At 44.1% G+C, this 65,988-nt stretch overlaps 1 protein-coding gene across 1 annotated transcript; it reads right to left on the bottom strand.

Moving 5' to 3' along the window:
• Window positions 1-19,228: 19,228 nt before the first annotated feature.
• On the bottom strand, window positions 19,229-51,332 carry ABHD8 (abhydrolase domain containing 8). The gene is made up of 5 exons (XM_075825516.1): window positions 50,997-51,332; window positions 29,803-30,547; window positions 23,693-23,863; window positions 21,318-21,534; window positions 19,229-20,065 (listed from the first exon to the last, which is right to left on the bottom strand). Exons 2-5 carry the CDS (start codon window positions 30,537-30,539, stop codon window positions 19,913-19,915), a joined length of 1,278 nt encoding a protein of 425 aa, XP_075681631.1. The 5' UTR covers window positions 30,540-30,547; window positions 50,997-51,332; the 3' UTR covers window positions 19,229-19,912.
• Between the last annotated feature and the right edge of the window lie 14,656 nt (window positions 51,333-65,988).

Below are 65,988 nucleotides of genomic sequence, written 5' to 3'. Positions count from 1 at the left end.
AGGCATGAAACACGTCGTGTACTCGAAAAGACGGGGGTAACTCCAGTCGGAAGGAGACGGGGTTAAGGACTTCAATGACCTTGTACGGCCCTATATATCGGGGAGCAAATTTTTTGGACGGAACTTTAAGGCGCAAATTTTTTGAAGATAGCCACACCAGATCCCCGACCACAAACAAGGGGTTAGCAGAACGTCTTCTATCTGCCTGAGTCTTTTGTATGCTCTGGGACGCCTCTAGGTTCTTCTGAACCTGGGCCCAGACTGTGCACAGTTCCTGATGAACGACATCTACCTCGGGATTGTTGGAACTACCAGGTGAAACGGAGGAGAACCGTGGATTAAACCCAAAATTACAGAAAAAGGGGGAGACCCCTGACGAGTTACTGACCCGGTTATTAAGGGAAAATTCGGCGAGGGGAATGAAGGAGACCCAATCATATTGACAGTCAGAGATAAAGCACCTTAAATATTGTTCTAGAGACTGATTAGTCCTCTCAGTTTGCCCATTAGTTTCAGGATGGAAGGCCGAGGAGAAGGACAGATCAATCTCCAACTTTTTACAGAAGGCTCTCCAAAACAATGAAACAAATTGTACCCCTCTGTCAGAAACAATATTGACAGGAACCCCATGGAGGCGCAGGATGTGTTTGACAAACAAGGTAGCTAACGTCTTAGCATTGGGTCGTTTCTTGAGGGGCACAAAGTGGCACATCTTACTGAAACGGTCTACTACAACCCACACCACCGACTTGCCTTGAGATGGAGGCAAATCGGTGCTAAAATCCATGGAGATATGGGTCCAAGGTCTCTGGGGAATGGGCAAAGAACATAGTAAGCCCGCTGGTCGGGACCTGGGAGTCTTGGACCTAGCACAAATTTCACAAGCGGCGACGTAGGCCTTAACGTCTTTAGGCAACCCAGGCCACCAATAGTTTCTGGCAATGAGGTGCTTGGTACCCAGGATGCCTGGATGGCCAGATAGTGCAGAGTCATGATTTTCCCTAAGTACCCGTAGCCGGAATTGCAGGGGAACAAACAGCTTGTTCTCAGGAAGGCTCCCGGGAGCTGAACCTTGATCAGCTGCAATTTCAGAGACTAAATCAGAATCAATAGCGGAAATTATTATACCTGGAGGCAAAATACAAGCAGGATCTTCCTCCGAAGGAGGGCTGGCCATGAAGCTATGCGACAGTGCATCAGCCTTAATATTTTTAGACCCAGCCCTATAGGTAACCAAAAAATTGAATCTGGTAAAAAATAACGCCCATCGAGCTTGTCTCGGGTTTAGCCTCCGGGCCGATTCTAGGAAAACCAGATTCTTGTGGTCGGTAAGGACCGTTACCTGGTGCCTAGCCCCCTCCAGGAAGTGGCGCCACTCTTCAAATGCCCATTTAATGGCTAAGAGTTCGCGAATTAGCGAACCCCAAGAAGCACTGTAACGCCTTCAGGGAGGCAGGTTGGACCCATTCCGCCACAGCCTGGACCTTGGCGGGGTCCATGCAGAATTCATGAGGAGTGAGGATTTGACCCAAAAATGGTATCTCCTGCACCCAAAACACACATTTTTCGGTCTTCGCAAACAGTTTGTTTTCCCGAAGGACCTGGAGCACCTTCCTGACATGCTCAATGTGGGAGGACCAGTCCTTGGAAAACACAAGTATGTCATCAAGGTACACTACAATAAATACCCCCAGGTAATCTCTTAAAATCTCATTTATGAAATTCTGGAAGACCGCGGGAGCATTACACAACCCAAAGGGCATGACGAGGTATTCGAAATGACCTTCGGGCGTGTTAAACGCAGTCTTCCACTCATCCCCCTCTTTGATGCGGATAAGGTTATACGCCCCCCGTAGATCAAACTTAGAGAACCATTGGGCCCCCTGAACCTGATTAAAGAGATCAGGAATCAAAGGAAGGGGATACTGGTTCCTTACAGTGACCTTATTCAAGTTACGGTAGTCAATGCATGGCCTAAGACCACCATCCTTCTTCCCTACGAAGAAGAAGCCAGCACCTACCGGAGAAGTAGAGGGGCGAATGTAACCCTTGGCCAGGCATTCCTGGATATACTCTCTCATGGCTTCAGGTTCGGGACAAGAGAGATTAAATATCCTACCCTTAGGGAGCTTAGCTCCTGGTACCAAATCGATAGCGCAATCGTATTCTCTATGAGGAGGTAACACTTCGGAGGCCTCCTTAGAGAAAACATCAGCGAAGTCCTGAACAAACTCAGGTAGCGTGTTCACCTCCTCAGGGGGAGAAATAGAATTAACAGAAAAACATGATGTCAAGCATTCATTACCCCACTTGGTAAGGTCCCCAGTATTCCAGTCAAACGTGGGATTATGCAACTGCAACCAGGGAAGGCCTAAAACCAAATCGGACGATAATCCCTGCATCAACAGTACAGAGCACTGCTCCAAATGCATGGAGCCAACAAGGAGTTCAAAAACAGGGGTATGCTGTGTAAAATAACCATTAGCAAGAGGAGTGGAGTCGATACCCACTACCGGGACAGGTTTAGGCAAATCAATCAAAGGCATAGCTAGAGACATAGCAAATTCCACAGACATGATATTAGCAGACGACCCTGAATCCACGAAGGCACTGCCGGTAGCAGACCTACCACCAAAAGAGACCTGAAAGGGAAGCAAGATTTTATTACGTTTCATATTTACGGGAAATACCTGTGCGCCCAAGTGAGCTCCCCGATGATCACTTAGGCACGGAAGTTTTCCGGCTGCTTATTCTTACGCCTAGGACAGGTTTTCACTTGATACTTGTCATCCCCACAATAGAAGCAGAGACCATTCTTGCTGCGGAACTCTCTACGTTGTTGGGGGGACACGGAGGCCCCGAGTTGCATGGGTACCTCCGAGTCTTCCGTGGAAGAACGAACCAACGGAACCTCGGGAGGCATCATGGGGGAGTCAGAGGAGAAAACACATAAACGTTCACGTTGTCGTTCCCTGAGACGTCGGTCAAGTCGTACCGCTAAAGCCATAACCTGGTCTAGGGAGTCAGAAGAGGGATAGCTAACTAGCAGGTCTTTCAGGGCGTTCGACAGACCCAACCTAAACTGGCACCTTAAGGCAGGGTCATTCCACCGAGAAGCTACGCACCACTTCCTAAAGTCAGAGCAATACTCCTCAACAGGTCTCTTACCCTGACGTAAGGTCACCAGCTGACTCTCGGCAAAGGCAGTCCTGTCAGTCTCGTCATAAATGAGTCCGAGAGCAGAAAAGTAAAGATCAACGGAGGAAAGTTCAGGGGCGTCAGGAGCCAAGGAGAAGGCCCATTCTTGGGGCCCTTCCTGGAGCCGGGACATAATTATACCCACCCGCTGGCTCTCAGAACCTGAGGAGTGGGGCTTTAAACGAAAATAGAGCCTACAACTCTCCCGAAAGGAGAGAAAAGTCTTCTGGTCCCCTGAGAACTGGTCAGGCAACTTGAGGTGGGGTTCAAGAGGTGAGGTGAGGGGCACTACCATGGTAGCATCAGGCTGGTTGACCCTCTGAGCCAGGGCCTGGACCTGTAGGGAGAGACCCTGCATTTGCTGAACCAGGGTCTCAAGGGGGTCCATAGTGGTGTGAGGGACCAGGGTAGAGTAGGTATATGGGCTTGTGATTATGTAATGACAGGGTTAGGGAAACAGACAAGTGAGCCCTAATCTACCCGCCACTCAGTCCCTGCCTACTTGCAACGACCCGCCCTAGGCGACGGGGTATAACTGGGCAACGGTCCCTACACTCAGTAAGTGCACGACAGACAACCAGACAAGGAAACACAGAACAAAGGGAAACGGGGCAGTTGCCCACGGCAACACCGTGAGCAACAAGAGTGGTGAACGAGCCGAGTCAAACCAGGAGTGTACGAGGTACCAAACGCAGAGCAGGAGCGTAGTCAGTAAAGCCAGGGTCAAACCTGGAGTGTACGAGGTACCAAACGCAGAGCAGAAGAGTAGTCAGTAAGCCAGGGTCATATGAAGCAGGGTCAAATAGTACAGAAGCTGCAGCAGGGCCAGGAAACCAGCAGAGAAGAATCACAAGCAAAGGAGGAACAGGAAAGGCAGGTATAAATAGACAGAGGGCGGGAGCTAGCTCCATCTGGCCAGGCTGTGATAGGTTCTCCCACTCCTAAGCCTGCCACCCTGAGTGGAGGAAGATGGAGTCAGTCTCACAGACATAGAAGCAGGTGCAGACTGATTATCTATGGGCGTTAACCCCGAAGCTGTGCCTGGCAGATCCTTTACAGTCACTCTTGCAAAGCCCCTTAGGTACCGGAAGAGCACCCCAACATTTGTAAAGCAACTTCTCCAGAGCACGGAAATACCCAACATGTGGTCATAAACTGCTGTTTGGGCAAGCGGCAGGACTCAGAAGGGAAGGCACGCCATTTCGCTTTTGGAGTGCAGATTTTGCTGGATTGATTTCTCTGCACCATGTCGCATTTGTAAAGCTCCTAAGGTTTCAGTACAGTGGAAACCCCCCAGAAGTGACTCCATTTGGGAAACTACACCCCTAGAGGAATTTATCTAGGGGTGTAGTGAGCATTTTGACCCCCCAGGTGTTTCATAGATTTCCATAGAATTGGGCAGTGAAAATGAAAAATTTAATTTTTTTCCACTAAGACATAGCTTTAAGTCAAAATGTTTCATTTTCTCATCAAATAAAGGAGAAAAAGCACCCCAATATTTGTAAAACAACTTTTCCAGAGTACGGAAATACCCCATATGTTGTAATAAACTACTGTATGAATACACATCAGGGCTCAGAAGAGAAGGAGCGCCATTTGGCTTTTGGAGAGCAGATTTTGCTGGATTGGATTTTCTGCACCGTCACTCTTGCAAAGCCCCTTAGGTACCGGACGAGCGCCCCAACATTTGTAAAGCAACTTCTCCAGAGCACGGAAATACCCAACATGTGGTCATAAACTGCTATTTGGACAAGTGGCAGGACTCAGAAGGGAAGGCATGCCATTTAGCTTTTGGAGTGCAGATTTTGCTGGATCGATTTCTCTGCACCATGTCGCATTTGTAAAGCTCCTTAGGTACCAGTACAGTGGAAACCCCCCAAAAGTGACTCCATTTGCCAAACTACACCCATTGAGGAATTCATCTAGGGGTATAGTGAGCATTTTGACCCCACAGGTGTGTCATAGATTTTATTAGAAATGGGCAGTGAAAATGAAATTTTTTTCCAATAAGACGTAGCAGTAGTTCAAAATTTTTCATTTTCGCAACAAATAAAGGAGAAAAATCACCCTAATATTTGTAAAGCAACTTCTTCAGAGTAGAGAAATACTCCATATGTGGTCATAAACTGCTGTTCAGATACACGGCAGGATACAAGGGAAGGAGCATCATTTGGCATTTGGAGCGCAGGATTGCACCATGTTGCATTTACAAAGACCCTGAGGTACCGGTACAGTAAGAACTCCTGAAATGTTACTCCATTTGGTAAACTACACCCCTTGAGGAATGGGGTGTAGTGAGCATTTTGACCACACGGGTTTTTGCTCAATTTATTATAATTGGGATGTGGAAATAAAAAACAAATTCATTTTTTTTGCAAAAAGATGTAGTTCTATCCCAAAGTTTAGCATTTTCACAAGGACTATAGGAGAAAAGCACCTCAACGTTTGTAAAGCATTCTCTCCAGAGTAAGGCAATACCCCACATGTGGTCATAAACTGCTATTTGGACACACAGCAGAGCTCTAAATGGAAGGAGCGCCATTTAGTATTCGGAGTGAAGATTTTACAAGATTCGTTTTTTGACACCATGTTCCATTGAGCTATAGTACCAGTACAGTGGAACTCCAAAAAAATTACCCCATTTTGGAAACTAGATCCCACAAGAAATTCATCTAGAAGTGTAGTGAGCATTTTGACCCCACAAGTGTTTTGCAAAATTTAGCCCACAATAGATGTTGCAGATTGAAAATTGCCGTTTTCCACAGATATGCCATTTCAGTGCCCAATGTGTTGTGCCCAGCTTGTACCACCATAGACACACACCCCATAAACTGTTAAGCGGGTTCTCCAGAATACAGTAATAGCCCATATGTGGTAATAAATTGCCGTTTGGGCACACTGCCAGGCTCAGTTGGACCACCATTTGGCTTTTGAAGCGCAGATTTTGCTTGGTGTTTTACTGGTGTTTCAGATTATAACGTGGGGGCATATGCAGTGGCGTAACTACCGCCGTAGCAGCCGTAGCGGCTGCTACAGGGCCCGCGGCATGAGGGGGCCCATGTCGCCCAGCGACACCACTGAACACTACGGCAGAGCAGGGAGGTATCTCCCCACTCTGCCATTAAACAAAAGACATGTATCCCCTCTCCACAGTATAGGGGATACATGTGTGATCGCTGTCATTGATAGGGAGAACGGGGGACTGAAAGTCCCCTGAAGTTCTCCATGACAAACCTCGGACTTCCGGGGTCTGTGTCGGCAGCTCCGTAGAAATGAATGGAGCGTCGGTCGCGCTTGTGCGCATGCGTGACCAGCGTTCCTTTCATTTATATTGAACTGCGCAGACGCCGGAAGTCAGAGGTTAGTCATGGAGAACTTCAGGGGACTTTCGTTCCCCCGTTCTCCTTATCGCTGCCAGCGATCACACATGTATCCCCTATCCTGTGGATAGGGGATGCATGTCTTTTGTAGAACACACTGTAGGTCAGATTTTTTTGGGGGGTTGGGGCTGCATGGCGTTACCTACAGGGGGGCTGTATAGCGTTACCTACAGGGGGGGCTGTATAGCGTTACCTACAGGGGGGCTGTATAGCGTTACCTATGGGGGGCTGTATTGCGTTACCTACGGGGGGCTGTATAGCGTTACCTACAGGGGGCGCTGTATAGCGTTACCTAGAGGGGGGCTCTATAGCGTTACCTACAGGGGGGGCTGTATAGAGTTACCTACGGAGGGGCTGTATAGCGTTACCTACAGGGGGGCTGTATAGCGTTACCTACAGGGGGGCTGTATGACGTTAGCACCATACAGCCCCCTCTGTAGATAACGCCATACAGCCCCCCCTGTAGAGAACGCCATACAGAGTCCCCCCTGTAGAGAACGCCATACAGCCCCCCTGTAGGTAACGCTATACAGCCCCCTGTAGAGAACGCCATACAGCCCCCCCCTGTAGAGAACGCCATACAGCCCCCCTGTAGAGAACGCCATACAGCCCCCCCTGTAGAGGACGCCATACAGAGTCCCTCCTGTAGATAACGCCATACAGCCCCCCTTGTAGATAACGCCATACAGCCCCCCTGTAGATAACGCCATACAGCCCCCCTGTAGATAGCGCCATACAGCCCCTGTAGATAGCGCCATACAGCCCAATGTAGATAATGCCATACAGCCCCCCCTGTAGGTAACACCATACAGCCCCCCTGTAGATAACGCCATACAGCCCCCTCAGTAGATAACGCCATACAGCCCCTCCTGTAGATGTAGAGAACACCATACCGAGTCCCCCCCTGTAGGGAACGCCATACAGCCCCCCTGTAGATAACGCCATACAGCCCCCCCTGTAGAGCACGCCATACAGAGTCCCCCCGGTAGATAACGCCATACAGCCCCCCCTGTAGATAACGCCATACAGCCCCCCCTGTAGATAACGCCATACAGACCCCTCTGTAGATATCTACAAAGGGGTCTGTATGGCGTTATCTACAGGGGGGACTCTGTATGGCGTTATCTACAGGGGGGACTCTGTATGGCGTTATCTACAGGGGAGGCTGTATGGCGTTATCTACAGGGGGGCTGTATGGCGTTATCTACAGGGGGGGCTGTAAAAAAGGCACTATCTACAAGGGGGGTTGTGTGACACCCAGGGGAGGGGGGGCCTCAGTCAAAAGTTTGCTATGGGGCCCAGTCTTTCCTAGTTACGCCCCTGGGCATATGTAATCTGTGCAGAGAACATCAGGGTATATGTAAGCTGTGAGGAGTGCATCAGGGTATATGTAATCTGGGCGGAGTACATCAGGGTATATGTAAGCTGGGCGGAGTAGATCAGGGTATATCTAAACTGGGAAGAGTATATCAGGGTATATGTAAACTGGGCGGAGTGCATCAGGGCATATGTAAGCTGGGCGGAGTACATCAGGGTATATGTAAACTGGGCGGAGTGCATCAGGGTATATGTAATCTGGGCGGAGTACATCAGGGTATATGTAAGCTGGGCGGAGTACATCAGGGTATATGTAAACTGGGCAGAGTACATCAGGTTATATGTAAACTGGGCGGAGTACATCAGGGTATATGTAAGCTGGGAGGAGTACATCTGGGTATATGTAATCTGGGCGGAGTACATCAGGGTATATGTAAGCTGGGTGGAGTAGATCAGGGTATATGTAAACTGGGCAGAGTATATCAGGGTATATGTAAACTGGGCGGAGTGCATCAGGGCATATGTAAGCTGGGCGGAGTACATCAGGGTATATGTAAACTGGGCGGAGTGCATTAGGGTATATGTAATCTGGGCGGAGTACATCAGGGTATATGTAAGCTGGGCGGAGTACATCAGGGTATATGTAAACTAGGCAGAGTACATCAGGTTATATGTAAACTGGGCGGAGTACATCAGGGTATATGTAAACTGGGCAGAGTACATCAGGTTATATGTAAACTGGGCGGAGTACATCAGGGTATATGTAAGCTGGGAGGAGTACATCTGGGTATATGTAATCTGGGCGGAGTACATCAGGGTATATGTAAGCTGGGTGGAGTAGATCAGGGTATATGTAAACTGGGCAGAGTATATCAGGGTATATGTAAACTGGGCGGAGTACATCAGGGTATATGTAAGCTGGGCGGAGTACATCAGGGTATATGTAAACTGGGAGGAGTACATCAGGGCATATGTAAGCTGGGCGGAGTACATCAGGGTATATGTAAACTGGGCGGAGTGCATCAGGGCATAATAGAATGATGTAATAATGGGGTGAATGAATAATCTATGGATTGGTGTGGTACGCTTTGAACCAATCCTTTATGCACAGGCCTGGTTTATTGGGTTGACTTCTTCACTAGCCCTATAAGCAGCACAAGGCCCTAAAGTTTCCTCATCTCCGCTGCATCTACAGAGTACACCTGTGGGGTCTAGCAAATGACGATGTGGGGTATTTAGTCAAATTCTACTGGACCTAAAAAATTTGTCTGGTCCTTCATTTTGCATCATTGCGTTTTGAGAGTCACAACGTGTTATTTTTCCATTGACGGAGCTGTGTGAGGGCTTGTTTTTTGTGGAACGAGCTGTAATTTTTATTGGTTCCAATTTGGGGTACATGCGCTTTTGTTTTATCACTATTTATTAAATTTTTTGGGAGATGAGGAAACCAAAAAACAGCAATTCTAGCACGGTTTTGTTTTTTTATTTTTTACAGCGTTCACCGTGCAGTATAAACAACATGTTATCTTTATTCTGCGGGTTGATACGATTACAGCGACACCAAATTTTTATAGTTTTTTTACGTTTCACTACTTTTCCACAATAAAAATACTCTTTTTTTAAAAAAAAAAATCATGTTTTAGTGTCGCTATTTTCTGACAGCCATAATTTTTTTCTTTTTCAGTTGATATTGCTGCGGGAGGGCTTGTTTTATGCGTCACAAACTGTAGTTTCTATTGGTACCCTATTGGGTTACTTGCGATTTTTTGATCATTTTTTATTAAAAAAAATTTGAGACAAGATGACCAAAAAATAAAATGATGTCTTTGTTTTTTATTACATTTTTTTACGGTGTTCACCGTGCATTATAAAATAATGTGACCAATCACAGGCCAATCACAGGCTTGCAGCGGTCACATGGACTGCCGCGTCATCCAGGGAGGTTGGACTTGATGTCAAGAGGGACGCGTCAACAAGACAACGGTACGTATGAACTTCTTTTACTTTCAATCGCTGCGGAAACTCTGCCCGAAAGGGCTGCCCCTTCACTCTTTCCAGCACTGATAGGGAGAAGGGGCTGCCGATTAGTGCAGAGAAAACGGGTCCTTAAGTACGGGTGGAATACTGGTGACACCGGACCCAATGTTATTGGAAGCACCATTAAATATCCTTAACACTATGATCACATGATCAAAAAATTTTTATACCCTTTAGGAAATAAAAGTCCTAAGCCAGTGCTTTTAGACTAAACTATGAAGTGGTGGATGAGGGGCAGGGACTTCTGATTCATGCCCATTTGGCATCATTTTTCCTCGCTCCTCATCTTTACCATTAGTCCCTCCATCGCTCCTTGCTTCTCCATGCATTTTAGTCCCTCAATCGCTCATTGCTTCTCCATGCATTTTAGTCCCTCAATTATACGAGACAGGGCAACTGCTGCTGTGAATTCAGCGAGGAATGATGTACGTTGCAGCCAATTATGGGCTGACACGTCATCAATAGGGGGCGGAGCCTGTCAGTGCAATCCGTTACCTGGGGAACGCGTGTCCAATCAAAAATAACTATTCCCTGATTTTAAACCAATGAAAAATTGGGCTTCAAACAAACAAACTTTCGAAAATATATATAAGATCTGAGGGAAGCTCCACTGTCCTCCAATGTCTGTTAGTTACAGAAAACATGGTTCGGCATGTTGGATTTTAACTGGGAGATAAGCCAGGTCAGAGGCTTATACCCCTCTCTCTATGGAAATATATATGCACACTCAACCACTGGATTTCTCGAGTTAGTAGTGCAAGGAGAATTCATATATTATTGGATGTATGGCTTAAATATTTTCGGACTCTCGTGTCTTGCAGCTAGAGGCAACTGGGTGGCAGAGGCACCTAGATGGTAGAGGCCTCTAGGCAGTTGCCCCTTGTGCCTTTCCTATAAGACAGACACCCCCTATAAGTCAATTGCATAGATAGACAGTGGATCACACAAACTTTCGTTCAGTTCAATACTTGATTTCCTTATTTTACGTTCTTTTCAGAACCACTAAGCACTCTTCTACTTGCAGAGGTCATCTTATATTATATAGTGCATAGTCAGAATTATTCTTACAGTAAGCCATTTCCTGGCACTAATGTTTATGAATAAGCTTAAGATATAAGACTCTTCTTGTGGCCTGTGATTTATGGATATTAAAATGAAGACAGACTGAGTTCAGCTACAATTATAATTAGTATTATTAGTTTAGAATCCTTACAGGCATCGTTACCAGTAAGGACACAAGATGGCCCCTGTAGCATTATAAAGAAATGAGTTAATGTTATAAATAACATTGCTCTAGGTAAGGGGTCTCAAACTCGGCCGGGTAAGTGGGCCGCATATAGAAAAAATGGAAAGTTGATGGGCCGCATTACTTTCAAATTTGATACAATACAAAATTATTGTTAATCAATTATTTGAACTACTATAACACTATATTAATATAATAATACTACATTACTATAATAATACCGCTAGGTTTAAAATTTGAGATATTTCTCCACGTGCTTATTTAAACAATCCAGCTTTCCAGTTTAAGTGTCGCTAAATGCAGTCCGGCGGCTCAGTTAGCACACATGTCAAGATTGGGCAGCCCCTTTTTAGATAGTGCCACAGTGCCCTCGGTGGATGCTGCCGCAGTGCCCTCGGTGGATTCTGCGGCAGTGCCGTCTGTGGATGCTGCCGCAGTGCCCTCTGTGGATGCTCCCGCTGTGCCCCTCTGTGGATGCTCCCGCTGTGCCCCTCTGTGGATGCTGCCGCTGTGCCCTGTGTGGATGCTGCTGCTGTGCCCTCTGTAGATGCTGCCGCTGTGCCCTCTGTAGATGCTGCCACAGTGCCCTCTGTAGATGCTGCCACAGTGCCCTTTGTAGATGCTGCCACAGAGTCCTCTGTAGATGCTGCCACAGTGTCCTCTGTAGATGCTGCCACAGTGCCCTCTGTAGATAAAGCAACACACCCCTAGATAAGGCCACAGTGCCCTCTGTAGATAAGGCCACAGTGCCCTCTGTAGATAATGCAACACACCCCTAGATAATGCCACAGTGTCTTCTGAAAATACTGCCACACACCCACTTGTAGATAATGCTACAGTGCCCTCTGTAGATGCTGCCATAGTGCCCTCTGTAGATAATGCCACAGTGCCCTCTGTAGATAATGCAACACACCCCTAGATAATGCCAGTGTCCTCTGTACATACTGCCACAGTGCCCTCTGTAGATGCTGCCACAGTGTCCTCTGTAGATGCTGCCACAGTGCCCTCTGTAGATGCTGCCACAGTGCCCTCTGTAGATGCTGCCACAGTGCCCTCTGTAGATGCTGCCACAGTGCCCTCTGTAGATGCTGCCACAGTGCCCTCTGTAGATGCTGCCACAGTTCCCTCCCTAGATGCTGCCACAGTGCCCTCCGCAGATGCTGCCACAGTGCCCTCCGCAGATGCTGCCACAGTGCCCTTCGCAGATGCCGCCACAGTGCCCTTCGCAGATGCTACCACAGTGATGTCAGGGGCTTGCCCAGAGCTGGAGTACCGGAGCAGAGCTGCTTCTAGCACTCTGCCTGGAATTCCAGCTCTGCTCCTGACATCACTGTCCATATATGGACAGAGATGTCAGGGACAACCCCAGAGCTGGAGTCCCGGGCAGAGCGCTAGTAGGCTCTTCCTGGGACTCCAGCTGTGCTCCTGACATCACTGGGACTCCTGCTCTGGGGAAACCCCTGACATCATTGTCGATGTATGGACAGCGATGTCAGAGGCTTCCCCAGAGTCCCAGAGCAGAGCCTATACTAGCGCTCTGCCCGGGACTCCGCTCTCGGGAAGACCCTGACACACTGTCCATATATGGACAGCAATGTCAGGGAATTCCACAGAGTCCCGGAGCAGAGCCTATACTAGCGCTCTGCATGGGACTCCGGCTCTGGGGAAGCCCCAGACATCGTGTGTCCAAACATGGACAGCGATGTCAGGGAATTCCACAGAGTCCTGGAGCAGAGCCGATACTAGCGTTCTACCCGGGACTCCGCTCTGGGGAAGACCCTGACACACTGTGGAATTCCCTGACATCGCTGCCCATATATGGACAGGTTGTCAGGGTCTTCCCCAGAGCGGAGTCCCGGGCAGAGCGCTAGTATTGGCTCTGCTCCGGGACTCTGTGGAATTCCCTGACATCGCTGCCCATATATGGACAGAGTCCCGGAGCAGAGCCGATACTAGCACTCTGCCCGGGACACCTCTCTGGTGAAGACCCTGACACACTGTCCATATGTTGACAGCGATGTCAGGGAATTCCACAGAGTCCCGGAGCAGAGCCTGTACTAGCACTCTGCCCGGGACTCCGGCTCTGGGGAATCCCCAGACATCGCTGTTCATATGTGGACAGCGATGTCAGGGAATTCCAGAGTCTCGGAGCAGAGCCGCATGCAGCCTGCGGGCCGCGTGCTTGAGACCCCTGCTCTAGTTGGACCAGATTTCTAGTCATCTCTAATATGCTACAAAGTATAATCTCTTTCATTCAAAGACTATGTACACCTTTGAAAGGCAAAAACGTATAACTTAGATGTGATAGCTTACAATTGTATCATGTGTGTCAGAGACCCGCTGTCACTGAACCCATCAGGTCTGCAGATATAGCTGCTCTGTATAGAGAATACAAAGCAGCTGTATCTAAAAAACTAAAGAGAGTATTTACAAAGTTACACAAAACACACAGATACACCTTTTTATTAAAAAAATAATAATTTTTGCCTTTCAAAGGATAACATAGCCTTTAAAGCATCTAGTAGATGTTGTAATAAGAAAAAAAAACCTGGAAATTTTTAAACACACTCCAAACATAGCGTTTTTTGAGATGGCAGTTTTTTATTTTATCTGTGATTTTTCCATAATCGCAGCAAGGCTTACTTTTGTGTTTTTTTTCTGTTTTTCTCCCATAGACCTCCATAGGTTTTTTTTGCCCTATTCAAAAAACTGCATGTATCAATGTTTTGCAGTTTTTTTTTGCGTTTTTGTGCAATTTTTTTCAGAATAAATCATGTGTTGATTAACATGATCTTTGAACCACATGATTTGCCATGTGAAAAATACCACTGAAAAATAGCTAATAAAAAGCACTATTAAATAAAAACGCCACCATAAAAAACTTGAGGTTTTTTTAGATGCAGTGTGTGTGTGAAAGAAGTCTTAGGGCATGCCCACACGTGGCGGTTTTCCTCCGCAACTGTCCGCATCAATGCCGCACAGAATCTGCGTGGCGGATCTGCCCAAAATGTGCAGTAAATTGATGCGGACTAGCTGCTGCGTATTGCGGTGAAAGTACTGAAGGGACAGCACCTTCCCTAGTGAAAGTAAACGAATTTCATACTTACCGGCCGTTGTCTTGGTGACGCGTCCCTCTTTCGGCATCCAGCCCGACCTCCCTGGATGACGCGGCAGTCCATGTGACCGCTGCAGCCTGTGATTGGCTGCAGCCGTCACTTAGACTGAAACGTCATCCTGGGAAGCCGGACTGGAGACAGAAGCAGGGAGTTCTCGGTAAGTATGAACTTCTATTTTTTTTACAGGTTGCTGTATATTGGGATCGGTAGTCACTGTCCAGGGTGCAGAAACAGTTACTGCTGATCGCTTAACTCTTTCAGCACCCTGGACAGTGACTATTTACTGACGTCTCCTAGCAACGCTCCCGTAATTTACGGGAGCCCCATTGACTTCCTCAGTCTGGCTGTAAACCTAGAAATACATAGGTCCAGCCAGAATGAAGAAATGTCATGTCAAAAAAGCAAGACGCATCCGCAGCACACATAACATGTGCATGACAGCTGCGGACTTCATTGCAGAATTTAGAATCTCCATTGAAGTCAATGGAGAACTTCCGCAATGAGTCCGCAACCAGTCCGTCACTGGTCCGCAACATCCATTGTATGCTGCGGACACCAAATTCCGCACCGCAGCCTATGCTCCGCAGCGGAATTTTCAGCCTCGTCTAAACGAAGCCTACTAAAAAGAAGTGGAAGGCAATGGAGAAACGGCTCCGCTGCGGATTAACGCTGCGGAGTGTCCGCAGCGGAATTCAAGAGCAATTCGCAATTTTGCCCTTAGGCTGGATTCACACATCGCATGCTTGTCGATGATTTTGATGCAGATTTTTAAGTCAAAGCCAGAAGTGAATCCAGGAGGAAGGGGAAGTATAGGTTCTTCCTTTATATTTCCCATTCCTTTATAACCACTTCTGACTTTGGCTCAAAAATCTGCAGCAAAATCTGCAATGAATACGCGATGTGTGAATCTAACCTAAGGGTCCATTCAGATGTTGTGGTTGAGGTGCGTTTAAAACTCCATCGAAAAAGCCGTGTCTGATAACCTTAGGAATTTTTACCGCGATTTTATGCATTTTTCAATGTGGTTGCGGTTTAAAACCGCATCAGAAAACCGAATGCGTTTTTACAGTAATTTGATTTTTGATGCTGATGCAGTTTCTACCGTATGCGTTTTTTGGATATATGTCGGACCGTGTAAGAGGACACTAAGGTTGCAGTCACAGGTGCCAGATTTTGTTGCAGAAATTTTCTACAACTGAAAATCAGTTCCATTCATCTGACAAGGCTCATTATAAGTTAATAGGGTCCATTGGGTGGCAGTGATAGATGTTATATGTCAGATCTGGCAGAGCGTTGTGGCTTCTGTTATGAATGGAAGCCATAACGCAAGTGTGAACATGGCCTTAATAAAATATATGAGAAAAACGTGGCCACAAATACAGCTTTGTAAAAAAAGTCATTCTTAACTGAAAGTTATGTGCAGACCTTTCAATGTGGCTGTCTGTTGAGGTCCCAAGCTGCTTAGGAACCTGTACAGAAAATGACTCTCTCTGTTCACAAATACAATGACCCACCTGTGTGAATGAAGGATCTTTGGAACTGCGGGGACCAGGTCAATATAATTTTGAGGGTAAGGTGTTCCCTCTGGAAAAAAGCGGCATCTTTAGCTTTTTCACGGAGGGTCACTTTAGGTTATGTAAACTTTTCAAGGCAATTTTTTTTAGAATAAAACAATGTTTTATTTTATTTTTAACAACTTTTGAATTGGGTTTTTATTAAAAAAAAATGTTTACTTTTTGAGATACAGCCTCTATGTATCTTGTGGTCAAAGCTGAATCCATCTGGTCAATGGGACTGACGGATTCGGTGAGCCATGGTGATCCAGCTATTATCAATCACATCTAAATTCATGAACTTAGATGTGAAAGAGACCAGCACTCACCGAAGCCGTCAGTCCCACTGATCTGACCGGTTCAGCTTTGACCGCAAGATACAGCTTCTATGTATCCAGGATAAAAAAAAAATATTTATAAAACCCAATTCAAAAGTTGTCCAAAACATTGATTTACAAAGAAAAAAAAATTGCGTTTAAAGATGTCCATAGCCTTTAAACCAGGGGTGGGATTCGGCTGGTTGTTAAAATGACAGCCGTTTCGCAGAACCGGGTGAAGCGGAAAGCCGGAACCGGTCTGGTCCCCTGCACTCAACTGTATGCATGTCCTTAGGATGCGGATACAATTGAGTTTACTAGCGCTGCCCTGGCGAGGCACATGATGCCTCGCCATTCAGCGCTTTAGTGACGATGCAGTCAGCGTGATGGCGATGATGTCATCACGCTGCTGCATCGTTCCAATGGAGGAGGACTGACATCGCTGGAGGATGGCGCGGCAATGGGACAGGTAAGAAAATGTGGTTTTTTTTCCTTCTACTGTGGCCACTACATAGGGGACCATACAGGGAACGAGAACTACAAAAGACTATATAGGGAACTAACTACAGGGGACTATATAGGGGCCCTTATCTACAGGGAACGCCTCAGGGGGCCCTTATCTACAGGGAATGCCACAGGGGCCCTATCTACAGGGTAATGCCACATAGGGCCCCATGTGGTGTTCACTGTAGATAGGGCCCCCTGTGGCGTTTCCTGTAGATAGAGACCCCTGTGGTGTTTCCTGTAGAGAGACCCCTGTGGCGTTCCCTGTAGATAGAGCCCCCTGTGCCCCTGTGGCGGTCCCTGTAGATAGGGCCGCATGTGGCGTTCCCTGTAGATAGGGCCCCATCTACAGGGAATGCCACATGGGGCCCTATCTACAGGGACCGCGACAGGGGCACATGGGGCTTTATCCACAGGGAACGCCACAGGGGGCTCTATCTACTGGAAACGCCACACGGGGCTCTATCTACTGGGAACACCACAGGGGGCTCTATCTACAGGGAACGCCACAGGGGGCTCTATCTACAGGGAACGCCACAGGGGGCTCTATCTACAGGGAACGCCACAGGGGGCTCTATCCACAGGGAACGCCACAGGGGGCCTATCTACAGGGGGACTATACAGGGAACGCCTACAGGGGGCACTATACAGGGAACACTACAGGGGGCACTATGCAGGGAACACTACAGTGAATGCCACAGGGGGCACCACAGGGGGCTCTATCTACAGGGAACGCCACAGGGGGCTCTATCTACAGGGAAAGCCACAGGGGGCTCTATCCACAGGGAACGCCACAGGGGGCCTATCTACAGGGGGCACTATACAGGGAACGCCTACAGGGGGCACTATACAGGGAACATTACAGGGGGCACTATGCAGGGAACACTACAGTGAATGCCACAGGGGGCACTATCTACAGGGAACGCTACAGGGGGCCCTGTCTGCAGGGAATCGCTACAGGGGGCACTATCTACAGGAAACGCTACTACCTTCAGAGGGCTCTATGGGGAGAACTATCTATAGAGGGCTTTACTGGGAGCACTATTTACAGAGGGCTCTACTGGGAGCACTACCTACAGAGGGCTCTATGAGGGGCACTATCTACAGAGGGCAATGTGTGTGGTGCATTACTTTACAGTGTTTGACACAATTTTATTCATGGGCACAGTGTATGTTACTATTATATTCAGGGGCACAGTGTGTAGCCTATTATACCAGATGGAAAAGTAAAGAGAACGACTAGAATCTGAGAAGTCGTCACCAGTGAGTCACTAAATGTAGATGTTTATTCTCCATGTGACTGCTCAGTACTGTAGTCACTGTATGATCTGCAGCGAGATGATGTGTGTATCGTACTTTTTTTGTGAAACAGCAACTCCGAGCATATCCATACCATCATTCTGGCTATACTGTGAACTGTAGTTTTATGCCGTACAAACTTATATGGCAGGGGTTAAACTAAATTTGCAAATTATCTCTGTACTGAGCTGTATTTGTACTGGTGCTGTATATATGTATATATGTACTGAGCTTGGTTCTGGAGTTATATTCATCATAACAACCAAGCTCAATACAGCACCAAAGAGAAACTCAAAACATATATACAACTCCAGAACTAAGCTCTGCATATAAATACAGCACCAGGACCAAGCTCAGTACATATATACAGCACCACAACAAAGCTTAGAACATATATACAGCACCAGAACAAAGCTCAGAACATATATACAACTCCAGAACTAAGCTCTGCATATAAAAACAGCACCAGAACCAAGCTCAGTACATATAGACAGCACTACAACAAAGCTTAGTACATATATGGAGCACCAGAACCAAGCTCAGTACATAAATACAGCCCCAGACCAAGCTCAGTACATATATACAGCACCAGAACAAATCTCAGTACATATATGTTCTGGTGCTGTATATTTGCACTGAGCTTTGTTTTGGTGCTGTATTTATGTACTGAGCTTTGTTCTGGTGTTATATATATGTACTGAGCTTTGTTCTGGTGTTATATATATGTACTGAGCTTTGTTCTGGTGTTATATATATATGTACTGAGCTTGCTCCTGGCACTGTATCTGTGCATTAGCCGGGAGAATTGTCGCGGCTTACTGCGCACGCTGCACTGTCCTCCACCCTTCTCATGTGCACAGCCTAACTAAATGGGCTGAGCACTCTTAGGATATTGAATGTGCGCATATAAGCCTATACGTAATGGATGAGTTTAATATAATGTGTAAGTAGGTCTGTACGCTTATGTAATTATATAAATAGTGTGGCAATCCACACTAAAACATTCTGGACAGGGAATTTCTTTATTTAGAGTCCACTTAAATGTAGGGGGTATTTTGAATATCATAATTGTCTTATTTTATTATTAGAATCATTTTCAATGGCGCGATACACCGCAAAACACCGTGAACCCCCCTGCATGTCTTCATCTGAAAAACAGGGAACCTGTTGTTAAAAATTTGAATCCCACCCCTGCTTTAAACTATTATTACATCACATGACTATTTTCCAAGGCTTACAGAATAAAAAAGTCAGAAACATCTTATAAATGACAAGTTTACTTTGATTGAATACTGCCTTCAAACAACCTTCATGTTTACAACAGAAGGAAATGGACAAGGCAGTCATCTCAAATATGAGCCACAGAAAATACATTATCAACATTATTTATATATCTTTACATATTCTCTATGTGATTTCAGCAATTTCTACAAGTAGCCTCTTATCCACTAGGCTTGACATCAGATGGAATATGAACCATTTGTCTGCCACAGTTGGGTTTTGGCATCCACAGTTATTTCACAGGTGGACTGTAATAGGATCTTATTTATAATAATTCTGTAACCTCAGCTCTTATCATTGCTCAGCCTTTTAAAAACCATTCCTTTTACTTGGGCCTATGACCAGTAAGGTTCTTTAAGAGGTAACAAACAACAAATCTACAATAATGATCAATTTGATGTTACCCACAAGGGACCTTGGACAATCGGAGGTCAAATGGTGGAGGACCTCTTTTAACAGTTGTATTATCTAAAGTTCCTGAATTGTCAGAAACAATATTCTCCCTGGACGCCATCTTCGCTGCGAATCAAAGTCTAAAACTTTGGCCATTCGCTTGCAGACCATCAGACGTCTTCTCCAAACGTTGACTTATGTCGCTGCTTGGGCAATCAGCAGAAAAGTCTCTCTTCTGTTGCTCAGTAAGGTCAGCTATGACTTTTCCTCTTCACTCATTTACAGCTTCTTCTGCACTCGTGTTCTGCGCCTCTGGCTCCCATAGAAAGAACTCATGAAGCAAGGTGTTAACAGTTTCTGGACACTCCAGCATGACCATGTGACTGCCCTCTTCTATGATCTTTAGAAAGCTGACCAAAAGGATCTGTAGAATAAGGAAAATGTATTATAACAACATAAACACAAAATTATCCAACAAACCAAAGATATTCATAATTTTTTTAACTTTTTATTTTTGTTATATGTTTTGTTATTCATTTTTTCGTGCTGAATACCAGTCTCATAAGCTTATACAGGCTATACGCTTCTGTAGAAGGAATTAGTCTAATACAATTACTCAGATATTCAAACAAATCTTTTAAAAAAAATCTTTCATCTCTGATCAGGGAAGGTATGAAGCATCAACTAATTAAAAAAAAAAAAAATCAAAGCATATTTATTGATTTTTTTTGTACTATAAACGATTCTTGTAATTTAGGATCAGACAAGATTGGATATTATATTCAGACAAAAACTGTCAGGCCAGGTTCACACATTACTTATTTATTGCATCATTTTGGCTGTGGAATCTGCACCGAAATTCCTCAACATAGTACAAACTCCAATCATTTACAGCGTAGAAAATCCACAGCAGATTCTAGGCATGCGGGGGGGATTTGAAATCTGCAGCATGCCCTATCTGTTGCAAAAGTGTAGCGGATTTTCACTGTAGAGTTCATTCATTGCAATACAATGAATGAAATCATATCCGCAGCAAAATCCACATGACATTTGTTATATGGATCAGGATTGTGCATAATACATAGTTTAAGGGTATGTTTAGACAGATTTTGCCACGCATTTGCCGTTGATCACACCCTCTGTTTTGCGAAGAGTGAAATAAAAAAGAAATCCGTTCAGATTTTTTACACCATGTGTAAAACCCCATTTACTGGCCTTGTACTGTACCTTGTTGTGGTATACAGTGAAAACAAAAAAAGTAGTGCAGAACAAAAAATAAAAGCAAACACCTGCCATGTAGCAAGACTGCAGACTGTAAGAAATCTGCGATTGAATGTTGCGCTTTTCATTCTGTACTTCTACTTGTGACCACTAGATGTCTCTATATTTACAGGCTAAATACCATAAACTGCTGCTATACTGTGCCTGTCAAACCTTTGTTTCTATTTTTAACTGCGTTGCAGAGTTTTCTGCAGAGGTACCGGCCAAAATCATGTGGTCAAGATTTCCAACAGAGATATTTCTGATCTGGCAGCTGTGTAGATTAAGATGTTAGTAATCTTAGTACATTATATCATTTGGTATGGCTGCATATTAACAAGACAAACAGGCAATGACAGCTAATGCAAATTATGGCATTCACCCATTGCAGGTTTAGCAAGTTTGAATTGATTTACCTCTGCCATCCTTTGGTCTTCATCAAGTGGAACAAACTTGTCATGCATGCCATGCACCAACAGCACGGGGACAGATAATTCTGCATGGTAAACCTCATCTCCCTCTGGCCAGTACTGGCCGCTCATCATGGCTCGTAGTACAAAGGATGACACATTGAAGGCATTACCCTCTCGTAAGAGCTGTTTCTCTTTGGCACCTTGTCGAGCAAAGCCAGCCCTGGCATGACAGAGAGAAAACAGATCATAAAAAGGACATATACAGTGACCCGGTCATTTCATTATTGTTCTTTAAAAATATACTGTTCCATATGCTTCTGTGGCTATATATAACCACAATTACACCATGGCATATACAATTTTAGTTTCTGCAGGGTGGCATTTTCCCAAACTAACATGCTTAACTGATGATACAGTACTTTCCCATATAAAATGTCGAGACCAACATTTATGACCAATCCATGGCGCAATTATAGGTGATAAATGTTAAATCGCTGGGGGCCTGACCGCTCACATATTTCCATATCTCCCACAGATCTGTATGGACCTGGGTTCTCCTCCCTCTAGCGGATGACCATATAAGAACTATGGCTTACGAGTGATCATTGTAGGTCTCTGCAGTCAGACCCCCACCAATCCAACATTTACTACCATACCCATCCTATAGATAAGTAATATATGTTATTTGTGAGAAATTCCCTTTAATTTCCAAACAAAACGGTAATTAAGTCATTTTATTAGTGTCAACAAGACAAGCAGGAGTAATCTATCAGAAAATTACACAACAACCTCCAATACTAAGTAATATATAAAAACTATCTATATTTAATGTCTTCTATAATTTTGCCCACATTGCCACCACTTTAGTTTAGTTTTATGATCCCTAAAAAAAATTGACATTTTTCCAAATTTTTTAAAAATATTAATACTAATTTATTTATCTTTTAAATTTGGTGCAATTTGATGACATCACTATGTATGAAATATCACCATTACAGCCAGTGACTGGCTGCCGTGGTCACGTGCCTCTTAAAGTGTAACCTCTTTCTCCACTTATCATGCCATTATTGCTACCCCTTCTTCCCTTCAACTGTTCACTCATTTTACTTCTAAAATTTGTTTTTAGTGAGACAAAGATTAAAACAGCTCACTGAAGGATCAGGTTACAGCTGCCCATAGAAGTCTACTGAGAGGGGAGACGGGAGCAGGAGGAGGGAGCAGCTGGCGGGTGACAGAGGAGAGACACAGACACCCCAAAAAAATGCTTGGTTATTAAGGGAAAAATAGGCCTGGCCGTTAAGGGGTAAAGACACAACATCATCGATATGACAAGAGCCCCTGATGACTGTCAGTGTGGGAACTGTGTCCAATTAAAAAGGGTAAGTATATAAGAAATTAGGATTTAAAAAATATATTTGAATTTGGAAAGACTTGCTGTGATTGAGAATCTGTGCAAGGTTTGTAACCCGTAAATGTAAATCCATGGATGTTATTTTGTGCTTTTAAAGATGCTTCAATAAACCTTGTTTGTTTTTAACTACAGCTTTGGACTTTTCACTGGAGACAAGCCAATTTTCATCTACATGTTATGCACCTGGGAATCGACACAAAGGATTTATTTTCCTTGCTCTGCCAGGGATGAGGATCGTGATCTAGTTTACTAATCGTTGAGCTGATCAGTCTTTTTCATTCATGATAGAAACACATTAACTATGTCTACAACCATCAGTCAAGCATGGTGGAAGATTATAGTACTTCCTCGAGTTGGTTATTCCTTTTTGACCGAAAGCTTGATGAATGCTGATAAGTAGAATCATACCATCTAGAAAATGCTTGACTGGGAATTCATTCTGCCGCAGCATAATGAAGCCAATAACAGAGATGTGAAGACTACACTTATCAAAAAAGCTGCTTATGTCCTCTGAATAATGAACTGGCCACCCCAGAGCCCGATCCTCAACGTCATTGTATATGTTGGTATTAATTGGGTCATGAGAAGCAGGAAATACATCCAACTTCTAAGACTGAATTTTGGAGGTGTTTAATAGAAGCTTGGAAAATATCTCTACCCTTTGAAAACCTGAAATCAAGTCCAAAAAAATGGAGACTGTAATACAGGCAAAGGGTGGACACACGAAATACAAAAAAAATGTGATACCATATTTAGTTGTCAAGGCTCTCATTTTTTGTTTAATAAATGTTTTCTGCTTTGTTCTTGAAACTAAAGAATATTGTACTGTACATATTCACACTGCTGTCTATGATCTTGTAGAGGATCTACATGGCAACTGAAGATAAGGAATGTATAACTTGTTAAGGAGCTAAGCTAGTCAAGAGTCACAGGTAGACCAGATATCCAATGGTTAAATTTAACTCACTTGAGGAAGCTCCACGCAAGGCAAGGAGACAGACAATGCAACACACATGTGGGCATATTGAAGATAGAGCACAGGCTGGGTTCGAGGGCTGTTGGACCACCACCATTAATCATGACCACCTTGTGGACCAAATCAGGAAACTCATGGGCCAGGAAAGTGCAAAAAGAGACTCTGTAAATGCATAAAAAACAATAGGAATACATAGTTACATACATAGTTACATACATAGTATGTACGGTTGAAAAAAGACACATGTCCATCAAGTTCAACCAAGGGATGGGAAAGGGGAAGTGGGATGGGAAAGGGGAAGTAAAAAATTTCTACACATAGCAGTTAATATTTTTTTGTTCTAGGAAATTATCTAAGCCTTTTTTAAAGCCATCTACTGTCCCTGCTGCGACCAGCTCCTGCGGTAGGCTATTCCATATATTCACAGTTCTCACAGTAAAGAAGGCTTGTCGCCTCTGCAGGTTGAACCTTTTTTTCTCCAGACGGAGGGAGTGCCCCCTTGTTTTTTGAGGGGGTTTTACATGGAACAGGATTTCACCATATTTTTTGTATGCGCCATTCATATATTTATATAAGTTAATCATGTCCCCCCTTAGTCGTCTTTTCTCAAGGCTAAATAGGTTTAGTTCTTTTAATCTTTCCTCATAACTTAGATTCTCCATGCCCCTTATTAGCTTCGTTGCTCTTCTTTGTATTTTTTCCAACTCCAGGGCATCCTTTCTATGAACTGGAGCCCAGAACTGGACTGCATATTCTAGATGAGGCCTCACTAATGCTTTGTAAAGTGGTAATATTACATCCCTGTCCCGCGAGTCCATGCCTCTTTTGATACACGACAATATTTTGCTGGCCTTTGAAGCAGCTGATTGACACTGCATGCTGAAATTTAGTTTATGATTTACAAGTACACCCAGATCCTTCTCAACAATTGACTCCCCCAGTGTAGCTCCCCCTAGGACATATGATGCTTGCAGGTTTTTCGTACCCAGATGCATAACTTTACATTTATCTACATTAAACTTCATTTGCCAAGTGGACGCCCAAACACTTAGTTTGTTTAAATCTGCCTGCAATTCACAAACATCTTCCATAGTCTGAACTATATTGCATAGCTTGGTGTCATCTGCAAAAATAGAAATAGTGCTATTAATCCTATCCTCTATATCATTAATAAATAAGTTGAATAATAGTGGTCCCAGCACGGAACCCTGGGGTACACCACTTATAACTGGGGACCATTCAGAGTAGGAATCATTGACCACAACTCTCTGGATTCGGTCCTTGAGCCAATTCTCAATCCAATTACAAACTATACTTTCTAAACCTATAGTCCTTAATTTACCCATTGGATGTCTATGAGGGACAGTGTCAAATGCCTTTGCAAAGTCCAAAAACACTATATCCACAGCGGCCCCTCTGTCTAGGCTTCTGCTTACCTCTTCATAAAAACAAATCAGGTTGGTTTGACAGCTTCTGTCCTTTGTAAAACCATGCTGGCTGTCACTTATAATACTATTTATTGTCACATAATTCTGTATATAGTCCCTCAATAGCCCCTCAAACATTTTCCCCACAATTGATGTTAAGCTTACTGGTCTATAATTACCCGGCGAAGACCTAGAGCCCTTTTTGAAAATAGGCACCACATTTGCCCTGCGCCAGTCCCTTGGCACTATACCACTCATGAGAGACTCTCTAAATATTATGAAGAGGGGGACAGAAATAACTGAACTAAGCTCTTTAAGAACTCTAGGGTGTAACCCATCTGGTCCCGGGGCCTTGTGTACATTTATTTTATTTAATTTAGCTTGGACCATATCTACATTCATCCAATTCAGTATATCAACTGATATATTAACAGCACCGGCAGCGGCTACATCAGCTGCTCCTTCTTCTGTTGTATATACAGAGCGGAAGAACCCATTTAGTAACTCTGCCTTCTCTTGATCCCCTGTGACCAACTCCCCATTACCACTATCTAAGGGTCCTACATGTTCAGACCTTGGCTTTTTTGCATTTATATGCTTGAAGAATTTTTTAGGATTTGTTTTACTATCCTTGGCCACCTGCCTTTCATTTTGTATTTTTGCTGATTTTATTACATTTTTACAGATTTTATTAAGCTCTTTATATTTTACAAAGGCTGCAGATTTACCCTCAGATTTGTATTTTTTAAATGCCCTTTTTTTGTCATGTATTGCCCCTTTCACAGAAGGTGTAAGCCATGTGGGGTTTAATTTGAGTCGTTTATACTTGTTACCTGTAGGAATACATTTTGCACTATAATTACCCAAAGTAGATTTGAAAATCTCCCATTTATCATTTGTCCCATTATTTGACATTAGTTCTTCCCAGTCTATATCCTGAATTGCCGCCCTCATCCTGGGGAAATTGGCTTTCTTAAAATTAAATGTTTTTGCCCTCCCAGCCTGCGTTTGTTTTTTACAGTATAGGTAAAATGTAGCTATATTGTGATCACTGTTACCGAGGTTTTCACGAACATTGACATTCCCAACAAGCTCTGCATTATTAGAAATGACCAGATCCAACAGAGCTTCACCTCTAGTCGGGTCTTCCACAAACTGGCACATAAAATTTTCCTGCAACAGGTTAAGGAAATGTCTCCCCTTTGCAGTTGAAGCCGAACCATGACACCAATTAATATCCCGATAATTAAAATCTCCCATTATCACTACAGTACCCGCCTGTGCAGCCCGCTCCATTTGTTTATATATTTGACCTTCTATCTCTTCAGTTATATTGGGGGGTCTATAGATTACACCAAAAGTAATTTTTTCAGTGTTTACTTCCCTTTGTAATTCCACCCACAAGGTTTCAACCTCCTCACAGTCTTCACCCTCTAATGTCTCATTCACACTTACCTTCATATCGCTTCTCACATACAGACATACACCACCACCTTTCCTATTTGCCCTGTCTTTCCGAAACAGTGTAAAACCCTGTAGATTTACAGCCCAGTCATGTGAAGATGCCAGCCATGTTTCAGCAACACCAACTATATCTATATTTTCTTCCAGTATCAAGGCCTCCAGCTCCCCCATTTTGCTCGCTAGACTTCTGGCATTTGTGAACATACACTTTAACTTGCCTTTAAATGTTTCACTTTCACTATCAGAAATGTGATTATTTGACATTTGGGCCTTTTTATTTTCACTGCTGTTTTGTAACGAAAGGATCTCCTTATCTTGTTGTCTAGTCCTCTCCCCACCGTCTGTTTCTCCCCCCACCAATATAGTCTGACCCCTCTCTAACCTAACTACCCCTTTATTTCCTACATTGGCCTCCCTCCTCAGCCCTAGTTTAAACACTCCGCCACCCCAGCTAGAATTCTCTCCCCCAGCACAGCGGACCCCCTTCCATTTAGGTGCAAATCATCTGTAGAATACAGATTGTACCCCAATGAAAAGTCAGCCCAGTGCTCTAGGAACCCAAATCCTTCTCCTCTACACCAAGACTTAAGCCATGCATTTAACTCCCTGAGCTCCCGCTGTCTTTCCTGTGATGCGCATGGCACAGGCAGTATTCCTGAGAATACAACCTTGGAGGTCCTTCCCTTCAGCTTGTAGCCTAGTTCTTTAAAATTATTCTTAAGGCTCCTCCACCTACCATTTATTCTGTCGTTGGTACCGACATGGACCACAACAGCTGGATCATCACCAGCCCCTCCCAGCAATTTGTCCACCCATTCCACCACATGCCGAACCCTGGCACCAGGGAGACAGCAAACCATTCGGTTGAGGCGGTCTTGGCGACAAATTATTCTATCCGTCTTCCTGATTATAGAATCCCCTACAACTATCAATTGTCTTGGCTTACCTGCATTACCATCCCGCCGACTACTAGCTGGGCATTATCACAGCAAAAGTATCTGAATGTTATAAAAACATGACAATCCCAAAATTCCACGTAAAAATGGCAAGTGCATCAAAATAACAAGTGCCTCCAAGATCACTGGTATAAAGAAAGCACGGAAAAGCAAATAACTGACTATTGCGAATGAGGATCTCACCTAATATCACCGGCATAAGACTAGTGTAGTATTAAAAATAATGTCCTAAAATGTCAAACTGTAGTAATGCACTCCAATAGTAACAAGCTGATTGACTGGTAATAAACATTCTTATCATGTCCAATAAAACCGCGCATTAACATGTCCACGTGTATAATAATAGGGAAACGCAATGACTGATCCAGATCTTTTGTGTTTGTTTTCATTTGTCTGTGATACGAACTCATCACCCTCTATCTATGATTCACGCTCATTACTCTCGAGTACAGTAGAATCTAACAAACCATAATGCAAAATCACAGATGTAAATCATGTGATCATTCCATTCACACTTTATAATAACTGAGGGCAATAGCAGCACTAATGTCAATAAAGACCGTCATATATTTACCCTTAAGCTGAGATTGTGAAGTGATTTTATGACATATAGAACTTTCTTTAACCCCTTAGTACCATATATTTTTTAGAATTAATGACCAGACACTTTTTAGCAATTTTCATGCTGGTTAAACGGTTATAACTTTTTATTTGTTATGCTATTGAAGTGATTTTTTAGATATTTTTTTTGACATAGCAGACAGGACTTTATGTTTTTTTTTGCAGACATAGTATGTTTTCTTAAATTTATTGGGTTTTTAGTCTGTAAAGAATATTAAACATTTTGACATTTTAAATTTTTCTTTTGTACGCTTTAGTCTACCGTTTCTTTTAATATGTAACATGGTTAATATAGGTGAATTGCATCCGGACGAGGGCTTCACCCACAATTGAGCGGGGTATTAGGAGTTTTTCATTTTTTTTAAATCATTTTATTATTATTATTTGTCTTATTTTCACAGTTTTTTTTTTTACACTATATATTTCTCCTGTAACTGGGGCTATCATAGCAGCCCCAGTTACAGGCGAAACAGCCCTGATAATGTGTGTCTAGCTAGACACAGTAGTAATGTCAAGGCGCTTATTGAGAGCCATGTATACACAAGTCCAGTAGCCTCCTTTAATAGGTGTTTAGCTGTCTATGACACTTATAATTGGTCTTTAAGGGGTTAAGGAACATATTTATATACTTAGTATGTTTTTTGCATGAAAAATACACTTTTCCATTTCCAAACCCAAAATTAATTCAAATTTTATTTGGTATTAACTACTGTTTATTCTGATATATAACTTGACCTAGTTAGGGTTATTCCATCTGGGTTAGCACTATAGTCAAAGTTAGTTGGGGAGGTAGTTAGCAGAGTTGCACTAGGATTATATAACTCCTGTCCCGGCAAACGTCATCACCGGGACCAATAGAGAAAGCAACATTGACTCCTTTTTTATTGTATTCACATTGCTCATTGAGAGCTGTGTATCTAAAGACAGGAAAGGAAAAAATCTCTACTGAGTGTCACGCGACCTGATGGAGAATCATGTACCACGTTTCTGCTGCATATTTATAAGGTTTAGAACACTGACAGTTTGACAACAAAAGACAGTGGTCAACATTTATTAATAATAATAATATATGTTGTACCAATGAAATTTGAGAGGATAACTAGCAAGGAATTTGCCTAATTGGCGCATTTGGTATTTGTTTGTTTAAGAATACTTTTTATGTCTGCTAAAAGCAGCCATACATTTGCACCACTAATTTGCGCCTTTTTTAACCTTTGCCTTTGGTAAATGAGTCTAAAAGTATATTTACAAGTTAACCAATCCTTACCTTAAGAGGTAAATTCAATAATAAATGTGGGCCAGTGTCCGGTCAGTAAAAATGTAACATCTGATTACACTAAAATAAAGCTTTTAATGCTTTACTATATGTAGTTCCCTGAGGAATGTGGTCAATAATCCTCACCATTATCATTATCGTTCTTATCACTGTTCTTGTTTTTTGAGGCCTGCTTTTAATTTTCTAGGTTATACATAGGTAAAATTAGAGATAAAATCTGCTTGAACAAAAACATCAGGTTCCCATATATTTAAGACGTTATTGATGTATCACAAAGTGAATAGAATATGAACATGAAAAGCAAATAAACATGTTTGACAAGAAAATCTAAAAATGTATTTTAGTTTGCTAACTTACCCATATGAATGTCCCACCAAGATATTCCTTTTCTTGCCATAGCGCTTGAACACACATCTCATGTCCTCAGCAAGGGCATAAAAGGTATAAGCAGCACCTATCTGTGGTGCTGCACTTGAGCCATGCCCTACCAAATCTGGTGCTACAACTTCATACCCAAGTTTAGAGAAGAAATCCAGTTGTTCTTTCCATATGTCAAGAGAACCTCCAACACCATGAATGAAGAAGAGGACCACATCAGAATGTGTGCCTTTGCAGCTAGTAACTCGTCTTTGGCAGTCAACCTGCACAACTTTCTTTGGCTTACGCTTCCTGCGCCTCCCAGGCGGTAGATCACCCTCCTTTCCTCCAGCACTTTCATTTCCTGTGCTGGTATAATCTGAAAGCTCTACTTCCAATGTACCAGCTGGTTCAGTATTCCCATTGCGGCAATGCAAGATCTCAGAACGAAGGGTGGCACCAAGATTTTCTATTACAAGCTGCCCGTTGCGATATACGGTTATTCGACGCTTGCAGTGGATCAGTCCTCGTCCTGAATTCTTTACATCCTCTACTTCCTCCTCCTCCCCACCTCCAGAACGAGAAGGCAAGATGTGTCGTACTCTTAAAACACGGCCTGGCTTTACCTCGAGAAAATCGAAGCCATCGCTGGTTTCTGAAATGTCCGCTGGACCCACAGAATTTGGGGTTTTGCCTGTTAGGCAGTACATTATGCGTTCTGCTATGCTGGTCAACATGGTGTGTCCTACAATTATAAATAATAAGGCATTAGCAGTGAGTTCTGTCATGTTACTAGCACAGGATATAAAATAGTGGTTAACTGCTCTTTACATATTTGTTTCTAGACCTGCAAAGATTAAAATAATTGCACTGCACTGGAAATTGCTCCGGCTGTCAGGGCATGCTAGGAGTTGTAGTTTCGCAACAGCTAGAAAGCGACAGGTTAGGTACCAGATGATGGGCAGATCAAGTTTATGAAAAGTTTTGTTATCTATGTTGTTTAAAGTTATAGCTGTGGGTACACATAACTCTTTATGCTGAAAGCACTGACAAACAACAATTCTTACTGAAATCATAACTGAAACTAATGTGAAAAAAATTGCGCACATCAGAAGACAAATTCTGGTGGATGGTAAATATAAACAGGTGTCTTTTACAATCATTAGCGCAGAAGTGTCAAACCATGATCAAAGGTATAAAGGTATTGTATCCTATTAGAAAATTATTGGGGGGGATTTATCAAGCGTCTATTTGATCATTTCCGACACTCATGGCACTTTACCAAAAAAGGGTTGGTTTTGGGGAACGAGGTGGGGTTACCTGAGGCCCGACAAATGTAAGCCAGAAATTCTGTTTCTGTTACAGACGGGCTGCCGAAGGTGGGGGTATGGCTCTTCACTGCCTGCCTACACAAGTCCATGGAAAAGGGAGGGGCAAGCAGGAAGAGGGAGTAGATAGAGTGAGTCAGCAACAGACACACTGCATACAAGTCAATGGAGGGGGAGGGATGAACAGGGGAAGGAAGCAGGAGCAAGAGAGAAACACACAGACACGCTGCTGGTAAGATTTCTATGTCACCCCAGTGCTGGATTCTCAGCTACACTACTCGTTACTTATGTATAATCTCCTACATGCTGCTGCTGCAGCTTTTATATATGTTGATAGATAGTAATAGAAGAGAAGGATTCTCCTCTTCTATATGTGCAGTTTATAGAAGACATGATAGAAGTTAAGCTCCGCCCACTAGCTCAGAGAGAACTGAGAATTAGAGATAGAGCCTGTAGAGGAGAAAACTGTTAAATAGTGCCACATACAAGTCATATAATGGCCAGAAATAGTGTTATTCCTCATGCACTAACATATGACAGAATATTCTGAAAAGTCACCTGAACGTTAGGTACGCTTTAGGTGTATGAGCTTTTTACCACCCCCTGAATACACAATGTTCAGTCTTTTCTCATTTGCAATTTAAATCCATCTAGAAACAGACTGCAGTTCTGGCAGATACAATCATTTTATTCCCAGCTTCTAATATTTCAAGAAATATTTCCTAGAACGTTTGTTACATTTCTCAGCTACTTCCAACTCATAGAAATACTTCAACAAAAGACAAGTCAACATAAGGCTGGAATCACAAATTCAGTTGTGTGACAGTTTTTACCACCATACACAGGAGTGGATAAAAAAAAGAAATATTTATACTTTTCCTTCTTTTTGGATCCAGTCTTGTATTTGGCTAAAAAAAAACTGCAACAATAACTGCAACCCACGGCCAGGATCACGCACACACAGTTTTAATGCTGTTTTTGGTGATGTTTTTGTCTTAGTTTTTTTATTTTATTCTTTGATTGTGTTTTTCCATTCTGTATAATTAAAAACTGATAAATAAAGTATTCTGGCACACAGGCCATGATAAAAATACATGTTTAAAACAAGATATCCACACAAGGACATCCCATAGTAGAATACACAAGAAACCCCAAAGCACTGGGTAATTAAAGAGGCTCTGTCACCAGATTTTGCAACCCCTATCTGCTATTGCAGCAGATCGGCGCTGCAATGTAGATTACAGTAACGTTTTTATTTTTAAAAAACGAGCATTTTTGGCCAAGTTATGACCATTTTTGTATTTATGCAAATGAGGCTTGCAAAAGTACAACTGGGCGTGTTGAAAAGTAAAAGTACAACTGGGCGTGTATTATGTGCGTACATCGGGGCGTGTTTACTACTTTTACTAGCTGGGCGTTGTGTATAGAAGTATCATCCACTTCTCTTCACAACGCCCAGCTTCTGGCAGTGCAGATCTGTGACGTCACTCACAGGTCCTGCATCGTGTCGGCACCAGAGGCTACAGATGATTCTGCAGCAGCATCGGCGTTAGCAGGTAAGTCGATGTAGCTACTTACCTGCAAATGCTGATGCTGCTGCAGAATCATCTGTAGCCTCTGGTGCCGACACGATGCAGGACCTGTGAGTGACGTCACAGATCTGCACTGCCAGAAGCTGGGCGTTGTGAAGAGAAGTGGATGATACTTCTATACACAACGCCCAGCTAGTAAAAGTAGTAAACACGCCCCGATGTACGCACATAATACACGCCCAGTTGTACTTTTACTTTTCAACACGCCCAGTTGTACTTTTGCAAGCCTCATTTGCATAAATACGAAAATGGTCATAACTTGGCCAAAAATGCTCGTTTTTTAAAAATAAAAACGTTACTGTAATCTACATTGCAGCGCCGATCTGCTGCAATAGCAGATAGGGGTTGCAAAATCTGGTGACAGAGCCTCTTTAAGTTGTCTCAGTTTTATGAGCCAAAGCCACAAAGGAATCCAAAAGGAAAGAAAGAAATTAAGACTGATGCATGTCCTTTCTTCTGTGTCCACTCCTTGAGCCAAAAACTGCATTAAAACTGTGTGTGTGATCCATTAGGGTGTAGGAGATTTACCAGGGTACACTGCAGCATGTTCTATAGAACCAGTCTGATGCCACTGCATTGCGCCTATGCATGGCAGATGTGACTGGCCAGCATGCATTTCTATGGCCAATCAATGCTAAGCCAAAATTATATGAACTCACCAGGAGGGTGCCTGTCTTAGTGCCAAGTTGGTAATCTTGTACTCATGTAAGTTGAGCCAGCAGACTTTGTCCTGTATACGTCATTGTTGCAGAGCACCAGCCTTCCCCTATTATCTATACTTATTCACTGACATCCATTGCTGACCTTGTGCCAGACCTACAAACATTCCCCCAGTCTGAACTTCTGGTGCCTTGTTATCCTAAATCTTGTTTATGAGCTCTACATGAAAGGTGGACCTAGGTCAAAACCGCATCAACTGGGCTTTTTCCCTGATCACCTGATGTCACTCCTGGTTTTGGCTAAAAGACGACTGCACTGTGTGAACAAGGCCTTAAAGAAGCTCTGTCACTAGTTTATTAGTGCCCTATATTCTAACTAATCTAATCAGCGCTATGATGCTGATAACTACAGTGTGATTTTTTTTTCAAAAATGTTTATTATTTGCAAAGTTATGAGCATTTTTCTACATATGCTAATTTGGCTATAATACCCAAATAGGAGGTGACTTTCTTTTCACTCTGGGCAGTGTAATGTTTTCTGTATGTTCTCCTCTTCCCAGCCCAGCAACACAGTGTGATCATCTAATATATATATATTTGGCAAGGACGTGGTGTCCGAGGTACAGTTAGCTCCGCCAACAGCCCGACCTGCAAGAAGCCTGTGAGGAAGGAGATGTGAGTGCTCAGTCTGTCTGTTGTTTGTGTCCCTATTTGTCTGTGTGTCTCTGTGTTTCTGTGTATAAGTTCCAGTATGTGTGTGTATGTGTCTTTGTGTGTGTACGTGTGTCTTTGTGTGTGTGTGTGTGTGTGTGTATTTGTGTGTCTAAGTGCCTATATATGTATCGCTGTATGTGTATATATTTCTGTGTGTGCATCTACTACATTATCTGTACTCAGAGTTATCACTGTGTGTTATCTGTGGTGTTACATAGGACTGCAGGTAACACTACTACATTATTTATACTCAGAGAGAGTTATCACTGTTATCTGTGGTGTTACATAGGACTGCAGGTAACACTACTACATTATCCCTACTCAGAGAGTTATCACTGCGTGATCTGTGATGTTACATAGGACTGCAGGTAACACTACTACATTATCTATACTCAGAGAGTTATCACTGTGTTATCTGTGGTACTACATAGGACTGCAGGTAACACTACTACATTATCTATACTCAGAGAGTTATCACTGTGTTATCTGTGGTACTACATAGGACTGCAGGTAACACTACTACATTATCTATACTCAGAGAGTTATCACTGTGTTATCTGTGGTGTTACATAGGGCTGCAGGTACCAGCTACTATATTATCTGTACTCAGAGAGTTATCACTGTGTATTATCTGTGGTGTTGCATAGGACTGCAGGTAACATAACTTCATGATCTGTACTCTGAGTTATCACTGTGTGTAGGGCTGGACGATTTTGCAAAATAATAAAATCTAGATTTTTCTCAACTCTATGGACGATTTTTGATTTGATTCACGATTTTCTTATTTTTAGGAGTAATTAGGAATTACTGTGCATGCAATTCCCTTATCTCAAAAAAATACCAAGACACAATTCTTTTACATAAGAGAATTGCAGGCATAGTTATCCAATAATATATATTATTATAAAGGGGACAATGCTGATAATCATCATATATATTTGTCTCAGAGATTACAAAGAGCAACTATGTGCAGAGGAACGCCAGGAACAACGAGAAACCAATTCCCAAAACAAGGCGTTAAGAAGGCAAAACCCTGAAGTAAGAGAAGCCTGTAATGAACAATGTCGTCCTCAAAGAGCACATTTATAAATACTTATCATTCATTTTGCTAGCAAACCTGTGTAACGGGTTTTCTATACTAGTATAGTATACAGCTTCCATTCCTGCGTTTTTAACTGGTGATACTTAGTTGTTTCACAGTTAAAACTGCGATCCTGGTACCATATGAAAGAATAGAATCTCATCTTTCATGCCACAAGAAGCACTGTTCTAGGTGGTCCACAGCCCGAGATATGGCTATTTGAAGTGATGCCCCTTCCATCCAGCCTCAGTCTCTCACACTGTGTAAAGCAGCTTCATGCTGATAGGACAGCGTCAAAGCCTGTGACGTAGCTCCACCTTAGGTCTCATTTGCATATTTAGAAAAAAGCTCATAACTTTTAAAATAATAAACTTTTTGGGACACCATTTTCACTAGCATTATCAGTGTGACAGCACTTATTAGATTAGCTAGGAGATTGGGCATTACTAAACTAGTTACAGATTCTCTTAAACACGCACAGTGATAGCATTTTTACTTTCACAGCAGGTGAATGCCAGTGGACATAAACACCTTATTCAATGAATCAGCAATGGGCAAATAGTACGCGGGTAGTAATAAGAAGATCAGGTATCCGCAAGGCTTCCAACCAAATGCGATCACTTAACTTTATGCCTCACATGCTACATTGCTTAACCCAAAGGCGTAGCTAGGTTCTCCAGCACCCGGGGCAAAGAATCAGTTTCCCCCCCCCCCCAACTTCTTTCCCGATATCTCTCTCCCCCTCGACATGTTTGCTTTCTCTATCAATCAATAAGGTGTAATTTGTTTTTTCACATAACAATAAATTAAAAGAAAATAAATTAAAGAGGTCAGTGTCGACGAAAACAGATTGTATAACTGAGGCTAATGAGACTATATGGTGAAATAATGAACAGCTTCCTCTTGTAGAGAGTGCCACACAGCCCCCCCCCCCTCCCCTCCCGCAGCAGATTTTTCAAGGATATAGAAGTTTTCTCTTCTTGAAACTTTGTGAATCATTCAGCTGGTACACAGTTCTGTCCTGTCTCATGGAGAGTACAAACCACCTTCTCATGGGCCATATTTAATTGTTTATTTGTGGGGGGGAGGAGTCTATGTCATGTTTGCCTGAATTCATTTAACAGGCACTTAGCAGAATGGATCCCTTTATGTAATTCCTGCCAAGTAAATGGAAAAGTAACACATGTGGATGGATGCTGACAGAGAAAACGTGTTGCCATAGTGACAGGATGCAGTAGCTATGGTTACAGTTTCCATGATGTAAGGACCACTTAGCCTGAACTGTTCTTTTTCGTGACCTATTTTATGTTGGCATCAGAAACATTTTAACATGCTATTGAATAATATAAAAGGCATGCTGTTATAATAAAAGGTATGGCATTATAAGTCATAATTCTCTTTACTATCACTGTATTCTAAGAAAATGCAGAGACCTTATTATATTACATATATCTATAATATATATATATATATATATATATATATATATATATATATATATATATCCATAGAAAAGACACAATACAAGCAAATAAAAAGGCATAGGGTCAGATAGTCTTGGTCAGTATGTCAGCAGAACCTCTTACTTGTATAAGGCAAGTAGTAGCCGTTATATTATATTGGCTATCAAAAGTAGAACATTCGTAGTTAAAATAAAAAAGTTTTCTACCGCTAATATATTCAACACAGATATTTCAATTCTGTCATTTGCCCCTTTCCAATAGACTACAATGTCACACTATGTCTGCGTGTACTATTCCTAACAAATTCTTAATCTGCTGTCTATTGCTAAGGAGCAAAACAAAAACGTAAAAAAGCAAAATAAAAAGTTTTCCTGTAATGACCTAAAGGTTGAAAATCTAAGTTTCCAAGATAGTTCAGGTTTCCTCCTCAACCCTTGTATTGTGCCAAGATTTCTTCTTCTGACATAGTGTGGTCTCAAATATGTTTCACAACTTGAAGTGGGAAAACTAACATGTTACAGTGATGTTTATATAACAAGATTACATATAGGCACTTAGGAAAATTAGAAAATGCATAGAAAAAGAGGGATCTCAGTAGCTTCAGCTGTCTGTAGACATTAGATTTCAGTTATCAGGTCTTGCCATGTTGAGCAAAATCCACCAACAGTCTAATGTCTATGATGGTGCTCACATGAATCGGCCAGGTTGTCTTTTACCAATATCCATTCATTTCCACTCCATCCGAGCTGAACGTGTATGTTTATGGGAATGATAGCTGTGAATGGCGGCCTTTGGTCAGAGACTATTATTGAAAGTCTACCACCAATATTAAAGGTCCTTGTACGTACGTACGTGCGTGCGTACGTACGTACGTACGTACGTACGTACGTACTCATTTGGCTTGCATGAATTTTCTCTAGCATCCTCACACATACATGGACACAAATTGGACCTAGAAAATCTGTGTTTCCTTACAAAACAAAAATTGTGAGATTGTGATTGTAAGCTCGATTGGGGACAGTCATAAATGTGAATGCATTATATGTACAGCTCTGTAGAAATTGTCAGCACTATATAAATAGTGTGAAATTAATAAATAAAACTCCAGGACAAGGTATACTATGTAATAAGGAACTAACATAGTAAGTTTGACAAAAGACATATGTCCATCCAGTTCAACCTATTCTCCTGGAATGTTGATGGAAGGAAGGAAAAAAAACCATGACAAATAGAATAAATCCCTGGATCAACGACCCATCTCCAGTAAACATAACTTGTAATATTATTACACATTTAAGAAAGACATCCAGGCCCCTTTTAAACTCTTTCAGTGAATTCACTATAACAACTTCCTATGGCAATGAGTTCCATAGTCTCACTGCTCTTACAGTAAAGAATCCCCTTCTATGTTTGTGTAGAAACCTTCTTTCCTCTAGACATTGTGTATGCTCCCTTGTTAAACTTACAGTGCTATAGTTATTAGGTTACCCCAAAGTCATCTTTATTTCCAAACTAGATAACCCCAAAAAATTATTCTCTATCTGGGTGCTGCAAACTGCAAATTTTTTTTTATAAAGCAGTTGCCCGCTTTATAGACAGACGCCTGTGTATATCAAAATGAGCAGCTACTGTATGCCAAGAATGGACCATCAATCTAATATCGATTTCTCTCTTTAAAATCTGTCTCTCTATCTCATATCGTATTTGGACATTTCTTTTCGGTTAGAAGTGCTCTCTGAAAATAAGCTGATCACAGGGTCTCCTGATGCTGCGACCCCTAGTGATCAGCTGTAATCTGCGGGAGAATCAGAAAGCAATTGTTCAATTTCCTTGCAGCGACACTACAGGAGAAATTGAGTATTACACAGGTTTAATTAAAATCAATGGACTGTCCATGTAATGCATGCACATGCTGGATCCTCCAGAGCAAGAGACTCTTTTTGTTGCCAATCTCCTCATTGACTAATAAATGAGGGTCCTGAATAGGAGACCCCTCTCTATTAACTCGGTTTTAACTGGGTTTTTCCAAAATTGACAACCTTTTTAATAACTATCTATCTATCTCATATGTATCTATCTATCTTCCTCAAATTTGTCTCTCTCTTTCAGTTCTATCACCAATTTTGTATTAAATATTATGCGCATGGTATATACTGTATATGAGTGACTAAACCTATTAAGGTCCTTGCCATCCTTACAACTTTCGGTCAGAAGATGACATCACACACTGTCCAAGGAGATAGCACAGATATCATATCATGTTATTATTTAGACAATTTTAGGAGAATCATTACTGGGTATTTAGCTGAAGAGATACCTTTCATGCCACAATACTGTCTTAATACAAAATATACCTAAAAATGTTGAAGCATTTCTGGCCTATATTCCATATGTGATAAGTAAGTTTCCTACAATAAAACCGTACAAAAAATGTTGTATATGAACAGCGCCAATTCTAGCTCTTCTGCTGCCTGAGGTGAAAATTGAAATGGCGCCCCACCCCTCAGATCTTGATTGACATCCCCCTGGCTGCTCTACATCACTAGCAGCCTCCTCCAACTCTTGCAGAAGCGCCGTTGCCTTGTACTCCCCTGGCATGTGTGGTGCAGCAGGGCCGCCATCAGGAATTTCAGGGCCCCCTACAGCTAAATTTTCTGGGCCCCCCTACCGTGGCACCGCCTGTTAACGGTACTCCGTCCAGCACCATATCATGGTACCCAGGGCCGCCATCAGGGGGGGTATTATGGGTACTGATGTGAGAGGCCCGGCCAAACCTAATTGATAGGGGGGCCCGGCAACTGCCGCGACTTGCCTTTGGTAGAAAAAAAAAACAGGCCCCTGCAATGGGGCTTGTTTTTTTCACCAAAAGAATGTCGTGAGCTGCGGGCCCCCCTTTCAATTAGGTTTGGCCGGGCCTCTCACATCAGTACCCATAATACCCCCCCCTGATGGCGGCCCTGGGTAGCATGGGGGTCGTCATGGGGGCCGTCAAACACTGCCGCCCGTGCGACCGATCGCGTGTACCCGCAAACTCCCGCGCATGCGCACCCGCGAACTGCGCACCGAATTTTGAGGCAGATTTTGACCTGCCCAAACTATCTTGCCGCGTTTTTTGCCCGCGGCGATTGAGGACAGCAGACAAAAAACGCAGGGAAAAATGCATTTTCTGCTTCCCATTGATTTCGATGGGAGGTCAGAGGCGGAACCGCGGCAAGAAAGGACGTGCTGCTTTTTCTTTTTTCTGCGTCTGGCTCCCATTGATTTCAGATTAAATCAATGGGAGGCAGTTTTGGAAGTTGTTTGGTGCTGATTCTGACGCAGCGTCCGAGTCAATATCAAGGCCCAAAAACTCTGTGAACTGGGCCTTATTGTTAGGGCTTATTCAGACGAACGTGTAATACATCCGTGCAACGTGCGTGATTTTCACGCGCCTCGCACGGACCTATGTTACTCTATGGGGCCGTGCCGACTGTCAGTGATTTTCACGCAGCGTGTGTCCGTGTGTCCGCTGCGTAAAACTCACGACATGTCCGATATTTGTGCATTGTTCGCGCATCACGCACCCATTGAAGTCAATGGGTGCGTGAAAATCACGCCCAGCACTTCCGCAGCCGTATAAACTATGAATGAAAACAGAAAAGCACCGCGTGCTACAAACATACAAACAGAGTGTCATAATGATGGCGGCTGCGCGAAAATCACACAGCCACGCATCATACGCTGCTGACACACGGAGCTGTTATGGACCTTTTGCATGCGCAAAACGCCACGCAAAAAGCACACGCTCGTGTAAATCCGGCCTTAGGGTAGGAACACACTAGGTATGAACACTGCGGATTTTATGCAACACATTTTATTGTGGAAAATCCGCAGCGTATTACAGTCGCAGCAGAGTGAAAATCACTGACAGTCGGCACGGCCCCATAGAGTAACATAGGTCCGTGCGAGGCGGGTGAAAATCACACACGTTGCACGGATGTATTACACGTTCGTCTGAATAAGCCCTAACAATAAGGCCCAGTTCACAGAGTTTTTGGGCCTTGATATTGACTCGGACACTGCGTCAGAATCAGCACCAAACAACTTCCAAAACCGCCTCCCATTGATTTCATCTGAAATCAATGGGAGCCAGTCGCGGAAAAAATAAAAAGCAGCACGTCCTTTCTTGCCGCGGTTCCGCCTCTGACCTCCCATCGAAATCAATGGGAGGCAGAAAATGCATTTTTCGCTGCGTTTTTTGTCTGCTGTCCTCAATCGCAGCGGGCAAAAAACGCAGCAAAAAACGCGGCAAGATAGTGTGGGCAGGTCAAAATCTGCCTCAAAATTCTTTAAGGAATTTTGAGGCAGATTTTTTCGGCCTGCAAAATACTCTGTGTGAACAGGGCCATACATAAACAGCACTTTGAGACACTTTACTCACCGTGTCAGAAGAGCTGCTCCCACTCCAGTCCTCTTCAGGCGATGTCTTCGGTCCAGATGTCGTCCTTGACCTCCAGGCTCCAGAAAATGGCGGGGATCGTAGAACTCCTGCCGCCGCACAACAACTAGACTCCTCCCCCTCTCCTTACGCAGCTACGCTCTGGAGAAGGAGGACGAGGCGGAGTCGGACGAGGAGGACGACGAGGAGGCGGAGTCGGACGAGGAGGCGGAGGACGAGGAGGCGGAGTCGGAGGCGGGCCAGCAGGTAAGTAAACTATGCACCGCTGTCCCTGTGTGGCTGTCCTTCCCCGTAGATCGGACTTGTGTTGCGGGCGCACCGCCTCCCTCTCAGCGGCGCGCCTGGTCGTTCGCGCGTGGGCGCGGTCATGCGCGCGCGGGTGCGAGCTTGCGGTCGTTCACGCGCGCGCGCAAGCGGTGTTTCGCGGCGGTGATGAGAGGGGGGCCCGCAGCTCACGGCGGTGTTTGACGAGAGGGGGGCCCGCAGCTCACGACATTGTTTTGGTGAAAAGAACAGGCCCCATTGCAGGGGCCTGTTTTTTTCTACCAAAGGCAAGTCGCGGCAGTTGCCGGGCCCCCCTTTCAATTAAGTTTGGCCGTGCCCCCTACACTAGTACCCCTAATACCCCCATGATGGCGGCCCTGTGTAGCGCGAATCACGCGCGTCACCCGGAAGTGCTTCCGTGTGCCGTGCACGATTTGCACGCACCCAATGACTTCAATGGGTGTGTGCTGCGCGAAACACGGGCAAGTATATGACATGTCGTGAGTTTTACACAGCGCACACACGCTACGTGAAATTCACTGACAGTCTGAGCGGCCCCATTCACTAACATAAGTCCGTGCGACGTAATAAATATCACGGACGTATAACCCGTTCGTGTGAATAATATTGTCATTTGTAGTGAATTTTCGGTGCACAATCCGCACCAAAAATAGGAGGCAAGTAAGTGGCTTATTCAGATGTCCATGTTCGGTCTGTGATATAAGGACCGTGTATCGGCCATATTTCCCGGACCGACCACAGTTCAGGGAGCGGGGTTTCTAGCATCACAGTTATCTATGATCATAGTCCCTCCCTTCCCGTGGGAATACTGTCCCCGGTCCCGTACTGAAAGCATCATTACAGTATGGGACAGTATTCCCGCAGAGAGGCAGGGACTCCCAGCAACACTGATAACTATGATGCTAGGAGTCCGGCACCATGAATTGTGGTCAGCCTGTGAGGTACAGCCGATACACGCTCCGTATGTCACGGACCGAATGCGGCCGTCTGAATAAGGCCTTAGTCTAGTTACACAGTGCGGTGAAATCCCATTTTTTTGCCACAATTTTTGCAAAAAAACGTGACTTGACCGCACTGTGAGAATATAGCCTAACAGCACTTTTCATGTTTTGTATCTTTTTTTTATGCAATTTTCGTAATTGCGGCACAAATCACGCGGTTTTGCCGCAATTTTTATATAATCGCGGCAAAACTGCGCCATTTTTGCCGCGATTACGAAAATCGCGGCAAAAAAGCGCTAGGAAAATGAAAAAATACCAAAAAACTTTTTAACCAACTTTATACAATCTACAAATGGGGTCAGGGGGATGGGAATCAGAATGGATAGGGGAACATACTCACCAGCCTGCAGGTCCGGTCGGCAGAGTAGAGGAGCTGGGGGGCGGGATCTCCACACGCAGCTTCAGCACATGCTGCATCTTCCCCTCCAGTGAAGCTACAACAGGTATGCAGGGGCTGCCGCGAGTGTTGCTAGGGGAGTGTCGCTAGGGGGGTGTCGCTAGGGGGGTGCCGCTAGGGGGGTGCCGCGGGCGTTGCGAGGGGGGCCCGTGAGCGTTGCGAGGGGGGGCCCGTGAGCGTTGCAAGGGGGGGCCCGTGAGCGTTGCGAGGGGGGGGGCAACAGTCCGAGGGGGGGGGGGGGCGACGGCAGCCCGGCGGGCCCCTTTTACTTCATCCATGTGGCCGGGCCCCTGACGGGAGTACCAGTAATACCCCCCTGATGGCGGCCCTGTGGTGCAGTGATGAAGCTGGGCAGAGTACACCTCGCTGCACGGTGCGTGCCCAAGTAGTACAAGGCAATGGCGCATCCGTGAAAGTTGTATCAGTCAGGGGGATGGCAATCAACCATGGAAAGGTGGGTTTGGAGGCAGGACTATGTGACTCTTCAGGATAGCGGCACCGCTCCATGACCCTTTGATAAATAATTAGCATATAGTGTGCTCCGTTTTAAAAGTTGATTTTATATATGAAAAAATCATACAAGGGAATGTTTTGAAATATTGTCAGGTCATGTATTACCGCATGGTGGCGGTTCAAGGGGTTAAAACTACCACACAGGTTCCGATTAAATATACAATGAATTTAAAACAATTCCATTTGCCCTGTAATTTTCTTAATATAAATATATCCTATATAATTACAGCATCAGAACAAAGCTCTAACATATATGGTGTAATGTCCATGGCTGCGGGCTGTCAGCTCCAACCTCCCTCTGACAGCCGCAGCCATGAGTGCTCAGGAGACGCCAGCGCTCTCATCCACTCACCTCAGCCGGATCCCGTAGGGTGCGCGCGCACGCTCGTGCCCGCTCTTAAAGGGGTAGCGCGCGCACCGGACCTCGTGGATGAACTTTGACCCGTGAGTACCCTGGACTATAAGAGGGGTCCAGCCCCCTAGTTCTATGCCTGAGCATTGTTGTGTTCCCTAGTTTGTCTATGTGATGGCCTCCTAGTGTTTCCTGTTCCAGTCCCTGCCCCTGTACCTACGCCTGTTTCCAGTTCCTGTTCCTAGCAATCCATACATTCCTGGTCTAGCACTGAGTTGTGCCAAGGTCGTGCCGTACTGCATCCACATCTGACCTGCTTCACCTCGCCTGTCGTCCGCCTGCTACCTAGTCCCAGCCGAGCCTGCCCTGCTGCTGTCTGAGCTGCCACAGGTACCTATATAACTATAGACATTCACCTGCTCCCTGTTGGCCAGCTGACTTACCGACAAGGTGGTATGGCCCAGTGGGTCCACAGACCCTTCGTGACAGTACGCTCAGGCCATGGACCCCGCTGGTCGATTCAAGACTATGACGACGTCACAGGAGATGCGAGCGGATATGCTGGACCTCCGGCCTCGACAGGACCAACTCCTCCAGGCGTTGAACACCCTTGCACGTCGGCAGGAGGCACAAGCTGCCGTTCCTCCTACTACACCACCTGGCAATGTGGATCCTCAGTCTAAACCTCTTGGCAGTATTGACTCACGTGTTTCTTTGCCACTTCCTGACCGCTATGATGGAGAAGCAAGTACCTGTCGTGGTTTTCTTAATCAATGCCAGATCCATTTCAGCCTGTATGCTAGGACATTTTCGTCTGATGGTGCCAGGGTCACTTTCATAATTTCTCTCCTCACCGGCAAGGCTCTTGCATGGGCGAACCCTATCTGGGAGAGACAAGGACCAGAGACCCGTGACTTCCCTGCCTTCCTCCGGACTTTTCGCATGGTGTTTGAGCAGCTTGGATCGGTCTCATCTGCAGCGGCCTCTTTGATTAACCTGCGCCAAGGAGACACCTCCGTGAGTGAGTAAGCCATCCACTTCTGCACCCTTGCGGTAGAGCTGTTATGGAACAATGAGGCTCTGGTGGCTGCATTCTGGCATGGACTATCTTCCAGAGTTAAAGACGAACTTGCCGCCCGGGATCTGCCGTCTACCCTGGATGACCTCATCCTTCTTTCTCCCCGGATTGATATACGGATCCGTGAACGCCTCCAAGAGGTTTAACGGGAGGGAGCCCTTCCTAGTCTGTCCCCTACTTTGCAGCAACCTCTGCTGTCCTAGGATGTCGATCCTCGTAAGAAGTCGGTAATAACGGACCAGTATAAGTTATCTACCCAAGAGAGACAACGCAGACGCACATCTGGACTCTGTCTTTATTGTAGTCTCGATGGCCATCTTATGCGCCTGTGCCCCCAAAACTCCCAAAACCTAGAGTTGCTTGGAGTGACGACCTTGGGTAAAGATTGACTTCCGTCTAAATTGTTCATACCTGTGACCATAGTGTCCGGCGAGAAAACGCATCAGCTCTCTGCGTATCTGGACTCTGGATCCGCTGCTAATTTCATCCGCAGAGATCTGGTAGACCTTCTGCAATGACCCACCACCCCTCTGGAGAGCCCCTTGACAGTTGCCTCAGTGAATGGACTACCTCTGCCAGACCCAGTTTTAGCTGTGACCAAGCCGCTTAGGCTCCAAGTGGGAGCCCTTCACTCTGAACTTCTGTCATTCTATGTCCTGCCCAAAGCTGTTAACTCTGTGTTGCTGGGCCTGCCTTGGCTCTGACTGCATGCCCCAGTTCTGGACTGGAATTCTGGAGGGGGTCTCCAGTGGGGCCCTGAGTGTCAAGGTCGTTGCCTGGTGCGGATTAGTTCGGCTCAGCCTTCGCTGCCTCTGTCATTGGCAGGATTGCCGGGTCACTATGCTGCCTTTTCGGACGTCTTCAGCAAGAGGGAGGCGGAGACATTTCCCCCGTATCGGGCGTATGACTGCTCTATTGAACTGATTCCTGGTGCATCCCTTCCGCATGGTAGGGTATATCCTCTTTCCTTGCCCGAGACTCTGTCCATGTCCTCCTATGTGATAGAGAACTTAGAAAGGGGCTTCATACGAAAGTCTTCCTCCCCGGCAGGAGCCGGGTTCTTCTTCGTCAACAAGAAAGATGGCTCTCTTTGTCCTTGCATCGACTACCGTGGTCTCAACCAGATCACGGTGAAGAATAAATATCCCCTGCCATTGATCTCCAAACTGTTTGATCGTATACGTGGTGCAACAAAAATGTTCTAAACTAGACCAGCGTGGGGCTTACAACCTAGTCCGGATTCGCCACGGTGATGAATGGAAGACTGCATTTAACACCTGTGATGGACACTATGAGTATCTAGTAATGCCTTTCGGCCTGTGTAATGCTCCCGTGGTATTCCAGGAATTTGTGAATTACATTTTCCGTGACCTCCTCTATGTTTGTGTTGTAGTCTACCTCGATGACATCTTGATTTTCTCCCCAGATCCTATGACGCACCAGAGACATGTCCATCAGGTTCTGCTACGGTTAAGGAACAATCGTCTGTACGCCAAGTTGGAGAAGTGCGTATTTGACAAGGATGCTCTACCCTTCCTGGGCTATATCGTCTCGAATCGTGGTCTCGAGATGGATCCTGAAAAGGTAAAGTCTGTCCAGGAGTGGCCACGTTCTCAAGGCTTGAGGGCCATACAGCGCTTTTTGGGATTTGCTAATTTTTACAGGCAGTTTATTCCGAATTTCTCCTAACTGACTTCCCCCATCTCTAACCTTACTAAGAAGGGTATGAACGCCAAGGTGTGGACTCCTGAGGCAGAGTCTGCATTCAATAGCCTGAAGAGTGCCTTGACGTCAGCCTCTATCCTCCATCATCTGGATGTCTCTCTGCAGATCTTGTTGGAGGTGGACGCATCCTCTGTCGGTGCTTATGCACTCCTGTTCCAGAGAGGTCCCTAAGGGCAAGTCAAGGGTATGTGGATACTTTCCCAAGCTCTTCTCTTCCGCAGAACGCAACTACTCGATTGGGGATCGGGAGTTACTGGCCATCAATTTGGCTCTGGAGGAGTGGAGACATCTACTAGAGGGCGCAGCTCATCCGATCTTGATTTTTACGGACCACAAGAATCTTACCTACCTCCAGACGGCCCAACGGCTGAACCCTCGTCAGGCCAGGTGGTCACTGTTCTTTGCAAGGTTTCAGTTTGAGTTTCATTATCGCCCGGCCGACAAGAATGTGAGGGCCAATGCCTTGTCCAGGTCTTTCAAGACAGAAGACACCATTGAGAGTCCACAGAACATTATTGATCCATCTTGCATTGTCTAGGTCAATCCCCTGCAAATTGGGGACATTCCTCCAGGGAGGACTTTTGTGCGCCTCGCTGATCGTGGAAGAATCCTCCGCTGGGGACACTCCTCTAGACTGGCATGTCACGCGGGGTTACGTAAGAACCGGGATTTGATTGCTCGTCATTTCTGGTGGCCCACACTGCCCAAGGATATTGTGGACTTCGTTTCTTCCTGTGCTGTACGTGCAGCCAACAAGGCCACCCACTACAGACCTGCTGGTCTGCTTCAGCCATTGCCGGTGCCCAATGCTCCCTGGCAGCATATAGCGATGGACTTTATCACGGACCTGCCTCTCTCTGCTGGATGCAGTGCTGTCTGGGTAGTGGTGGACCGATTTTCAAAGATGGCCCACTTCATTCCTCAGACCTGTCTTCCTTCTGCTCCTCAGTTGGCCAAGTTATTTATCCAACACATATTCCGCCTGCACGGCTTGCCACAGCATATTGTGTCTGATCGGGGGGTTCAGTTTACCTCGAGGTTCTGGAAAACCCTCTGCGGACTTCTGGGCGTGAAGTTGGACTTTTCCTCTGCCTACCATGCTCAGTCTAATGGTCAGGTCGAGAGGATCACCCAGATTTTGGAGAACTACCTACGCCACTTCATCTCCAAGCAGTATGATGACTGGGTGCAGTTGCTCCCATGGGCGGAGTTCTCCTACAATAATCACACCAGCGAGTCTACTAGGAATACACCGTTCTGCATTGTCTACGGCCAACACCCACGAATTCCTCTCCCGGTGCCTGATACTTCCAAAGTACCTGCAGCTGACTCCACGTTTAGAGACTTTTTGCAGATCTGGCTGCAGACTCGATCCTCCATCCTAATGGCAGTGGACCGCATGAAACGGAAGGCTGACACAAGGTGAAGAGAGCCTCCTCAATTTCTTACTGGCATTAAGGTCTGGCTGTCATCCAGGAATATCCGACTGAGGGTGCCGTCATGTAAATTTGCACCCAGGTTCCTCAGACCATTCGAGGTCCTGCAGCAGATTAACCCTGTCGTCTACAAGCTTCGGCTGCCTCCTACCCTCAGGATTCCCAACTCCTTCCATGTCTCGCTCCTGAAACCAGTGATCCTGAACCACTATTCCAAGACTCCCAGCCCTGCGGTTGCCTCCAGCGGTCCCTCAGACATCTTTGAGGTCAAGGAGATCTTGGAGACCAAGAGAGTGAGAGGAAAGACTTTTTATTTGGTGGAGAGAGGTCCTGGGAGTCAGAGGAGAACCTCAATGCCCCTACTCTTCTGAAGAAGTTTCTCTCTCGCTCTGGTCCCAAGAAGAGGGGGCGTAAGAGGGGGGATACTGTAATGTCCGTGTCTGCGGGCTGTCAGCTCCAACCTCCCCCTGACAGCCGCAGCCATGAGTCGGCAAGCGATGGCCCCAGCCTCCTCCTCAGAATATGCCAGCGCTCGCGTCCACTCACGTCAGCCGGATCCCGTAGGTCCCGTGCGCACCGGACCTCGAGGATGAACTTTGACCCGTGAGTACCCTGGACTATAAGAGGGGTCCAGCCCCCTAGTTCTATGCCTGAGCGTTGTTGTGTTCCCTAGTTTGTCTATGTGATTGCCTCCTAGTGTGTTTCCTGTTCCAGTCCCTGTTCCAGTCCCTGCCCCTGTACCTACACCTGTTTCCAGTTCCTGTTCCAAGCAATCCATACATTCCTGGTCTAGCACTGAGCTGTGCCAAAGTCGTGCCGTGCTGCATCCACATCTGACCTGCTTCACCTCGCCTGACGTCCGCCTGCTACCTATTCCCAGCCGAGCCTGCCCTGCTGCTGTCTGAGCTGCCACAGGTACCTAGAGAACTATAGACATTCACATGCTCCCTGTTGGCCAGCTGCCTTACTGCCAAGGTGGTACGGCCCAGTGGGTCCACAGACCCTTTGTGACATATGGCTTCAGAACCATGCTCAATACATATATACAGTACCAGACCCAAGCTCAGTACATAAATACAGTACCAGAACAAAAATCAGTACATATATACAGTACCAGAACTAAGCTCAGTACATATATACAGCACCAGAACAAAGCTCAATGCATAAATACAGTACCAGAACAAAGCTCAGTACATATATACAGCACCAGAACCAAGTTCAGTACATAAATACAACACCAGTACCAAGCTCAGTACATAAATACAGCACCAGAACCAAGTGATCACGTCATCACGCCACTTGCGTTGTTGAAAGGCACTGATTGGCAGGGTGCCCTGCCCTTTCATTCAACTACGCAATTGGCACGATGATGCCGCTTACGTCATTGAAAGGCGCTTATGCATGTAATTGTATCTGCGACCTATAGACGCACGTACATTTAAAGTGCAGGAGGGGGTGGCGGCATATGGTTTCAGTCAGTGAGGCAGCAGTCCACCGCCTGAGGTATGTGAACTCCTTGAATCGGTGTGAGCTACTTTTATAGCCTCACATTGATTTGTTATAGGCTACATATGTTACTTATAACTAATTGTCATTAACTGTTATAAGTGCAAATGTTCATTAACCCATGACAACCAAAAATCCATGAGCTTTGGGTTACAGATGTCTAATTCACACTGCTACAATTCAAAATTTGCAGATGGTTATCCCCATTATTTTCTTTTGACTTGTTAACCTTGCTTACTAAAGGCCTGTAACATGAATGCATTTGTTCTACAGCGGCCCAGTAATTTATTGCAACCTATTTTTGTTCTCAATTGTCCTTGCAGTTCTGCAGAGCACCCCCTCGTGGACTGCACCATAGTATTACAGTGCAATTTTCACTGTCTTTTCGACCCTGCCAACTAGTTTGGTACAGGCCTGCAGAACATTCTTCCTAAATTTTTCTCAATGCAGGTAAACAGGAGACTGCATTTACTTTCCTTTCTACAGAAATTGCTTTGTAAAGGTCTCACAGCAAAAGCTTTTCTTTACAGAATATGTCCTTGTTGATCGGGCTCATTTATATGTGACTTGCAAATAAAATAAAAAAATTATATATATATATATATATATATATATATATATAATGTCCCTGGGGTACTTGAAGTGTAGCCTTATAGTTTTCTTTTTTTTTCTTTTCACTAATGTATTGCAGAAATTCACTTCAGTGGCTTGCATATTAAATGACTACAGTCCATTTATTCTATATCTGTTGTCTCATAGATTCAGGGAATATTATTATTCACATGTACAATGTTTTTGTCATTGTAAATAGTTGGCTATTTAGTCAGCAATTTTTTAACCTATAAACCACACATTTAAGCATATAAATGCGTATATCAGATAAGTAGGTCAGAGCTGAACGCGCTTATATACATCAGCATTGAAGCCCACTCAGTGTCTGCAGCCATATAAGTTAACAATAGTTCACATTTCTTTTTACTCTGTAAATCACAACATAACTGTGCAATATGCTGCAGGTATAACGGACAGGGGCAAACTTTATTACCCAGAAAGTTAAAACGCTTCCTTGAGGAAATGCAACAATGCATCATCTGTCAGTGGCGCTGCAGGAATAGTAACACCGGGCCCTTTAATTCAATAATTACATACTGTATATGTGTTTATTCATAGATTATGCATAATTATCTACATCTATTAACAGTTTATTTCAATATTATCAATATTTGCAGATATAGTGAAACATTACATGCAAATTCCAAAATTACCCACTATTATTCAACTGGCAAGTTCCTTGCCAGGTGAATGCTACTTCTACTAATAATAATATTGTTATAATAATAGTAAAAGGAATGATAATAGAACAGCGACAAAGACAATAAGAGCTTCAGTGAAATAAGAGCTTCTTCCAGCGTATCCCACCAGAATATAGACAAGTTCAGACAGCGTAAATGATAGTGGCGTTTGTTATTCTCCAGCCGGTGAAGTGAGAATATATAATGTAAGGGTTAACATATGGCCATGAGCCAGCTAAATAACAAACAGCACGATTCCCTCGCCTATAGACCTGTATGGACATTTGCATTGATAGAAGAAGCTAATATAAACATATGGAATGGGATTGCTTACCTCATTTATTGTCACGATTTTTGGTGCTTCTGAATTGGATTTGTTTGCAGGCAAGGATCAGGGTGAAAGATGGATAAAGAGAGAAAATCCTGCAGTGGCAATCTGCTCCTGAGGCTAATTCTCTTATCCTGCACCCAATGCCTGTGCCTACATCCACAACGTGGCCTGTTCAGCTGAATGCAGCAGCCAGGATACTTGCTTGTTGTTTCCCATCTAATCTGTCCGACACCCCCTAAAGATGTAAACCTTCTCCTGCCCCCCTACATGCTGTTGCCATACAGAATCTCACTGTATCCCTCCTTAGAGGTGTGCGCAGAGCACAGTACAGAAGATGAAGCTCCTATCAGCGGCCATTGCAGACAGGAGACATTATCCAATAGGATAAGGAAAGGAGAGTAACTTAGTAACAGTGCTGCGTCCTGTCACTTCTATGGGATGTGACAGTTAACCCTTTCTCCGCTACAACAGGAGCAGTCGTACTGTGAAATTCACTATAATTGATGTATTATATGGATAAGAGTACAATGTGTCCTGTAATTATACATTAGATTGCATAAAAGCATCGTATTATAATAAGTAATGGTTCAGGTGGAAGGCAGAGCTCATCTATATAAATATTTAAAGTTGTTAATATCAACAGCAAAATCATATTGCTCTACGTAGCGATAAGAAATCCCATCATTATTGTTGCTGCTGTTGACCACATGTAAATAGCAGCTATCTACAATATCGACATAGCAATTTACACAGCAATTTTAGTCCAATGAAATCGATAACCAGTCGTCCTGAGAATCCAGCAATTTAAACGAACAATGAGAATGCGATCATTTCCATTAGATAAAAAAGTAAACAATTGTACTTGCCTAGTCATGTTATGTAATGTCCTGTCTATTTTGTATGCCCCTATATGAATTGAGGATGATAACCGTTAAAGGATTGAAATGACTCAAATTAATCTAGTAAAAACTATTTATAAAATGGACAAAATTCGAAATCTCCAGTATCATCTAGAGATCTTTATTACCGCCAGTGTGAAATATGTGTAAAGCGAATATTCACCATTAGCTATCTTCTGACAAGTCAATATGACATACACTATATGGATAAAAGTATTAGGACACCTCTTAATCATTGAACTTAGGTGTTTCATTCAGTCCCATTGCTACAGGTGTATAAAATCCAGCCCCTAGCCATGCAGTCTGCCTTTACATACATTTATGAAAGAATGGGTCGTACAGAGCTCACTGAATTCCAGCGTGGTACTGTAATAGGATGTAACAAGTCAGTTTGTGAAATTTCTTCCACCTAGATATTCCACGATCATATGTAAGTGGTATTATTATAAACCACAGCAACTCAGCCACGAAGTGGCAGACCACGCAAAGTTACAGAGCGGGGCCACCGAGTGCTGAGGCGCATATCGCATAAAAGTCACCAACTTTCTGCTGACTCAATAACTGCAGAGTTCCAAACCTCCTCTGGCAATAACATCCATGCAAAAACTGTGCCCCGGGATCTTCATGGCATGGGTTACCATAGCCGAGCAGCTGCATACAAGCCTTATATCACCAAGCACAATGCCTAATGTCAGATGGAGTGGTGTAAAGCACGCTGCCTCTAGACTCTGGAAACGAGTTCTGTGGAGTGATGAATCACGTTTCTCTATCTGGCAGTTTGTTGGACGAGTCTGGGTTTGGCAAATGGCAATTTTTTTTTACCTGACTTTCTTGTGCCAAACTGTAAAGTTTGGTGGAGGAGGGATAATGTAAGAGGTTGTTTTTCAGCAGTTGGCCTAGGCCCCTTAGTTCCAATGAAGGGAAATCTTAATGCTTCAGCATACCAAGATATTTTGGACAATTTTATTCTTCCAACTTTGTGGAAAAAGTTTGGGGAAGGCCCTTTTCTGTTCCAGCATGACTGAGCCCCAGTGCACAAAACAAGGTCCATAAAGGCATGGTTGGGTGAGTTTGGTGTGGAAAAACTTGAATGGCCCGCACAGAGCCCTGACCTCAACCTCATCAAACACTTTTGGGATGAACTTTAACGGAGATTGTGAGTCAGGCCCTCTCATCCAACATCAGTGTCATGCTTGTGGGCACTAATGACATCTCTAAACAACAAGAAGCCTGCGAAGGTAGATCAATTTGAGACAGTTTTGACTAAACTTAGGCTATTAACTTCACATCTTGGCCTTGTCAAATGTCATCATCAATATAATTTCAATATTCAGAAATAATACATTATTAATAGAGAATCACATACCCCAACTCAAGCTGTGCCAGTATCGCCAGTGTGCTTACTGCTCCATGCTCCTCTGGAAGTGGCAGATGAAACTTAATCTTCCTCTTTATTATCAGTAATTCTCATAGTTGTGGGGATTACTCACTATGTTCAGGTTTGCTAGTGTATTAGGAACACGGTACTGAAATTACACACTTTTATGACGACATGTGAAGAAAAGTGATCATTATCTATGACTAGGCCCGGCAAAAATTTCAACGGATGAAAATGAATAGGAAATGAATAGGAGTATAGTATGTTCCATGTAACAGCACTTTATGTTTCTTCACATTTAAGGTACTGTATGTATGTTACTTCCCCTACTTATAGTACAACCTCTATAACACAGTGAATCAAAATCAATCATGCCTCAGCCTGCATTTCTTCTACATGACAACCCACCGCCCCCTCCTAAATCAGAATATTGACATTTTGTTTTTCCTATTCTTAGTATTAAAGGGGTATTGCCATCTCTGACATTTATGCCATAATTACAGGATATGCCATAAATATCCAATAGATGGGGGTCCCACCTCAGTGCCCCGCAACTATCTCTAGAACAACACACCCGACCCCAATCCAATCCTGTCGCTTGGCTTTGGCCACAAAGTTTTGAGGTGGCTGGGTTTTCTGGAAACAATGAAGCGCGTTTTGCTTTGTTGTTTCCAGAACTCCTATTAAAGTGAATGGGTGTTACGGAAACAGCATAGCACAGCAAACTACGCTGTTTCTGTACTCCCGGCAACCTCGTAATTCAGTGCTAGGAGCACAGCGACAGTGGCAGAAGGTAAGATGGGGTCAGGGGGCCCTGTTCTAGAGATAGGTGCGGGTCCCAGATGTGGGAACATTTAACGTTCGAGATTGGAATACCCCTTTAAATCAACACGATCTTAATTCTGTGAGTGCAGGATGATGGTGCAGTTTGTGGGTTACAGTGCAGGACATGCTGACAAGATTCCTTTTACGAACTTGCTAATTAATAAGCGCTGAAAAATGCAAAATGACAGTTTTCTTCAAAGCGTTCTGCATAGGATTTTCATCTTTGGCGACTCCTACCTATATGCCCTGCAAGGAATATGGAATTAATAGATGAGGACAGTGTATAACTAAAATTGACAACTCTTAAGGCCCTGTTCACACTGAGTTTTTTTGCAGGCAGAAAATTCTGCCTGCAAAAATCAGCTCTGGTTTTTTTTTTAAGTGGTTTTGCACCACAGGCGTTTTTTGATGCGCTTTTTGCCGCAATTTTTATTTATTTCTTGAACAGGCAAAGGAAAAATCAGTGAGCGTTTTTTTACATAAAACACGTCAAAAAACACGTCGCCCATTGATTTCAGTGAGGTTTTTGAGGCGGAAAACACCTCAAGATAGGGCATGTTGCTTCTTTTTCCGGGAATAGAGGGAAAATAACGCCTCTACCTCCCATTGAAAACAATGGGAGGCAATTCTGTACTGTACTGTGTGAACAGGGCCTTAGTGAGCAAGGTTTTTAAATAACTCCCACTATAGTTAAATATTCACACGACTATTTGCTCTTTGAATTTGACCGTTTTATTATAATTAAAGCACAATTAAAGCACATTGTCTCCAAAAAAAAAATTTGTGTCAGTGATTTTTTTTCTTAGCTGAAGAAGCTTGTGCAGGTTATTGTACATGCTGCTAATGTGTTCATAACAGTATTCTGAAATATAGACGTATCACGTATAATCTTTATTATTCATTTTGGTTTACCAATTTGTTGGTTACAAATGTTGTCTGTGGGTAAGTCAGGGTATGTACTAAAGTATACTAAAATATTTGATGCTGCAAATAAAAGCTAGAAAGAATATATAGAAATAGAAATAATCCGATAGACATATGCATGTGTGCAAATAAAAAATAACAGTGTTCAGACTAACCTATCACCATATGTTTTATTTCCCTTTCAGCAGAATATAATGTTCAGCCTGTTTGGCTGGTCATACCGCTTGCCATGTGCTGATGAATACTTGTACCTTGTGCTCATACACGCGTTCTTTATAGAAAGTAGAGCACTGTTGTGATGACATAAGACATCTACAGAGGCTCTTAAGAAACACATCGTAATGATTTGTCTGGATTTGCATTATGAAAATGTTCTGTATTATAAAAGCTTGTCTCTTCACTTTTTAGGCTTTTGTGTTCCTTAGCGAAGGATTTCTATTTAGAGACATGGCCGAAGGACTTGAGCACATGGATGGTTCTGATGTGCTGTGCTCTATCATATCTTATATGTCAACTAGAATTATTATTACATTTGCTTTTGTAAAAAATATAAAGTGAATATGTGAACATACCTCAGAGAAATACATAGATAACTGTGCAGGAAGGGGCCGCGGTCACATAATATTAATAATAATATACCATATGTTATATTAATTTTGAAGCTTTTTATGGTTTGCATAGGACATTGTGGTATGTCAGTGTATAGTTCCCATGGTGTCATGTTTGGTTTAAGAACTTCTATAAGCAGGTTTCCCATTTTCATACAAATTAGGGATTTAGTTGGACAGGTCCATAATATGTGCAACACAAAAAGGGACAGTTCTCCCAGTATCAGCTTTCGCGTAGGAAGTTGGGAGAGGTGAGGGGGCCGCACAGCTAACCTCACACAACAACTCTTGCCTCTTGGGACAGGATGACTTAGGGCATGACCACACATGGCGGAATTCCTCCGCAACTGTCCGCATCAATGCCGCACAGAATCTGCGTTGCAGATTCTGCAGCGGATCTGCACAAAATGTGCAGAAAATTGATGCGGACTGGCCGCTGCGGACTGCAGGAAAAGTGCTTCTCTTCTCCCTATTCAGTGCAGGATAGAGAGAAGGGACAGCACTTTCCCTAGTGAAAGTCAAAGAAATTCATACTTACCGCCCGTTGTCTTGGTGACGCGTCCCTCTTTCGGCATCCGGCCCGACCTCCCTGGATGACGCTCCAGTCCATGTGACCGCTGCAGCCTGTGCTTGGCCTGTGATTGGCTGCAGCCGTCACTTACACTGAAACGTCATCCTGGGAGGCCGGACTGGAGACAGACGCAGGGAGTTCTCGGTAAGTATGAACTTATATTTTTTTTTACAGATACATGTATATTGAGATCGGTAGTCACTGTCCCGGGTGCAGAAACAGTTACTGCCGATCGCGTAACTCTTTCAGCACCCTGGACAGTGACTATTTACAGACGTCTCCTAGCAACGCTCCCGTCATTACGGGAGCCCCATTGACTTCCTCAGTCTGGCTGTAGACCTAGAAATACATAGGTCCAGCCAGAATGAAGAAATGTCATGGTAGTAAAAACAATACGCTCCGCAGCACACATAAGATCTGCGGACTTCATTGCGGAATTTTGACTCTCCATTGAAGTCAATGGAGAAATTCCGCCATGAGTCCGCAACCAGTCCGCCACTGCTCCGCAACAGACAGAGCATGCTGCGGACACCAAATTCCGCTCCGCAGCCTATGCTCCGCAGCGGAATTGTACGCATCGTGTAAACGAACACTGCTAAATTAAAGTGAAAGTCAATGGAGAAACGGCTCCGCTGCGGATTAACGCTGCGGAGTGTCCGCAGCGGAATTTAAGTGAAATTCCGCTATGTGTGAACCCGCCCTTAGGCCCTGTTCACATCTACGTTCGGCATTCCGTCAGAGGAGCAGTACAATGAAAATGCTGGACGCGCAGGCTCTGTTGAACAACGGAGACAACCGGCGCCCAACGGAACCCATTGACCATAATGCTACGCTATTGTTTCCTGTATTTTCGGCAGTATCTGCGACGAAGGCCCCTAACAGAGCCTCCAACACAGATGTGAATTAGGCCTTAGTGCTTGTCTCCCCATCTCCTTGCCATGATTTTTGGGTTAATTCCCACAGCATTGTTTGCTGACATTGTAGAGCCTGTGTAGAGAGAATCACAATTTTGCACGTTCTCACCACACATTAAATTAACGGATGCTGCAAAGTTGGGCGCTCACTCTTCAGGGGCCTCATAGCAACCACAAAGTTGCTTATACAGCATATACGCTCTTCTTACAGTGCAGGTTTCTACATTGTCGCAGCATTTCGATGTCCTGCTTCAACTCCACTCAGATGGGAATGATTTAAAAATGGAAGTTGGAAATTCACATTCACAAGTAAAAAAATGCCTCTGATTCCACCTCATGTGGTGGTCCTGTAAGAAGCAGATAATAAGTACACATGGGCTTAATATGTCAAGTTCAACATTCATTATTCCACTTGATACATCGTTACGAATTTGGAACTGGCTACCATATTTAAAAAACCGGATGCAAAGAAATAACATTATATTTGTGATGCATATTTACTTACTTGGTATTGTGGGTATGGCCAGAGCTATACGTTTACTTTATTACAATGCATATGAATAAAAATGCTGAATTAAAGGACTTCTCTAGGGCAGAACCGTTTAGCACTGAGGGCTGACTCACACATATGATTTCACCTTTTGTCCCTGCCAATGGAATTTATTATGTAATGAAGGTAAGGTATTTCCAAGCGAATTCATGTGAGGACAACGTCTGCTACCTGCCAGGTAAAAAATAAGATTTACCGCAGAGTAACCTTTTTTTGTAGAAACTTTCTCTGGTTCCTACAAAGTATAACTGGGTCATTCCGCATGTGACATTATTTTATTACTGTTTGGACTTTATTCATATTAAACCAAAATTATTTAAATATTCTACCTTAGATATGAAGTCAAATAAATAGAAATAAATAACCTAAGGGCCTGTTTACATCTGTGTTGGTGTTTCAGTTGCTCTGCTCCTTCAGAGGAGCAGAACAACGAAAATATCGGAAGCGCCAGATTCGTTGTATCATGAACACCATTACTGCCCAACAGAACCCAGTCTGGTTCCATCTCCTTCCATCTTCTTTAACCAAGTACCAGAGAAATTCAGAATAAATAGGGAAACCAGATAGAGGTGTCCTCTGTCACCTGTTGCTTGCTATTGTTGTCGAACGACTAGCATCTGAGGCGTTAAAAAGAGGGGGGCGACCCCCTCCGACAGCCCACCACCCCGCGACGCGATTGCGGGGTGTTCCGATGGTTGTCATGGCAGCCTAGGGGCCTAATGAAGACCCTAAGTCTGCCTTAAGTCTGCCTCTATTTAGCCCTGTGGCAGGGCTGGTTCAAGTCCCCTAAGCGGGCACTAATAAAATGTGTAAACAAAAGGTTAAATAAAGTTTTTAGTAGTGAAAAAAAAGAAGTTAAAATAAAAACCTCTTTTCCCATTTTTTCCCTAAGGAAATGTTTTTGATTTTTTTTAAAAAGATAACATAACTGGTTATCGTTTAAAAGTGTCGGGTAAAAGTGTGAACTATTACAATATGGCATTATTAACGGTGAATGCCGTAATAAAAAAAATAAAAAAAAACATTTTAACCGTCCAAATTGCTGTATTTTGGTCACCTCAAGAGCGGATTTACACGAGCGTGTGCATTTTGCGCACGCAAAAAATGCGGCGTTTTGCTGGCGCAAAACGCACTTAACTACTCCGTGTGTCATCATATAGGATGTGCGACTGCGTGATTTTCGCGCAGCCGCCATCATTATTCCGTTTGGATGTTTGTAAACAGAAAAGCACGTGGTGCTTTTCTGTTTTCAATCATACTTTTGACTGCTGTTGCGCGGATCACACGCGTCCCACGGAAGTGCTTCCGTGTGGTGCGCGTGATTTTCACGCACCCATTGACTTCAATGGGTGCGTGATGCGCGGAAAACGCAGAAATATAGGACCTGTCGTGAGTTTTGCGCAGCGGACTCACGCTGCGCAAAAATCACTGACAGTCTGCACTGCCCCATAGACTAATCTAGGTCCGTGCGAGGCGCGTTGCACGGACGTATATCACGTTCGTGTAAATCCGCCCTAACTCCCCATAAAAATAGAATAAAAAGTGATCAAAAAGTCTCATGTGGGACCAACAAAACCTACAGCTTGTCCCATTGAAAATAAGCCCTCACATTACTCAATCAACAGAAAAATAAAAAAGTTATGGCTGTCAGAATATGGCGACAGTTTTTTATTTCTGAAAGTGGTAAAACATAAAAAAACATATAAATTTGGTATCGCCACTATCGTATCAACCCATAGAATAAAATGAATAAAATAACGTTTTTACCAAACAATGTACGTTGTAAAAACAAAACCCACCAAAGAATGGCACAATCACAGTTTTTTGACCACAAATATTTTTTTTTCAGTTTCCCCATATATTTTAAAATACATTAAATGGTGCCAAGAAAAACTACAACTTGTTCCTGCAAAAAACAAGCCCTCATACGGCTATGTCAACGAAAAAATAAAAAAAATTATGGCTTTTAGAAAGTGGGGAGAAAAAACGAAAATGAAAAAACAAAACTTGGCCGTGTGCTTAAAGGGGTTTTCCCATGAGAGACATTTATGACATATCCACAGGATACCCTGGGACAAGACAGCACCCACTCCCACCTCGGAGGCGTCAACCTCCACAATGAATGACTCCATTTGGTTAGGCTGAATCAGCACTGGGGCAGAGATAAAGCACTTCTTAAGGATCTCAAAAGCCTGGACCACCTCAGGAGGCCAGTGGAGGCGAGTAAGATCCGTAAGAGGCTTAGCGATGACCGAGAAGTTAGCAATAAATCTCCTGTAATAATTAGCAAACCCCAGGAAACACTGTAACGCCTTCAAGGAGGTAGGTTGGACCCATTCAGCCACAGCCTGAACCTTGGCCGGGTCCATGCGGAATTCATTAGGAGTGAGGATTTGACCCAAAAATGGTATCTCCTGCACCCCAAACACACATTTTTCGGATTTAGCAAAGAGTTTGTTTTCCCGAAGGGCCTGGAGCACCTTCCTGAGATGCTCAATGTGGGAGTACCAGTCCTTGGAAAACACAAGTATGTCATCAAGGTACACTACAAGAAATACCCCCAGGTAGTCTCTTAAAATCTCATTTATGAAATTCTGGAAGATCGCGGGAGCATTACACAACCCAAAGGGCATGACGAGGTATTCGAAATGACCTTCGGGCGTGTTAAACGCAGTCTTCCACTCATCCCCTTCTCTGACTCGGATAAGGTTATAAGCCCCCCGAAGATCAAACTTAGAGAACCATTGGGCCCCCTGAACCTGATTGAAGAGATCAGGAATCAAAGAAAGGGGATACTGGTTCCTTACAGTGACCTTATTCAAGTTTCGGTAATCAATGCACGGCCTAAGACCACCATCCTTCTTCCCTACGAAGAAGAAGCCAGCACCTACCGGAGAAGTAGAGGGGCGAATGTAACCCTTGGCCAGGCATTCCTGGATATATTCTCTCATGGCCTCACGTTCGGGACAAGAGAGATTAAATATCCTACCCTTAGGGAGCTTAGCTCCTGGTAACAAATCGATTGCGCGATCATATTCTCTATGAGGAGGTAACACTTCGGAGGCCTTTTTAGAAAAAACATCAGCGAAATCCTGAATAAACTCAGGTAGAGTGTTCACCTCCTCAGGGAGAGAAATAAAATTAACAGAAAAACAGGACGTCATGCATTCATTACCCCATTTAGTAATATCCCCAGTATTCCAGTTAAACGTGGGATTATGCATCTGCAACCAGGGAAGGCCTAAAACCAAATCGGACGATAATCCCTGCATCTCCAGTACAGAGCACTGCTCCAAATGCATGGAGCCAACAAGGAGTTTAAAAACAGGGGTATGCTGCGTAAAATAACCATTAGCAAGTGGAGTGGATTTAATACCCACTACCGGGACAGGTTTAGGCAAATCAATCAATGACATAGCTAGAGACATAGCAAATTCCACAGACATAATATTAACAGAAGACCCTGAATCCACAAAGGCACTGCCGGTGGCAGACCTACCCTCAAAAGAGACCTGAAAGGGAAGCAAGATCTTATTAGGTTTCATATTTACGGGAAATACCTGTGCACCCAAGCGACCTCCCCGATGGTCAATTAGGCGCGGAAGTTTTCCGGCTGCTTATTTTTACGCCTAGGACAGTTGTTCACTTGATGCTTGTCATCCCCACAGTAGAAGCAGAGACCATTATTCCTGCAGAGCTCTTTACGTTGTTGGGGAGACACGGAGGCCCCGAGTTGCATTGGTTCATCCGAGTTTTCCGTGGAAGAACGAAGCAACGGAACCTCGGGAGCCATCATGGGGGAGCCAGAGGAGAAGGCACAAAAACGTTCAAGTCATCGTTCCCTGAGACGTCGGTCAAGACGTACCGCTAAAGTCATAACCTGATCTAGAGAGTCAAAAGAGGGATAGCTAACTAATAGGTCTTTCAGGGCGTTCGACAGACCCAATCTAAGCTGGCACCTCAAGGCAGGGTCATTCCACCGAGAAGCTACACACTACTTCCTAAAGTCAGAACAGTACTCCTCAACAAGTCTCTTACCCTGACGTAAGGTCACCAGCTGACTCTCGGCAAAGGCAGTCTTGTCAGTCTCGTCATAGATGAGCCTGAGAGCAGAAAAAAAAAAGTCAACAGAGGAAAGTTCAGGGGCGTCAGGAGCCAAGGAGAAGGCCCATTCTTGAGGGCCATCCTGGAGTCGGGACATAATTATACCCACTCGCTGGCTCTCAGAACCTGAGGAGTGGGGCCTTAGACGGAAATAGAGCCTACAACTCTCCCAAAAGGAGAAAAAAGTCTTCCGGTCCCCTGAGAACCAGTCAGGCAACTTTAGGTGGGGTTCAAGAGGTGAGGTGGAGGGCACTACCTGGTTAGCATCACGCTGGTCGCACCTCTGAGCCAGGGCTTGGACCTGTAGGGAGAGACCCTGCATTTGCTGAGCCAGGGTCTCAAGGGGTTCCATAGTAGTGTAGGAACCAGGGTAGAAAAGGTATATGGGCCTGTGATTATGTAATGTTGGGGTAGGGAGACAGACAGGTGAGCCCTAATCTACCCGCCACTCAGTCCCTGCCTACTTGCACGGCCCATCCTAGGCGACGGCGTACAACTGGGCGACAGTCCCTACGCTCAATATGTGCACGACAGACAAACAGACAAGGGTACACAGAAGCTAAGGGAAATGGGGCAGTTGCCCACGGCAACACCGTGAGCAACAAGAGTAGTGAACGTGCCGAGTCAAACCAGGAGTGTACGAGGTACCAAACGCAGAGCAGGAGAGTAGTCAGTAAAGCCAGGTTCGATATGAAGCAGAGGACAGTAGTATTAGCAGGAACAGCAGAGCCAGGAAACAAGAGAGAATCACATGCAAAGACAAGAAGCAAATTAAGGTATACATAGACCGAGGACGGGAGCTAGAACCGTCTGGCCAGGCTGTGATAGGTTCTCCCACTCCTCAGCTTACCAGCCTGAGTGGTAGCAGCTCGAGTCACTCTATCAGACCTAGGAGCAGATAAAGACTGATTAACCACGGGCGTCGACACAGAAGCTGTGTCTGGCAGATCCTTTACAATATTCTAATAAAATGGAGGCCCCAAAATCCACGATGTGCTCCTTTGCTTCTCAGGGCGGTGCTTCAGTCCAGTAGCACACTAGGACCACAGGTGGGATAGTTCTAAAAACTGCAGAATCTGGGCAATAAATATGGAGCTGCAGTTCTCTGGTAAAACCTTCTGTGTTACAGAAAAGATGAATTAAAAACAGATTTGTAAATTTCACCTCCATTTTGCTTGTTCCGAATACTTTGAGGGGTGTAGTTTTTAAAATGGGGTGTTTTATAGGTGGTTTCTAATATAGAAGAACTGAACTGGTCCCTGAGAAAATACCTTTTTTAAATTTTTTTGAAAATGTGAAAAATTGCTGCAAAAGTTCTAAGCCTTGTAACATCCTGGAAAAATAAAAGAATGTTCAAAAAACAATGCCAACATAAAGTAGACATATGGGAAATGTTAACTAGTAACTATTTTGTGTAGTAGTACTATCTGTAGTACAAGTAGATACATTTAAATCTAGAAAACAGGCAAATTTTTGCAAATTTTCCCTAAATCTTGGTATTTTTCACAAATAAACACTGAATGTATCGACCAAATTTTACCACTAACTTAAAGTACGATGTGTCCCGAGAAAACAATCTCAGAATCGCTTGAAAAAATAAAAGCATTCCAAAGTTATTATCACATAAAGTGACACGTCAGATTTGAAAACAATGGCCTGATCCATTAGGTGAAAACAGGCTATGTCCTTAAGGGGTTAAGATGAATCAATAAATGGATATTACTAAAGCAGAGCTTGACTAAAAAGGTTAATAACATACCTCGATGGATTCATTGAGGCCATCAGAATAAAGACATTGTAACTTAAATATCCAAAAGGCCTCACGGTTGTGAAAAGCAGAGGGAACCTGTACAATAGGCATGAAATGAATAGCATCAAAACTCCCTCTAAGAGATTCGAAGACGTGGCATCATAGGCTGCGTTTCATGTAAACTATTTTTATATTATGCCTATGTCCATCAGTACGATTCCTAAAAGTTTGTGAAGTGCGACCTACGTATTGAGTCTAGTAACACTAGTTTCCAGTGTTTTTCAATGTTTTTGTGTCCTGTGTAGCGTCCATGGCCACGGGCCGTCGGGTCTACTCAACTCCTGACGCCCGCAGCCAGTGCTCTGTGAGCGCTGGTCCCCATCTCCTTCCTAGGAGATGCCTGCGCTTACTTCTACTCCGGTCCGCTGTGTCCCGTAGGGTGCGCGCATACGCTCTTAAAGGGCCAGCGAGCGCCCATGAAGACTATGAACAGCATCATCAACTCACATGATTTCCTGGACTATAAGAAGGCACCAGCCCTTCTGATCCTTGCCTGTGCATTAGTATATCCCAAGTCTGTCTTGCAAATGGTCCCTTAGTGTTTCCCGTTCCAGTTGTTACCCGTGTTCTTGTTCCTGTGCCTACTAGTTGGAGTCGTGTCTACTGCACCTGCTGTTTGCCACGTCCTGTGTCGTCTGCCACATCCTGTGACATGCGATGGTACCCATGGCAACCGGACGCCAGACAATGGCTTCCGGGCTGCGATGTACAGAAGCCTATGAGGACCAGCCGGAGTGTGGTTGTCGTAGGCTTCCTGTCAGTGTGACTGTCACGTCACAATGACAGTTGGAATGCATTACACTACGTAGGTAGTGTAATGTATTCTAGCAGCGATCAGAGCTGCAAGTCTATGTGTCCCCTAGTGGGACAAGTAAAAAAAGTAAAAAAAAGAATACAAATATTTAAAAAAAAGTGTAAAAATAAAAGTTATAAGTGACATAAACAAGAACTGCTTTTTTTCCTATAATAAGTCTTTTATTATAGGAAAAAAATGAACACGTAAAAAAAAAGTACACATATTTGGTATCACCGCGTTCGTAACAACCCCACCTATAAAACTATAATATTATTTTTCCCGCACGGTGAACACCGCAAATAAAATAAACGAAAAACAATGCCAGAATCACTATTTTTTGGTCACCACCCCTCCCAAAATATACAATAAAAAGTGATCAAAAAGTCGCATGTACGCCAAAATGGTACCAATACAAACTACATCCCGTCCCGCAAAAAACAAGCCCTTACACAGCTTTTTTGACTGAAAAATAAAAAAGTTATGGCTCTCAGAATGTTGTGACACAAAAAATAGTTTATTTTATAAATAAGTTCTTTTATTGCGCAAACGCTGCAAAATGTAAAAATAACGATATACATATGGTATCGCCGTAATCGTATCGACCCGCAGAATAAAGTATAATGGTCATTTATAGCCCAGGGTGAAAGCCGTAAAAAATAAATAATAAACATTGTCAGAATTGATGGTTTTTGGTCACCATGCTTGATGAAAAATGGAACAAAAAGTGATAAAAAAAAATCGCATGTACCCCAAAATGGTACCAATGAAAACTACAGATTGTCCCGCAAAGAATAAGCCCTCACACGGCTCCGGTGGTGAAAAAATAAAAAAGTTATGGCTCTCGGAAAGCGGGGAGGGAAAAAGAAAAAAGAAAAAGCAAAACATGGATCAGTCCAGAAAGGGTTAATTACTTTCTAATGAAAAAGCATTCCTTAAAGGGAATGTGTCGCCAGAAAAACATGTTTTTTTTTTAAAAATTAAACATTTAGTGTGTGGGTGATTAAACATTGTTCAAATTTTTTTTATTTTTTTCGCGAGTCAGGAAATATTATAAATTTTTTCTAATTTATAATACTACCCATTTTTGGTCACTAGATGGAGCTAGTTCCCAAAATTGCAGCATTGCAACATTGGGTTAAAAGCCCTCGCTCTAGTGAGCTCTCAGCATCCCCCCCTCCTTTATCCTGGCTAGTGCCGTGATAAACGAGGGGTTTGAAAGGTTTAACCTCCTACACTGTGTGTCGCCATTTTTTGAGGTAACCCACAGTGTAGTAGGTTTACATACAGTAGTAAACACACACAAACACTAACATACATTGAAATCTCTTACCTGCTCCTGCCGCCGCGGCTCCCTCCGGCCCGTCCGCTCCCTTTGCTGCCACTGTTCCATGTGCACTTGTCCGGAAGCCGCGACCGGAAGTAGTAATATTACTGTCCGGCCGCGACTTCCGGTCCACAGGAAAATGGCGCCGGACGGCGCCAATTTCGAATAGGACTGTGTGGGAGCGGCGCATGCGCAGTTCCCACACAGACGCCGTACACGGCAGTCAATGGGACGGGAGCCGTTCGTCGTCCCTATGGGACTGTGGCTGCCGTATTCCATGTCTGTGTGTGTC

This window comes from Rhinoderma darwinii, chromosome 1, assembly GCF_050947455.1.
Source record: "Rhinoderma darwinii isolate aRhiDar2 chromosome 1, aRhiDar2.hap1, whole genome shotgun sequence".
Lineage (NCBI taxonomy): Eukaryota > Metazoa > Chordata > Amphibia > Anura > Rhinodermatidae > Rhinoderma > Rhinoderma darwinii.
The sequence above is the reverse complement of the archived record's forward strand: the minus strand, read 5'-3'. Positions and strand labels throughout refer to the sequence as shown.

Coding starts and splice junctions, on each gene's coding strand:
- ABHD8 (XM_075825516.1), bottom strand. CDS start 30,539: ATGTTGACCAGCATAGCAGAACGCATAATGTACTGCCTAACAGGCAAA. Junction 23,864..29,802: donor TTGGTGGGACATTCATATGG/GTAAGTTAGCAA, acceptor ATGCATTTACAG/AGTCTCTTTTTGCACTTTCC. Junction 21,535..23,692: donor CTTGCGTGGAGCTTCCTCAA/GTGAGTTAAATT, acceptor CTGTCATGCCAG/GGCTGGCTTTGCTCGACAAG.